Genomic DNA, 72,089 nt, shown 5'->3' on the forward strand with positions numbered 1-72,089 from the left:
CAGTCTGGCCTCCCAGATTGTAGTGTAGGAGGGGGCTCTAAAGGACAGAAGATTCTGATTTCTACAACACAAGCTCAGGACCATAAAAGGGAAAATTCTCCAGTGAGATGGGCCCAGGTGAAAAACTTCACTTTGACCATCCTTGAAGGTCACCCTTTTGGATGATTCCAGTCTTCTTGAGCTCCACAAACACATAAACTTAATTGTCCCATTAAAAATCCAAACAATGCTACAAGACTCCGATGTGTTCCCAACAAAAAGTTATGGTTTTATTAATAATATCATTTCAGGAAAAAAATAAGTATATTATTTAGCTATAATCTAATCCATGCATTTAAATAAAATTAATTCAGAGCTACTCTCACTTTCCTTTTAGTTGTTTTTTTGGACTGTTGTGGGCTTTCTGGGCTCTTCCCACCTAACTGGGCCTTGTCCAAGTTAATGCAGCCAGTGTCCTGGAAGCTGCTTCATAATCCAGGTGCCTGGAGAATGCTTAACTGTATCCACTTAGTTGAACTGAACATATGGAAAATTAATTTGTAAAGCAGACTTGGAAGGCATTCCTCCCCCCACCCCAGAGGCACTGGTAGGAGGCCATTGCTGGTTCTGTGAGGTATAAGTAAAGAGTAAACTGCAAACAGTACACTGTGAGAATGATCTGTCCTTGAGCTATGGAATCCGAACCCACCTACTGCATTACTTTGCCAGCTAAGCCACTTGTTATATTTAAGTTGCAGAGAGCTTCATATGACTTCTTTTCTATTCTTATTATGCACATTTTAAAAATAAAACATCATGTTAAATAGCAAGATGGCTAACATTTGAACATATAAAACTATACTGCAAAACAAAAATAACTTGACTAAACCCAGGAGGGGAATAATAGTCTTCATGGTGTGGTGGGAGAAGATGGCAGCCTCCTAATCAATCTTCCTTAGTCTGTAACAGAGCGGCATTCTGAGGGGAGCCCTTCTGATTTCCGCCACTGAGCCAGGCGCCGCTTGAACCATTTCTGGGGAGAAATGTACAAAATTACAGTTATCCTAAAGAAACAAAGGATCATTTAGAGTCATTTTCCAAAAAAGTGGTAACTCTAGGTCTGGATATGGCCAGAAGGGAATGAGTGTCCATGGGACTAGCTCCCCTGCCTTAACTACCAAAACATTTAAGATCTGCTATTCACAATTCAATTCAATAAACAGCCACCACACATTCTCAAGGGTTGAGTGGCCACAATCAGCTGAAGGGCTAGTCAGAGATTACCAGTGGGCCAAGGTCAGAGGGACAGAGATGAAGTGGCAACTCAGGTGGTCATCGCCAAAATAACAGTTGTAATCTGAAGCCTAAGGAAAGTTGGGAGTGGAGCTGAGGCCCAGACAGGGAAAACAAAAACAAACAAACAAGTACACCTTGGATTCTCTAAGAACCTAGCCAAAAGAACTAGGCCTGAGCCTGGAGTGGGAGCAGGAAAGTCCAGTAAGAAGAAGAGTGACCTTTCAGTGGTAGAGAAGAGCCCTGGGAACTGGATAGGCCAAAGGAAACAAGGAATGCATGAAACGAATTACTGAATGCTATAAACCTGTGCCAAGGAGCGATATGATAGCTCCTGTTTTGTATAGTGTTATAAAAATTATGAACTGCTTTACATACATCATCCTACTTAATCCTCATAACAACACTGTAAGGTAGGTACCAGCGTAATCCCCATTTCACAAATGGGGAAACTAATGTTCAGAGAGGGCAGATGAGTTGGTATCACACAGCTCCTAAGTGCTCTAGGCAGGATTCAAACTCAGATCTTCCTGACTCCAGAGCCCAAACTTTTATCCACAGCAACTTTTATCAGAAATTTGCACTAACTAGTTTGCGTCCACAAATTCTCACAATGTAGTAAAGATCAGTTGTATTTGTGGACTGACTCTGTGGGCTAAACTACATTGGACAAAATGGGGTAATAATGTAGGACTCTCTCTGGAGTGACTTGCCTCCTGGATTTACTGGTTTAAAAATAACCAGACATAAGAACAGCACTGACTGAGTAAGCAGGGATGGGCTGCAATCTGCAGACACCTGGGGAAGGTGTAGATCAGGAATCAGTGAAGTAACTGGAAAATGAACCACAGCAAGCGACTCTAGTCTTCTGTTTTGGATCATTCTTGGGGGCGGCCCCATCTGTTCCATTCAGTTCAACGAACATTTATTAAATGCCTACTGCCTGGGTGGCATTGTACTAGGCCTGAGGGAGGCCCAAAGATAGATGAGTACAGGTGAGTCACTAACCTTATAGCCTGAAAGGGAAAGGCTCCTGATGAGATGTCTCCCAGTGCTTTCCCAACTCTTAACCAGAATTTCCATTGCCCAACCCAATCCATAAGATGCTTTCCTTCAGGAATACTGAGGTGCCTTTATTAAATTATAACACCAAATATTAAAGTTTCTTGTTGATTCCATGCCTTAATATGAGATTGGAATAGTCCAGTTTCCTTGAAACAGCTTTTTTGTTTTTTTTTAGGAGTGAGGGGGAAGGGTTCTTTAATAGTTCTTTAATAGAGAAGGCCTAATTAAATTAGACCTCAAATAACTGCAGCTGAATAAAATGACCAAGTTTTACAGATGAAGAATGGTACCTATGCACACATTTGGAATATTAAGTAGTGGGGGGCTGGAGGATCCTTTTTCATACCATGACCCACTTTAATACAATGAAGTTTAATTAGCCTTCTCCTAGAGAGCCACCCTCTAGGCTGTCAACTCTCTTACAGCAGACTATAATCAATTTGCATTAACTAGTAGCAACTTCAGTATGGGCCAGAGTTGTGGTTCCATGAGCTGGCCACTGACTGTCCAAAAAAAAAAAAAACTACAGAGCATTTTTATTTCAATACCAAAACTGTTATGATGGTCTATCTTGAAATCAAGTGAGTCTTAAATTTAATAAGTCATCTGTAGTCCCTCAAACTCTGTCCCCAGGAAAATACCTTGTGTGCTTCCCTTCCTCCCCTACTAAAATAGATTCAAATTACTTAAATTACTCACTTAAATTGATCCCGATAGTGGTTCCTGGCCTTACCAGCCTATTCTGTGTTCCATCATCCCCTGGGTAAGGAAATCTATCCCTTGATTGTTCCTAAATGCATGTCCTCATTACCCTTAGCCATTGATAGGCATTTATTTACTCGAAGGAAGAATTAAACCCTATCACCAGGAAGGACCTGTGAAGAACATTATTTCTTTTTCAGCTAGCATCTTAAATCTCAGTAGCTAATATCTTTTTCTTTCCAAAAGGAGAGCTTTGTTTCTCAGCTCCTGCATTGATGAAACTTCTAAATTCACTGAGCTCTGGGACTGGGCCCAAAAGTATTGAGAGGAGTTTAAAAAAATACTGAACCCTTCCCTAAAGGACAATGACAGCTACATTGGGTTTGAGTTGGTAATAAAAGAAAGACCAGATCTTTTCTATATCCCAAGGGTCTGCTGAGAATTCATTTCCCAGCTCTTTCTCCCCATACCCACTTGAAAAAAAGAGAAAGATTGGGTTACTGGATTTGGGATTTTGTGGTGTTCCATTTGATTTAACCCAGCAGGTTTTAACCTAGATGTTGATGTTGTTGAGTGTGTGTGTGTTGGAAGAGGGGAAGGGGAAGATGGGTGTCACCTGGACTTGGAATTTATAGGGAAGTCCCAGAGTGGAAACTCTCCTGCCGACGCAGATGGGCAACTCCTCGTAATTTGTAGACTTAAGAGTTTACTGGGAGTATTGAAAAGTTAACTGACACACATCTACTTTATACTGTAGTCAGGGGACTCTGCCACACTGCCTTGTAGATACCTAAGCAAAATGTCTTTACAAAAACACTCTTGGGGCAGCTAGGTGGCACAGTGGATGGAGTCAAGAGGACCTGAGTTCAAATGTGATCTCAGATACTTGACACTTACTAGCTGTATGATCCTGGGCAAGTCACTTAACCTCATTGCATAGCAAAAAACAAAATAACACCAAAAAAACCTCTGATAAGAGGCAAACTCCAAATTTATCTAGAAAACAAAGCCTTTCTTATTTTCATGATGATAAAATGGCTCTGGTTTCTCACAGTGAAATAAGGGCTTCATTTCTTCCATGGGTATTATGTGGAAATGATATTCCTAATTATATAGTTAGGACCACTGAATTTTTATGTTAAGACTCTTCTGCAAGAATCCTTTCCCTTCTTTTCTTTCTCATCTCCTTTCATGGTTGCTGGCTCTTCCCTTCACCCTGACATTCCTACCAGCAGTTGGAGGAAGCATCTCAAAGAGATAGCTCATGGGAACACAAAGTCCTTCCTTGCATTAAAGTAGTACTTCTAGCCCATTATGATGATGTAGTAACGGGCAGCTTTGTGAGAGAGGAAATAACATACAATAGGGAAGATAAGAAATAAGAAATCTGTGACTCTTTAAGGCAGTTCTCAACCTTTTTTGTATCATGAATCCTTTTAGCAGTTTGGTGAAGGCTATGAACCCCTTCCCAAAATAATGTTTTTAAATGCATGAAATACATAGGGAACAAATTAGATCAAAATACAGTTGTTAAACATTTTTTCAAAGTGCATAGCTCCCAGGTTAAGAACTCCTGTTCTAGTGTTGATGACCCAGTCATAAACCAGTGTAACATACTTTGGGGTGGAATGGCTCTGGACTTAGAGCTGGCCCTATGGTTAAGCTGAGTAAGCAGCTGCCTATATGGTGCTATTTGTAGGCCCCCAAATATTTACTCTGTGCTCAAGGCCAGATCATTAGTTACTCAGTCACCTTAGCACTGTTTCCAGAAGCTACTTGTTTCAAAACTCAAGTGATAGATGGAAGAGGATAACTCATGAAATCATGAGCCTGAATTAGTTTGTCAGACTAAATAACTATTATCTTAAACAACACTTCCTGAGGAAATGGGACCTACTACAGAAACACGTGCATGTGTTAACAGTCATTCAGATATGTCTCAGACTGGCTATCTTACTAAGAGGGCTAAGTCACTGAAGACCCTGGGATTTATAATCTTTTCCCACCCTGAAAAGCGTTGTTATGCATGTATATTGGGAAGGAAAACAAAGGAAAGGTAGGGAAAAAAGCACTGGATTTCGAATTAGAAGATCTGGGATTGAATCTCAGCTGTACTACTCAGTTCCTGTAAGACCCTGGACAAATTTTTCCTAACACTGCTACCTTTCTGGCCTTTAGTTTACTTTTCTGTAAGGTGGGATAATGGTGGCACAGATCAAGAAAGCCTCCACCTAAATCCCTGGAGGGAGTATGTTAGATTTGGTGTCAGAAGAACCTGAGTTCAAAATCTGCTTTACTTAATTCCAAGCTGTGGGATTCTGGGCAAGACACTTAACCTCTTTGTCTCAGTTTCCTCAACCTTAAAATGGAGATAATGTAGCACCTACCTCCCAGGGTTCTTGTGAAGATCAAACATATACCATATGGAAAGTGCTATTACCCCAGCTGTTGACAGACCACTGTAACCTTGGGCAGGTTTTGCTCTGGGCTCACCTGTGCCCAAAGCTTCCCTGATAGCCAGTAGGGAGGGAGGCAGCAATCAGTCTCCTGGTGCCCACCACTCTGTGGCAGCAGGAATTGGAAATTCTTCAAGAAGGAGTAGGAGGGGAGCCTGCCTAGGTGTTGGACCTGGAGAAAGCCAAAGACCGAAATGCTGTGTAATGCTTACTTCTTTTTTTTTTTTTTTTGGCTAGGGAATGGGGTTAAGTGACTTGCCCAGGGTCACACAGCTAGTGTCAAATGTCTGAGGCTGGATTTGAACTTGAGTCCTCCTGACTCCAGGGCCAACGCTCTATCCACTGCGTCACCTAGCTGCCCCCTTACTTCTTAATAATAGCTAACATTTACACAACACTTTAAGGTTTGAGAAGCACTTTACAAATATTATCTCATCTGAGCCTCACAACAATCCTGTGAGCGAGGTGTTATTGTTATTCCTATTTCACAGTTGGGGAAACTGAGACCCAAGGAAGTTAAATCACTTGCCCAGGAACAAATATAATACATTTGGTGGTCAGTAACTCCTTTCTGGGGAACCCAGTCATACTCCATCCCTCCCACTCCAATCTGTCTTCTCTGCTTCATGTAGAAGGTGAAGGGAGGACCCAGGACATTTCAGCTTGCCTAGACCAATGGAACTACTGTTTCAGATTTGAGGGCAGAGGAGGGCCAAGGCCTAGGAAGTGGAACAATTTTTCCAGCAGATACATACAATGTAGTAGTGTATGATGGACACAGAGTTACTTCATTACATTTTTATAAGCCCACGGTTCATCTGGAACACAACAAAGTATAGGAAACTGGAAGAGGGCTAAAAAGAGGTGGGGTAAATTGAATTTGATATGGGGTCACACAAATATAGAGCTTAAAAGTTTGCAAAATGCTCCTGTGCATACATTAGGTTGTAAAGGGATTCTTGTTCAGCTGAGGCTAGGGCAGTGGGACGCTGAGGTGCTTTCCAACTCTTAGATTCTGTTATTCTATAAATTATCTTCTTGGGATATCTGATGAAAGAAATCATGTCGTTTCCTCCTCTCATTTCATTTTAACCCACTGTTTTCAAGTACGGTTTGGGAATTTTTTTTAATAGCCTGGGTTGCCAGTTATTCTACATGCAGGAGCTGTGAAGGAGAAAACAGTAGAATTTGCACACAGCATGAGTCTGGGTGCAAATACTCTGTTGCCTTTACTCTGTGATGAGAATAGGTGTCTCTTGGCATAGTAGTAATCCGAGGTAGGAAGCTTTCAATTAAGCTCCCTTATCAAGGGAGAAAGCCTTCCCACCCCCATCCCCCCCTTTTTATAATGTGCTCCTTGCTTTCAGTCCATCATAAACATTTATTAAAGGCCTACTATGTGCTAGGCACTGTACTAAGCACTTTCTCCCCCATCCTTCTTGGGGAGCCAATTCACCCTTCCAAATGACCATTTAACTACCTCATCTTTGTGGAACGTTTTCTATTACTCCACCACTTATTCCAACTACTCCTCTGAGGGGTAGAAAATGGTTAAGTTATTTCTATCTTGTCAACTGGTTTACAGGGCAAGAGATGAGAAAGGGAGCCAAAAGATCCTCATTTATTTACATATAGCTTATTCTTTTGACAACGAGTCTTCGAACAAACTCCTGTTTTTTACCACACCAGGAAGCTCAGACAAAAAGAGCTCATATTTACATAGCACCTTAAGTGCTTTGCAAGTGCTATCTCAGTTAATGCTTATAAAACCCTCAGAGCTATGTTCTATTATTATACCCACTTTTCAGATAAGGAAATTGGGGATGAGAGAGATAGAGTGACACCATAACTAGAGAATGTCTGAGAGAGAAGATGAACTTGTCTTTCTGACTCCAGGTCCAGCACTCCCTCCACTATACTGACCTAGTTATAGATAATCATCTTTATGTATATTTTACAGATGAGGTAACTGATGTTCTGGGGATAGGGTGACAGAAGAATGTAAACTTCTTAAGGCATGCACAAATGGGTCACTAATTTGGTCTTAGTATCTCCAGAACCTAGTGCAGGCCCTAAATAAATATGTATTTAATTGAATTGACAGGCCAGAAGTACATGCGTTTTGGGGGGAAGGGGCATAGATCATTTAATGTGAACTTATCAGAGATGGGAAGGGTAGCTCAGTCTTTCCTTTGTACAGACCCAGACTCAGAACCTGACTCGAGGAGAAAGGAAAGTCCTTGCCTCCACAATAATTTTTTTTTTCTAAACAGTTCGTGATTTTAAAAAATGTCTAATTTCATCAGGCTACTTCCCAGGAAAATATAAGCTTTTTAGCTTATGTTGTTACATCCCCAATGCCTGGCCTATAGTGGGTACTTAATAAATATTTGTTGATTAAATTATCAAAAATAATTTTCAATGTTGTCAGCTAGACTATCTGCTAAAGGCAGATCCAAATGGTTTTTCTTGTTGACCCACACATAGGAAAATAATCAACAAGATAAATCTTGGCATATGGGCAAATTGGTTGACTGGATTTATTAAATATAGCCTTGATTCTAACAGAAATCAATTGATAGTTGTTCACCGAGCACCCATTAGGTACCTAGGACTAATTGAGCATTGATTGAGTGTGTGATGTTGGGGAAATCACTGCCCCATGTAGTCTTTTGTATCCCCATCTGTAAAGTAGTATGAAATAGATTGGCCCATTTGTACTTCACCATGGAGATGAAGCAATATCTCCCTGCAAATTACTATTGGACCTGTCAGCTTGACATGATGGATTGAGTGCTGGCCCTGAAGTTGGGTAGATCAGCGTAGGACTCCTGTCTCAGGCCTTCACTAATTTCTGAGCTTCATTTTCCTTTTCTATAAAATGGGGACAATAATAGTTATAACCTATACCTAAGAGGACCACCATGAGGTTCAGGTCAGTCACCTAGCATTTTATTAAGTGCCTATTGTGTGCCAAGCACTGTGCTAAGCTCCGGGGATGCAAGGAAACCAAAGGCAGACATTTAAAAATAAATAAATAAATCCTGCTCTCAGGAGCTCACAGTTTAACAGTGACCATAAGATGATTTATGACTGTTTAAGCCAACAGCTGACCTATATATTGCACTTTACATAAGCTCTTTTATTTGAGCTTCACAACAACCTCATGAGGTAGATGCTATTGTTATTCCCATTTTGCTGATGGGGAAACTGAGGATGGCAGAGATTAAGTGACTTGCCTAGAGTCCTTCAAGTAGGAAGTTACTGAAACAGGATTTGAACTCAAGGCTTTCAGTGCTGGGTAGAATTTTCTTTGTCACCTAACTGCCACGGCTCCATATAAATGTCAGCTGTTATTATTATCATTTATAACTAATCATCGTTCAGTGCTGGAGGGTAAATGGAATCAGACATCAAGATGGGCAAACAACTCCCAGAAAAAGCACCCAATGGTCCAATCTTATTCTTCCTGTTTTATAGATGGATGAGTGGGGCATTGATTTTCCAGTGCCCCAACAGTCCCAGCAAAACAAACTTAAACAGGTGCCCAAAAAATATTTTCAATTGATTGATTCTGAGAAGTCTCCTAAAAGGCAGACATCAGTCACAAGACATCTATTTGCATCCTCTGCACTAAGCAACTTCCAGAAAGGCATAGAGACTTTGTAAACAGATTACAGGACTTGAGGGGGCATCTAGACTAGATCCATCTCCCCACAGCTAGCATTTATCCAGAGCACCTAGAAACACAAAGCAATATGGTTACAAAGGACTCAGTTCTATTATTGCCTTTGATCCTCTGGGCAACCTTGGGAGTCAGATAACCCGATATGCAGGCTTAAATCATCTACCGGTGGTACTGAAGAAAATGAACCTGGCATTAGGCAAAATGTCACAGGGACTGATTAGGTCCTCAGTAACCATGATATAAAATGTCCATTAGATGACTGATAGGTCTTTGCAACTTTGTGGTTGGTTGAAAAAACATAGGTATGCATTAACTCAAAATATCAGCCACATCTAAAACACACTTCCTCCATATCTCCACCTTCCTTATCTTTCTTCAAGACTCCAGTCAGGTCTCATCCCCTCCATGTAGCCCTTCCTGATCTCTTCAGCAGTTAGTGTTCTCTCCTTTCTTTTAATATTCCTGGAACATTTTGTCTGTTCTCTCCTTGGCCTCTCCAGTCTCTCAATTACCTTATTCTTATATGTATAAATTTCTCTCCCACTCTATTCCCAAATTCCTTTCCAGAGTGCAGAAAACATTCCATTTTATCATTTTATCCCCCCACAACTAACCCCAGTGTTTTTACAGGTAGTAGGTGCTTGATCTATGCTTGTTGGCCTGAACTGAATTACCTTTACTCACCTAGCTATCCTTAGCCAGAAATATTTTCTTAACTTGAACCCAAATCTCTCTCCCTCCTCCCTTCACTCTGTGTGTATATGTGTGAGTGTGTTTGCGTGTATGCACACAATTTTTCATTTTTTAAAGTAAAGCACAGCAGTGTTGTGCTGGAAAGAATGAGAACAGACTACTTGGATTTTTGTCCCAGCTCTACCAGTAAGCAGCCCCATGATTTAACCCATCTGGGCTTAGCTTTCCTTAGGCCTAAAGGTTTTTTCCATCTCTAAAACTCTGATTCTCTTAACATCACGGAAAGGGTGCTTAAAGACATCAGGCTCTGGAAATGGGTGCAGCAGAAGACAGTAGGGAAGCAGAGAGATTGTACATTGAAAATGATGTAAATGGCTAGAAGGATGAGTACTTCAGCAAAGGAGAGACCACCTAGCTGCTGCTGCTGCTGGGAAATCCACTGATAGAAGAGAAACAGCTTCTGTCAGTAGGGCTGACATCCCAAAGGAGGAAGGCACAGATCTTGACTTTGCAACTCAAAGGGAAAAGCAAAAATAATAAGAAAAAGCAGAGACCACAGAGAGGAGGAAGACTGTAAGGAGCTGGGAGATGGCAGTTTACAAGGGAAATGGGGGAAAGGCTGGTCTGAAACAAAAATGTGGTACTCTCTAAAGAGCTCTTCTGGGAACTGGAGTTCTTGTAAGTGAGCTCCTTCCAGTAGGGAAAGTTTCTCGTTTGTACTTAGGTCCCCAGCACTGGCCTGGCACAAGTAGGTGCTTAATAAATACCGGTTGAATGATTGGTGGGCTTGAGAGGGAGCAAAGGCAAAGAGTAAGAGGCCTCAGTATTAGGGGCAGACAAGACCGAGGTTGGGGGACAAACACAGCCAGGGAGGTAATAACAAGGGATGGAGGTGAAGGGGCTGGTTATGGGTGCGGTGGTACTGTGGGTCAGGGATAACTGTGCGAAGAGATAAGGGAGCCAGATAAGTGGAAAATGATAAGGTGACACCCAGCCATCTGGTGATGATAAACAAGCTAGGGAGGGAGGAAAAGAGGAGAGGCGGCGATAGCCTGGATGAGAAGCAGGGCGGACAGGCAGGCATGGAGGAGGGCACGGAGGCGGGCACGGAGGCAGGCACCGAGGTGGGAACCTCACCTCGGTCTGTTCCAAGCTGAGGCCGACCTCGGCGGCGATGAGGAGCAGCATGGTAGGGTCCGGGTACTTGTTCCCTTTGCTGAAGCTGCACTCCAGGATCTCCTCCTGTTCCTCCGTGAGGCCGTTCACTTTCTCGGTGGACATGGTCCCTGTGGTCACTAGGTGGGGAGAAAAGTACAATGTGGGGGCGGTGTGAGACGCAGGCTGGAGCTGGCTCTGTGCGCCCCCCGGGGTCCCGGGGAGGGGGCGCGGACGGCAGGGCGGCTCTGAGACCTCTTCGAGCCCAGACCTCGGCTCACACCCTGGCACCAGATCGTATCCCAAAGGCCGGCTGGGGCGGGGCGGCTCCCCGCAGAGCCCAGCCCTCGGGGATGTAGGAGGTCCTCTCCCGCCCCCCCCATCCCGCCCCGCCCCCGCCCATTCTCACTTCTGCGGGCCCAGCTGGGCAGGAAAAGGGTTGTCCACACTCTCCCTAGACTTCCCCGAGTCTTCTCCTCCTCCGAACCTTCAGCCTTTCTGCCTCCCGCTCACCTTCCCGGGCATTTATACCAGTCCCTGCCTTGGCCCGGGGGCAGCGGGCTGGAGTCAAGGGGATGACTCAACTCTCCCTCCTCTTTAAAAAGTAGGGCTGAAGTGGCTTATAAGTCCGCCTTTTTCGCCAAGGAGAGGAGGGGGATCATCCCCTAGGAAGGGAGGGCGGGCTGACAGAAGAAGTCCGGGCTTGGGAGCTAGGCAAGAAAATGTACTCTTTGGACATTTCCCACTAAAGTCGCGTCGTCGCTTCCCATCATTCTGCAGGTGGTGGGCACTGCTCCAGGTCTCTACAGCGCCAACGAAGTCATAGCTGTAAGCAAGCAGGTTTTGCACCAGGGCAGTAGTCCAACCAACCGACGCTCATTAAGTGGTGTCTTTTGCGGGCTAGGTGTCTGGGACACAAAACTAAAAGCCTGGCGGGAGTTGGGGGGAACCGCAGACAGAACACCTTGGGGCTGGGGGAGGAAGCTCCTAAAACCTTCAGTTTGTATCATAATTGTAAACTGCCCTTAGCCGCTGCCACCGACCCAAATTTGTATATCTAGTAGTCCTTCTAGAAGCTTTATCCCCTTGAATCAGATCCCACTTCTGACCTGTATGGGTTGTGTGTCTCCGGGCAAGTCACTTCACTTCTCAGTGACCAGGGATTCTCACTAGACTTCTAAGTTGCTAAGCAGGTACTTATCCCATTGGTTGGAGTTCCCATTGCAATGAAATCAGAGGCTTGCCCCTCCCCACAAAACCCCCAATTATTTCCTAGTCCACTTGATTGGACTGTTGGACAATACTTAGAATGCACAACGGTCAATAAGCCTTCTTTATGAGGTGCCAAGTAGAAGTCTATACAAACAAGTGGGGGTGGGGGTGGGGGTGTATAGCAACTGACATTGAACCTCACACTCATCTGAACTGGGCCAAAGAGGGAAGAATACACACACAGTTGGGTACAAAAATACATTTCACTCAACGGGGAGACAGGAGGGAAAGGGGAGAATTAGACGGTAGTTTAAGAAAGGGATTAGTACTAAGCAAAACAAACAAAATGTACACAATATTTATAGCACTTTTTTTTTGGGTGAAAAAGAATTAGAAACTGAAAATGTGCCCTTCAGTTGGGGAATGTTTGAAGAAGTTATGGTTATGTAAATATGATGGAATACTATCCTGCTATAAGAAATAATGAAGGGGAGGGTTTCAGAGAAACCTGGGAAAGCTTTTATGACGTGATGCAGAGTGAAGTGAGCAGAAAACAATTTATACATTGACAACAGTATCACAAAGAGAAACAACTTTGAAAGACTTAGGAATTATGATCAGCATGATTCCAGTGGACTCATGATGAAACATGCTACCTGAATCCCGATAGAAAGGTAAATGACTCAGTGCAGGGGACACACACACACACACACACTCACACACACACACACACACACACATTTTTACAATATAGCCAATGCAGAATTTTTTTTCTTGATTATATGTTTGTAACAGAGGTTTTGTTTTTCTTCCCCCTGCCTTAATTGGAGGAAAGGGAAAGGTGAGAGGTGGATTTTTGCTTATTAAAAATAAAATTTAATTTAAAAAAATAGCCTTCTTTACCATAATGGTTATAATAGGGATTGCTCCAGGCCTGGGTAACAGTGATAGTACTGTGATATCTTCCACAATTTTTGAGGTCCTAAGCTCTTTAGTCTCTCTCAATTCAACAAGTATTTAAGTACAAAGCATGACTTGCAAACCATGGGGCATATAAAGACAAACTGAAACACTTGCTACCCTCTAGGAGCTTACATTCAATTTGGAAGACACAATATGAATATAATGTACAAGGAAGATGAAGGCAGAGGGCACTAATGACTGGGGTGATGAGGGAAAGCTTCAAGATACAGTGGCACCTGGCTTGAGCTTCCAAGAAAGACAAAGTTTTTGAGAGGAAGAGGATGTAATGCATTCTAAGCTTGGGGTAGATCTTGTGGAAATTCATGGAGAACAGAGATGAAGTCTTGAATTTGATGAATAACTGGGACTTCAGATGGACTAAGGTGTAAAGTTCATGATGAGAAGTAAAGTTCATGAAGAGAAGTATAAAATAAAGGAAACATTCTCCCCCTCAAAAAATATTAAAAGGGTCAGTGAGAATGATTCTTGACTTACACCATAGGGGCCCTGAGAACTGCTGTAGCTCTAAGATGGAATGTCCCCATTCCTCTTTGATCACTATCCTCCTCTTCTAGATGTCTTTGAGCCTTAAACTTTCTAAATTCATGGAGCCCTTCAGCTGTAAGATTATGATTAGCTAACAAAGCTATACAGCATGGTATTCTGGATCTGGAAAAGACCTTAGGGATCATCTCAAAGTCAGATACATTCTGCCATTTTGCTAAGACATACAGTTTAAATAAAATCTGCTGTAGCTCTTAAGTAAGAATAATGACCACTGAAAACCACTAGTTTGGTCCACATGAGAGGGTGAAGAACTGCTGTCCCTATTTTTTTCTAATCCAGGAAAGCTACAGCAGGAACCAAATGCCACCCAAACCCCTTTCCAAGGTGGGGTGAATGATACTGTGCAGTAGATATGTGTGTGCATGTCCATGTGCATGTGTATGTGTATGTATATGTACTTTTCTTGCACAGATGACGTCTGTGGGGCATGTATACCAGTCCTTTCTTGTAGAAGAAAGAATCTAGCCTGCCAGGACTACAGGAGTCTTTGAAGAATCCCTGGCCCTTTAGGGATGGTCAGTGTGCTCCAGAAATCCAAGACTAGCTGGTTTTCTTGCTGCAAAACCCTGCTATAATGATGTGCCCTTCTGCTCTAGCTTTGTCCTTCTTTGTCATTTGACTCCTGGTTTATAATCAAGGGGCACTAACGTTCTTAAATCTGATCAGGTGCATTTTATTGCATTAGATTTCTCTGGTTTCCTGTTACAGTACTTTGTATTAGATTTCACAAGGGAGGCTGTGGTTCTTTTAAGGGGACTCATCCAGTTAGTTGGACTAGCATGGTTGATCTGATCAGGATGGCATGAGGTGGAATCAATTCCAGGCATCCAATTCTACAAGCTCCCCTTTTGGACAAGGTTTATTATTGATTAAAAAGGATAAAGAAGGAGGAAGGAAGAGGGAAAAAAAAACTGTCAGAGGAAGTGGGTGGGGACATTCTAAATCACAAAATCTGTTCCACCTTTTACCACAGCCTAGGCTCTCTCCTTGCAGACTGTATTTGATGATCAAATGTTTGCTTTTTCTTTTCTTTTCCCCCCTTTTAAGATGAAACAAATAAAACAAGTAAGTCCAGGAAACTTGACCCCATAAAGCAAGCAATGAGAGTGTATAACAAAGAGATAAAATCATAGCAAGAAAACAGTTTAAAAGTTTGTTTTTTAGGAGATAGTACAAACAATTTGGGCTAAAAAGGATATTTTTTAAATCAGCTTTAAAGAGGCAGTTTTTATTGCAGCATGGGTGCTGTCAGGCATTTAAAAGATGAATTGTTATAATATAACAGTAATATGATAATTAAATGTTAATAAAGTACAACTAATAATACAATTGGAGGTAGTATTGGGTAAGGTTGGGAGAATTTATATTACCTTCCCAAGAAGGCCAAAATTTAAAGTGCAGTTTAAGAAATATATTTAATCAATTCTTATACTCAGATATTCAATCAATCAATCAATCAATAAACATTTATTAAGCACCTTCTATGTGTCAGGCACTGTGGTAAGCCTGTGGTAAGATACAAAAAGAGGCAAAAGATAGTCCCTGCCCTCAAGTAGTTCACAATTTAACGAAGCAGAGACCAAACAAACAAATATACACAAACAGGCTTTATATAGGATAAACAGGAAATAATTATGTAGGACATCGCTGGAAGTAAGACAGGTTGGGAAAGGCTTTCTGTAGAAGATGGGATTAATTGGGACTCAAAGGAAGCCAGGGACAGCAGTAGAGAGAATTGTGGAGGGGGGAGCATTCTATGCATGGGATACAGCCAGAGAAAATGCCCAGAGACAATAGAGGGAATGTCTTTTTTGTGGAACATAAAAGTGGCCAGTGTCACTGGATCAGAGTACTGTCTTGCGGACTAAGGTGTAAGAGGATTGGAAAGGTAGGAGGAGGCTAGGTTATGAAGGACATTGAACACCAAACAGAATCTTTTATTTGTCCTGGAGGTGATAGAGAGTCACAGAAGTTTATTGAGGGGAGAAGTGTGACATGATCATACTCTTGTTTAAGGGAAACCACCTTAGTGGATGAATGGAGGATGGGTTGAAGTGAGGAGAGACTTGAGACTATTGCAATCATTTAGGTGGGAGGTGATGAGGGCCTATAGTGGTGGTAGTATCAGAGGAGAGAAGGGGGTATATAAGAGAGATGTTGCAGAGGTAAACTCATCAGGCTTGGCAATAGATTGGCTGTAAGGGGGTGAAAGATGGTGAGGAGTTGAGAATGACTCCTAGGTTACAAGCCTAAGGGACTGGGAGGATAATGTTACCCTCTACAGCAACAGGGAAGGTAGGAAGAGGGGAAGGTTTAAGAAGAAAGATAATGAGTTCATTTTGGACAGGTTGAGTTTAAGATGTCTGCCGTACATCCCATCTGAGATGTCTGGAAGGCAGCTGGAGATGTGAGATTAATAGTCAGCAGAGAGACTGGGGCAGTATAGGTAGATTCGAGAATCCTAAGCACAGAGATAGTAATTAAGCCCATGGGAACTGATGAGATCACCAAGTGAAGTAGTATAGAGGGAGAAGAGAAGAGGGCCCAGCTCAGAGCCCTGAGGGACACCCCCAGTTAGAGGGTGTGATCTGGATGAGGATCTAACAAAGGAGACTGAGAAGGCGCAGCTGTCTGATAGGTAGGAGGAGAACCAGGAAAGCGGGTTGTCCGGAAAACCTCGAGAGAAGAGCTTTTCAAGGAGGAGAGTGATTGACAGTGTCAGTGGCTGCAGAGAGGTCAAGGAGAATGGATAACCGGAAAAACTAATCGGCTTAGTTCTACAGAACTATTGGTGAAGTCCAAAGAAATAGGGTTTTTAAAAAAATTTTACTATGTTTTTGAAAGATAAAGCTATCTGTATTATTGTTTTATCCATATATCCCTATCTTATCCACAAGAAAAACATGAGAGACGTTGCTAAAAGCTTTATTAAAATCTGGTCAAACTATATCTATGACATTGTTCTGATCTACCAGTCTAACAACCCTGTCCAAAAAGAAGATGTTATTCTGTCACAGCCTGCTCTTAGGAAGCGATACTGCCTCTTCATGATTGCTGCTTTCTCTTCTAATACTCATTGACCATCCCTTCATCATACATTCTAGAATGTTGCCTAGATTCAAAGACAAATTCCCTGGCCTAAAATCTGCATGCTCCATTTTCTTTTCTCTTTATTGAAAAATGAGGCATTTGCCCGCTTTAGTCCTGTGGTACTTCTCATGTTCTCCATGATTTCTTTTAGTACATAAGGATACAGTTCATCTGGGTCCAGTGAGTTGAATTCCTTAAAGGCAGCTAAACAGTCTCCTGCTTTGCCCCTCCTAACCCTGTTATCAACTCCCTCGTGACCATTGTCCCTGACCCCCATGAGGAAGACTTTCCATAACTTAGGGAGCAGTAGTGTCTAAAGAGAAGTCTCATCTTTGAAGTTTGGAAGTAGCTAAAGAATACTGTGGAAAGAAGGAAGGAAGGAGGGAGGGAAGAAGGAAGGAAAAGGAAGGGAGGAAGGAGAGGAGAGGAGAAAGAGAGGAAGAAGGAAGGGAGAAGGAAAGAGAGGAAAGAAGGAAGGAAGAAAACAAGCATTTAATAAATGCCTACTGTATGCCAGGGCTGCTTAAGGACTTATGATGCAGTGGATAGAGCACTGGGCCTGGAGTCAGGAAGATTCATCTTCCTGTGTTCAAATCTGACCTCGAATACTCATTACCTGTGTGACCTTGGGCAAGTCACCTGTTTGCCTCAGTTTCCTCATCTGTAAAATGAGCTGGAGAAGGAAATGGCAAACCCCTCCAGTATCTTTGCCAAGAAAACTCTAAATGGGGGTCACAAAGAGCTGGGCATGGCTAAAAACAATTGAACAACAACTTCCTGACCCTGGACCTGATCCTATATCTTCTGTGCTGCCTCTAGACAGAGACTGGGAGAACAGAAAGATACAGAGATTTCCCTCCTTTAGATCAATGCTTGGAATTTTGTCCCAGGAGGGTACACACAGACTCATGATGGGTGGAAAGGGCAAGGAATGATGGATATCTCATTTGATTCTCATGATAAAACTGGGAGGTAGGTGCTATTATTACCTTCATTTTACAGTTGAAGAAACTGAGGCAGACAGAGATTAACTGACTTGCCTAGGGTCACACAGTAAGTGCCTGAGGCTGAATTTGAACTCAGGTCTTCCTGACTTCAGGATCAAGAAGATTCCATTCTCCTTAATAACCTGGAGAGTGGAGAGATGTTCCTTGAGTTCCTTTACCTTCTCTTCAAGGAGAAATAACACTTTGAGTAGTCACTTGGCCATGGCAGTGATGGAAACATTATCCATTCTGCATGGAACAGTCCTTCTGCCAAGGCTTGGCCTGGTGAGGGGTCCTGAGGTGCTAATGACCATGGGAGTTGTATTTCTCCCCAGTTCGGGAAAAGAGGATCAGAACTGGAGGATGGACTTTTCTAAAATGTTCGAAAGAAAGAACCCAGAGAGATGAAGGTTTCACCCCAGCCACACTGAGCAGCAGAGAGGCAGCAGCAGTAGCAATGGGGTGGCTAGCAGAGTGGTTTTGTGATGGCAATTTGGTGGCTCTCCTTGTCCAATCCATGCCTCTAGATATTGGAGAAGTGAAAACTCAAGAAAGGAGCAAGTACCAAAGGATAAGGTTTTCTTTTTTTGTTTTTAAATCAAGAGCTATTGCTCAGGTGCCTGGAGCACTGAGAGATATACAGATGCAGGGAATGTGGAGGAACTAGTGGTCTTTACCTTTCTCTGCCTAATCCATCTGGGTGTGATTGGCACCCAGTCCCAAGGGAGTTCTTCTAGTCTGTTCAACACGGCATCTTTCCACTCATTTCTCATAAATACCTGTGGTTGACCCAGGCCTATGCATTTCCTTGTGTTCATTGGTTCATAGCAGAAGGGGATGGAAAAGCTCCATGAGTCACACAGAGGACGGTAAACTTTCCAAATGCAGAACTGGGACCCAAACCCAAATCCTTTGTCAGCACGACACTAAGTGCTCTTTTCATTTTTCCCTTTCTGTAGAACTCTTGAGCCTTTCAACTTAGATCCACATTTGTAAGATGTGATTAACTACACCAAACATGGAACTCTTGGCCAGAGGCAAATCTGGTGAATGCCAGGATTCCCAATGGAAAACAACAGAGTGAATGCAAATGACTGAGTAAGGAAGAAAAGAGGAGAAAAGGAAAATATTTCAGAGTGTGCCTTGGATTTCAAATGCAGTGTTGATGTCGAATCAAATACCCTTCAATAATGCTCCTTAGTGGGTGAACTGAGTTCCCATGCCATGGAGCATGTCAGCTCGAAGCATTTTCACAGAGACAATTTTTCTTTCCCTTTGCAGCATTATTATGATCTTGGGCAAGCGTAGGATTGGCCTATTTTCCGAATGGAGAAATGGAGGCATAGAGAAATGAATTGATTTGTCCAAAGTATACAGGCAGAGACAGGACCAGGACTCAGAATAGGAAATTATGGTATGATGTCAGGGGGGCAAAAATCTCCTCTTATCCCCCATATCTCTCACTCGTGCTTCATGGATGCTTGAAATTCTGCCAAGATGGTTCATTACTTTAGCTTAAGATTTAATCCCTGTTAAAATGCAACCTTCCTCCTATCTTCCCCAAGTAAGACTGCATCATCTATTATTTACACTTCAGTATGAAAGTGAAGAAATACTTGTGATTTAGGGTGGGAGAAGGGGGTAAGGAGCACCCATTTCAACCATCACCCATTTCATTTTGGCCAAGGGCCAGAGTTGATGGAGGCCCTCCATCAGTTCTCCCACCTAGACCTTTAGCCAGTCTCACAGTCTCTTGCTCTCTTTCTCAGTGAAGTTTTCTTCTGTATAGAAGGGAAAAGAAAGAGAACTCATCTCTCTTTTCAAGCTTCATTTTATAGTGGCCTTTGAGGCAACTATAAGGCATTTCTATATCCTAGGCAAGATCTAAAAGTAGTGTTCCTCTATATCTACTTTGAGGCTTTACTGTAACAAACACTTCTCATAAAATATATATAAACGTTTTAAATGCATTGATCAGTTGTGCTGATTTTTTTCTCTTCTTTTTCTTTCTCTCTCTCTCTTTTTTTTTTGTCTGTAAAAATGCCATTTGTTATATGTGATGTCTCTCTGGGATAGAGAGAAAGAGATACTCAGGAAAACTCCAAAGATGTAAAAAAACAAGACATCAATAAACTATATGTGTTTGTGTGTGTATATACTTGTATACACACCCATTCAAAAGCAGAATTTTCTGGATCTAAAGTCTGTATTTAAGGACTATTACATTGTCTCTCATTGGGACCTCCTTCCCAACAACACCACACCATGCACCTTAGCAGCTGCCTACTTTGCCCCTAACTCTAACCCTAACCGTAATCCTAGCTTTGATTAAGGCACGAACGATTTGGCAGGTTTGTTCAAGCTCACAAGGTGAGGCCAGAAGCCAGCAGAATCATAACTCCTCCCATTTCATCTAGTATAATAGAAACAAGAACACACAGCACTGCCTGTTAATACAAGAAGTGAGTAAGGTACACTGTGTCCTCACAGAACACGTGTATTGCTTGATAAAGAAAGAAGGAAGAGAAATGTCAACATGGAAATACAGAGGAACACGTCATTCCCCTTGGTCATCGGTGACCATATCATTGCCTATTCCCACAGCTTGTCAAACAAACATGACAGATTTGGTTAGGACTCCACACAGCTTTGAAAATCCACAGCACTTAGTAATAAATCCCATTGGTTTAGCTGCTTGAAGTTCTAGGGAACGTGGCTGCTTGGCTCAATCAGTATTAATCTTGCACGTTCATTCATTCACTTAAGTTCTTGCCTCCTGTACTGACCGCTGTACTGTAAATTCAGACTCACTAGCCCTTTTCAGTGCCCCCTTTAATCAATCAACCAGCATTTATGAAGTGCTTACTGTGGTTGGGCCAGGCATTGTGCTAAGCACAGGGAACACCAAGAAAGGCAAATATATGCATGGTCTTTGGTGTCAGGAAGCTCACATTCTAATGGACAGGATGATATGCGAACAATGACGTGCATACAATATATCTATAGAATGGATGGAAGTTATCTTCCCTTCAGAGGGGAAGGCACCAGAAGAGAGAGAGAGAGAGAGAGAGAGAGAGACAGAGAGACAGAGAGACAGAGAGACAGAGACAGAGAGAGAGAGAGAGAGAGAAAGAGTGTGTGTGTGTGTGTGTGTGTGTGTGTGTGTAGGGGAGGCAAGTAACAAGGATACCCAGAAAGTCCTCTTGCTGGGGTGAGATTTTATGCGAGTCTTGAAGAAAGCTGTGGAAGCCAAGGGGTGGAGATAAGGAAAGAAAGCGTTCAGTGGCTTGACTGCAGTCTAATTGTAGGCTCAGTAGAATTGAGGATTTTTCTTTGAAACTTGGGGAAAAAATAACCTTGACTAGGAGTAGGAGGACAAAGGTTCTAGGTCCAGTTCCTATACTTACTAGCCTAGGAATCCTGGGCAAGTCACTGAATTTTGCTATACTTTGCCTCATCTATAAAATGGATGTAGTAATACCTGGCCTGTCTGTCCCAATCAATCAAAAAGCCTTTATTTATAGGCAGTTGTGGTTAAGTGACTTGCCCAGGGTCACACAGCTAGTAAGTGCCAAGTGTTCGGTCTGAGGCCAGATTTGAACTCAGGTCCTCCTGACTTCAGGGCTGGTGCTCTATCCTCTGAACCACCGAGCTGCCCCTCAAAAAGTATTAAGGGTCTACTATGTGCCAGGGACTGTGCTAAGGGCTTTATAATTATTACCCCATTTAATCCCCACAACAACCCTAGGAGATAGGTGCTGTTATTATTCCCATTTTACAGATGAGGAAACTGAGGCAAACAGAGGTTAAGTGACTTGCCCAGGGTCACACAATTAGTAAGAGACTGAGACTGGTCCAGCACTTAGTACAGTCCCTGGTCCATAGTAGACACTTAATAAACGTTTACTGAATTGAATTGATTTGAATTCAGATCTTCCTAAACTCCAGGCCCAGCACTCTATCCTCTTCTCCACCTAGCTGTCTCACATTATAGATGTCAGGTAGGATTAAAAAGGGGGATAAGCTAATGTACTATATGGTGTTCCCGGTGACAAACTCATAAACCCTCTTGAGTAAAGGACTGGATTGATGGTTAATTTATATTTGTGGGTTCAATAATATGGGTATGGATAATGATAATTGACATAATATATATATATGTATAAACTTTAAATATATACATATATATGTATCTTTAAAGTTTGCGAAATGGTTAACACAGGAAATCTCTAAGTGAGCCTTCCTCCTACCAGCTCTGTGATGTAGCTGCCATGCATATTGTCTCCATTTTAGAGATGATGAAATGGAGTCTCAGCTTGTTAGAGGCTCTGAGGATTATGAGCCTAGGTCATCTTGATTTCCAGCCTAGCACCATCTACCAAGTTACTGTGTCAACCCAAGTATTTGCTATTCAGCTCAGCCAAATGCAGTGTTGACTCTATTTGTTGCTCTTTGGATATTTGAGGGGAGGGATCCAATGCATTGGTTTGAATCCGTAGTAAACTTGATCACAGGATCACCGACTTGGAGCTGAAAGGGATCATAGGATTTAGAACCAGAAGAGACTTTAGAGGTCATTGAGTCCTACTTTCCCTTATTTTACAGTTAAGAAAACTGAGTCCCAGAGACTTGAACTGATTTACCCAAAGTCACATAGGTGTAGAGCATTAATTTTCCTATGCATATGTGTGTGTATTATATATATATATATAATTTGTCTACCACATAAGCAACTTTCATTAGCATATCTTCCAGATCCTAATGGGAGGGTCTTTTTTATAATTTATTTTTGAAATTTTTATTATTAAAAAAGTTTTTATTGATGTCTTTTTTTATATCAACATCATTTCACCTTGGATCCTTCCTCCTCTCCCTCCCAGAAAGTAACAAATACTATTTTTTTAAGACAAAAAAAAGAAAAAGGAGGAAAAAGTCAGCACAATCAATCAATACATTGAAAAAGTGCAAAACTATGTGTAATGTGCAACACCTGTGGACCTCCCCACCTCCATAAAGGGTGGGTTGGGAGTGTGGGAGGGTCATATTTTAAACAAGATTTCCTGTCAGGATTAGGTATTTGTATATAATCCACAGTGGTCAGAAAAAGAATATTATTTGAAGGTGAGCGTCAATGCTACTGGTAACTCATCTTTCTCTCTCCCTTCCTCAAATTCCTCTCATTTCTCACCTGTTAATTGACAGAGAAAGAAGAAGAGAAGCAACACCACAGTTATCAACCCATTCTGTGTAGGGGGGCAATGATGATTGTCGTCATGAGGCGGTTTAGAAAAGGGCCTCAGTGATGGCGATTTTGTTCCTCATCACAGCCAGGGTTGGGCGTGTTCAAACCAAAAAAGTGAAAACTGGAGAAATAGCTTAGGTCCCTCCCAGGCCTCCTGGAGTGTTGTGTTTGTTGCTGTTTTAACCCATGAATTATCCTGCCAAACCACATCTCTTATGAGTAGGAACAACAGAGACTCCATTCAGTTTACAGCTGAATCGCACACAGTAAATCTCATCCCCATACTTAAGACCAGAGAAAGAAAGCACGGATGGGACAAAGAAGACAGGGAAGGGTGGAGATATCTCGGCAAATGGCCAGGGATGTAGAATACTGATGCCTAGCTAGGCTGTGTCTGGGGCCTGTGGTAGGTTTCACTACCTACTATTCCTGGCCCAGCTGGATAGAGTAGGCAATTGTTTCGTTTGACACCAGGCAGACCAGGCTGCTCTTTAGTTGGTTGAGAAGTGATTCACAGTAACATTCTCAAAGTGAAACCATTCTACAAGAATGGAGAAGGCGGAATAATACATAACTCTTAGTTCAGTGGCCAAATCATCAGCATCGCCAGGTGTCAGACTTATGTAGCTTACCTAAGTGGCTGGTTCATTGATTTAGTTTATCTTCATAGATGACTTGTAGGATCATAGATTTAGAGCCAGATGGCACTTTAGAGGCCGTGGAATCTAGCCCCCTCATTTTACAGATGAGAAAACAGAGGCAGAGAGATTAAATGACTTGCCCAGGAACACACAATGAAAAAGAAGGCTTTTGAAGCTACTGTCTTCCTGACCCCAAGTCAGGTAACCTTTCCACTAACTACCCCCTATTCCCTCTTCACAGAAACTGCTGTTAGAAGAGGCTTTTCTCCACCCTACCCCTCACCCTTGCCCCACTAGGGTCAGACCATTTATAGTCACTTAGAGACAATAATAAGACACTCTGGAAAGCTGTTATAAATAGAGCTTTACATAAACCCCAGCAATGAATTACGCATTCATTGAACCTAGGGTATGAAATGCTTCATATAAAAGCTGATCCCTTTTCACGGACAGTTCAACTTTTGTGCTAGTCCAGAGTCTTACATGTGGAAACCTGTTGAAATCTAAAAGACAGTAACTAACTTTGTGTTTCTTTGCTAGTGTATGGTTACAAATTAAGTGATGATATTGCATTTAGCTTGTTAGGAAACATGGGTGGATTAAGGGATGAATGGTTAACTCTAGGCTGAAAATATCATTTCCAGCATTTCTTTTTAGAAAATTCCAAACTTATGAATGGGTGGTGGACGAAGCAGTTTAGGTAGAAGGATGGGGGCTGCTGTGGGTGAGGGTGTATGTGTGTGTGTGTGTGGGCCCATGTGTGCTCCAGTGCATGTATGTGTTCACAACTGTCTATAAGGGACATTTGTAAATAAGGCATCTACACCGGTGTTGTTGTTCACCCTTTGTTTCAGAAGAGGACCAATAACATCGCAGGATGATGTCTTGACTTACACATGGTCAGCCTCACTCTCCCTTCCAGAGTCACTGAAGTCCAGCGCCAAGACAAAAAGTCAAGACAACTGGTGATGGCCTGGGATGCAGTGGACCATCTTGGCATCTTGGCATCTGACCAAGCTACAAGCATTCCACAGCCTCTGCTTCAGTCCCCTTAATGGCTTCATGGGTGGGTGGTACAAATTGTTCTCATCTCCCATTCCTCCAGGGGAAGTTTTCACATGCTTGGGGTAGACATCCCCTAACTCATGAGGGCTGTTACTTACCCTCTACCTAGTTTAGCCCGTCTACTGGGACCATTTTACCCAATGGCCAGCGTGCATGCTAGAGCTTCTTAGAGCCACAGATGAGGGTCGGGTGACAAGTGGATGCCAAAGGTAGATAAGCAGCCTTGCAAAAGGCTCAGGCAAGTGCTCACACCAAAAGTGATGGTCCTCCCCGAACCTCATACACCCCAAATGCCTGTGCAATAATAATGTTATACTATAACACTCTGAACTATGGAGTCAGGAAGAACAGAACTATTTTAACCTATAATAATAGCTGGAAGAAAAAAAGTACCAAGACTTAGGCCAGAAAAACGATGGGATTGAAGTAAGTGACTTTTGGCTCTAAAATCCTATTTTTCCATAACTGTCTAAAGTGACCTGGGTTTAAATCATCCCAGTAATCAAGAGATTAAATTAATGTATTAAATGTATTAATGTATTAAAATCATTCAGAGACTCAAGGTATGCGCCTTGCCCTGTCTCTGGCTTGCTGAGCAGAGCAAATGGACAAATCCCTTCACCTGGGATGATTGGCTTAGCTCAGTTTTTCCATCTTCAGAGTAGGGCAGAATATGTACTCCCTGTAACCTGTCTCAGAGCACCGACAAGACAATGACAAGGCTGGGGAAATATTCTGAGCCTGGCTGTTGCAACTAGCGATTAGGTATGAAAGAAGAGGTTTGTCAATTGTGTGCTTTTAAAGCCAAGATGTTCCCTGCTATGCTCAGTGAGCCTTCACAGGTAGCAAACAAGTGGGTTTGTGCATTATCTCAATGGGAAGTCTTCAGAAGGACAGAAGAGGCTGCAGTCTGCAGAGATAGCAGGGGGCTATTTTTGACTCTTAAGAGGTGCTGTTGCCTTGTAGTTAAGTGTTGGAAGACACAACTTCAAATGGTTTTTATTTGGAGAGTGGATGGGTGGGGAGGAGGCATGGTTTTTATGGCAGCTTGACTAGAAATGATGGAAATTTGCCCTGTGGGATTTTCCCTTCTCCACCTACCCAATCTGACAAGTACTTTAAAAGAAGCTACTGGTTGGTTGGTTGGTTATTGTCCTTCGTTCTCGAAGACGTCACTATGTTGAGGTCAAAGTAGAATGTGTCTGACTGTGGCTGATCAGACCCATGAGATTTAGGAAGGCGCTACCATAGATCGGGCACAAATAGTCCATGTGTACATTTGGAGTGAAGAAGTCTCTTAATTTCCACTATGTAGAATCTAGGTGGTGGATGTGCAAAGACAAAATGAAAATAAAGTCTCTGCCCTCGAGAAGCTTACATTGTACCAGTGGAATACAACCTGTCTTCCAGAATGAACAGCATTTGGGTTGCCTGCCTGCTCCAAGTACTGTTCTGATGATTGCTGTGTTGTTCTCTAAGCATGCATCCTCTGGGGAGTTAATTACCTTGACTGTCCACAACTCAAACTGTTATGACAACAACAGGGATGTTAAAATGATTACTACAATGCAGAACAATGTGCTTAGGGCTTTTAAAAACAGGTAACCTGGGTGGGGTTAAGCTAATGAAGCAAAGGAATCCCAAGGCCTTCTCCAAAAAAAAAAAAAATCTCTGATGCTTAAATGTGCTAAAGGATTAGAAAAAAGATTTCCACTGTGGGAAAATCTCTATACTTTCCTAATGAAAACTGTTTAGCTGAATGAGAAATTTGGATTACACAGGTAAATATCAAGCTTATAAAATCAGCTTTCTATCTTGCTTGTGTAGGGGAGCAATGATATGAGTAATTCAAAACAGCAGCAGCTCATTAGCAAATCTGCTCTAATTTTTGTTGAGCTTGGGAATACATCATATGATTTTTGGGTTGCCCAATTATCTTCCTGATTCTATTTTATTGAGGCCAATATTACTTGCTTTCTATCCTCTGAATACATATGAGCTGACAGCAGGAGAGGTGACCCAAAAAGCATGCCTGCCAGCAGCGGAAATCAGTCTATTTATTTTAAATCTGATTTGGCTAATCCACACATAGATAATTGAAAGCTGGCTGTAAAATACTGTCATCCTATTGTTTTCTCTGTGTGTGTGTGTGTGTGTCCATTCAGACAAAAATTTCTTCTTGAAATCCTTCCTGCACATGACTCTGTGAAAGACCCATTCATCTCTAGATCTAAAAAATTAGCATAGCTAAGTTTTTTTTTAAAAGTATGTATTTCTCCAGGACATTTGAATGCACAGAAATGATATGATCACAAAATAGGTAAAACAAGGTAGTCACATTTTTTTTTCTGCACTAGCAAATTTAGTTAAACATCTCTGCCATCCTTATGAATTTCCTTTTTGACCTTGTATAAAACAAATGGCATAACTTCTTCAAGTTGTGCTTGCCCTTTGAAAAATTCAGAAAAAGATTCTTTGCATTGCTAGGAATATACTTTTACAAGGGACACTAGTAAACCATCAACATTAAGATCCATTAAGGATCTGTGACCTCATTGATAAAAGTGCTTGCTCCAATGATGAAGATCGTCACACAAACCCTCTTATGAGGTTCAACTGCTATCTATGTGGTTCTGTGAATTCTCCACAGGGGAGCCTACCCAATGTACTTAGGGCTTCCTCTGAATCAGAGATTCTTAATCTTTTTTGTGTCATAAACACCTCTGGCAATCTGGTGAAGCCTACAGACCTTTTTTCAGAATAATGTCTTTAACTGCATAAAATAAAATACGCAGGATAATAAAGGAAACCAGTTATATTGAAATATAATTATCAAAAATATATTTGGGGGGCAGTTAAGTGGCATAGCAGATAGAGAACCAGCCCTAGAGTCAGGGGGACCTGAGTTCAAATGTGACCTCAGACACTTACTAATTGTGTGACCCTGGGCAAGACATATATGTGTACACACAGATATGTACATGTATATACATATACACATACATATATGTATATATGTGTGTGTGTGTATATATTTATATATCTATCTCTATCTCTATAAATAGCAAATTCAAAGACCTCAGATTAAAAGTCACCTGCTGTAGACCTCTTGGCCTTCAAGGGATGCCCAGTGGAACATGTGAACCATCCATAGATGATTGCTTTCATTTTTTCCCCGAGTCATACATCTCTTTGATTCACAGCTTTTTCTGTACAACTCTTTATCTGTAATATATTGCAACCTACTGAACCCACAATGTGCCTTTTGTGGCAATAAGCAATCTTTAAAACATAAAATGTCCAGTTGCAATAACTAGCTTCTGCTCCTGGGACAATGGAGTGTTTTCACACCGGCTGCCATACACCTGCTATCCCTTGTCACACACATGGCATCAAAGTCCAATACCATGTGCTGCTTGTCTCCTTATCACCCTTTGGCTTTGTTGTTTCCATGCTTGTTTTTGACCCAGGGTGAGGTGAATGTGTATTCATCTCACCTCTTAGTTTAGTTCCTTTTTTTTCCATCTGCAAATCAGGGCAGAATACTCACTCCCTGCCTCCTGTCTCATAGCACACTGGGAAAATGTCCTGAGCTAGGGTTGAAGCCTTTAATCAATTGATCAATTAATTAATTTCATTAATAACAAATTAATGAAAAAGCATCTAAGTGCTCATTATAGGACCATCACTGGATTATTTGTTATCTACATGAAGCAAGCAACTGGGGAAACCTTCAGGGTTCAGAAGAAAATCAAATTCATGGTAAGGCCGTGACCTTGTGGACAGTCACTGAACTGGCTTCTTCCAGTGACAAACCATGATGTCAGGTAGTCTACTTCTATTCACTAACTAAGAGGTCTCTGTCTCTCAATTCTCAAAATAAAGTTAGCCACAGAAACTACAGCAGAGCTTTCAAGTTAGTTAGGTTCAAATGTCGATGGCTGCTAAGCAAATTCAGTTGTTTATATTGAGGTTCAATGTGAAGTTTCTAATGAGACATTTCATAAGAATAAAAAAGAAACTAAGGGGAAGTTTCTCTCTTTCTAATGACTCCAGTCACCCTACAGAAACTTTATTCACTTCTCTTGGAACTAACAATAAGAATAATCAGCATTTATATGTCAATTTGATGTTTGCAAAGTGCTTCACAAATATTGTCTCTTTAGATCAACAACCCAAGGAGGTAAGTGCCATTATTATGCCCATTTTATGGATGAGAAAATTGAGGCAGGTGGTGGTTAAGTGATTTGCCAAGGATCAGATAGCTAATAAATATCTGAATTCAGATTTGAACTTGGGTCTTCCTAACTCCAGGTCCAGTGCTCTTATCCACTCATTGGAGGCCTTTGATTGGGGGCAATTCTATTTAGGTGACATGCAGATGAATGAGTAGATGTGAAAGGCCACCAGAAAATAACCCTATATAACCAACCCTATTTTATTGTCACTTCTTAGTGTTTAAATATTTTGAAATTTATACAAACAAGAAGGCATATAGAGTTATTTTAAAATGCAAGGTGGTTCCCCTTCTGTTTTCTTTTTCTTCCTCTCCCCTTTATTTCCTCTTCCCTTCATTCTCACTGTAGGTACATGTCATCTTCCTCTATTAGAAGACAAGCTCCTTTAGGGCAGAGACTTTCTTGCTTGTTTAAATTTGGATTCCCATCCCTTAGCCCAGTGCTGGTCCTATAGTGAGCACTTAGATGCTTTTTCATTAATTTGTTAATCCTCCTAGTAGTCAAATATACTACCCCTCCAAGTTTCTTGGAGCATGTCTTTTGGAAGGATGCCTTTCACTTTTCCTGAAGAATTGGTGTTTCAAGTGTAGAAAAGGCCAGAACTCTGTAACTTGAATTTTAAGAAAATGGCACCTAGAAGTGATGATGTGGTGATTTACCAATGCAATCAGGAGATGTGAACTGACAGAAGGAGTAGTTGTATCCTATTATAGGTTTCAATGGCTAGAGTACTAGTTGGGAACCAAGGAGTTCATACATACCTTCCTTTCTCATGAAATATCCTAATCTTGGGAAGAGATCTCAGGAGGTCATCTGATCTCAGCTTCTTCACATTTAAAATATGCTGAGCTACCCTATTTCTTAAACTCACCAGAAAAAGAATCTCCATTCCTCACCAGGGCTCCATTCCTCAGCAGTGCCAGACTCATAATAGGCACTTAATAAACACTAGTGGACTTGACTCAATTCACTCACTCATTCCAACCTTCCACATTATGAGGAGATTTTTCATAAAAAGCCAAAATGCCAAATACTACAGCTTAGGCTCATTTGTCATCCTGGTTTTTCTCCAAAAGAGATGGAAAACAGCTGATCTCTTACATGAATTATCCTTTATACACTGGAAGCCCTTTTACTGTCTACTTTCAGCCTTTTCCTTTCCAAGCTAAACCATCTCAGTTTCTTTGGCTTTTCCTCCTGGATATTACTTTATAGCTCTTTAAGCATCTTGGGGGTTTCTCCTCTAAATCTTCTCCAAGTTCTCCTTTTAAGTTGTGGGGCCAAGGACCAGGCAGAACACTCCCATAAAGACTTGACCAGTGTTGTGTATAATGAAAGGATTACCTCATGATTCCTATCTATTACATTCTTGTTTTATGAATCCCATCATTTACCAATAATGCTACCCTACATTATGTGGAAATTGTGAAGAATAAATAAATAATAAAATGGTGGGCACTTTCCAACCTTGAGTTACTGAATTATAAATGTAAGAAAGTGGAGCTATCATATTGCTGGGCACAGTATAAGAATCCAATAGAAAAGAAGTCTGGAAAAAGCTGGATGGTGGTAGCAGTGGTATATACATTATTATATTTTACATGCATATGGAATATGATATATAATAAATTAATTATATATGTAATATAGTTATTATATTAGCTAAAGGAGCTACTACAGAGAAGAGAGCAGAAGGGAAGGGAGAAAGGGAATAATCATTTTATTAAGTATCTACTATAAGCTAGGCCCTGTGCTAAGCACTTCATAAATATTATCTCATTTGAGGAGGGAACACAGTATCCATATAATCCATATTGCTTTGCCTGTCTGCTGTGCTAAATTTAATATAGATTTTATAAAAATCATTGTTTAGTCATTTTCAGTCATATCTGAGACTCTTTGTGATCCCCTTTGGAGTTTTCTTGGCAAAGATACTGGAGTGGTTTGCCATTTCCTTCTCCAGCTCATTTTACAGATGAGGAAACTGAGGCAAACAGGGTTAAGTGACTTGCCTGGGGTCATACAGCTGGTAAGTATCTGTTCTCCTATTTGAACTCAGGTCTTTCTGACTCTAAGCCTAGCACTCTATGTACTGCACCACCTAGCTGTCTTTTTATAAAAATAAGTTGCATGTAATTGAGATGCATGGATTTGTATAAAAAAAAAGATACTGGTAAACTGAGTGATTAAACAGTGCAAGAAGGATATTAAAAAAACATCAACAAAGTAGATTAGCTAAACTAATCTCACTGAGTGAAATGATGTTCAAAGCTCCAGGAAGCTTCAGTTTTGCAATAAGAACTAGTACAACATTCATTATACTTTTATTGAACACTAGACAGAAAGCTAAGAACTGTTAAATTCATTTGTAGGCCATTCACTGTAGATGAGGGCAGACCTTAGTTACTTAACATCCGGAGGGACTTTGATGTTTCCATTTTATTAGCTACTCTTTCTAAGCTATCAGAAACCAAGTACCAGTAATTAGACGGGGGTGGGCAGGGATTCATCTCTAATGCTAAAAGAAACCAGATCCCTGCCTGCCATGGCCATTTGTTAGCAAGAAAAGAAATCCTGTTTTGAGAAACTAACACAAGAATCGGAACAACTTGAGTGTGTGATTTATGCTCAATCCCTGTCCTGGTTCCTCACCTCTCACATTGTGCCTTCTTCCAAGGAATCTACAAAGCCATAATAACACTGGGGGGAGGAGGGAGCACCATGGCACCACGGAAAGAGCATCGGCTTTGGAGTTAGAGGCCTTGGTCCTAATTCTGCCTTGGATGTTTCCTCCATATGTGAGCTGGGCAAGTCACTAAATCTCAGTTTCTTTCTTTTTCTTTTTCTTTCTTTCTTTCTTTCTTTTTTTTGGGGGGTGAGGCAATTGGGGTTAAGTGACTTGCCTAGGGTCACACAGCAAGATATGGACACGAAGAGTGATTTGAGAAAGTGTACCGTAGTAGAAAAACACACTCGTCAGGAGGCTTAGGAACTGATTACAGCTCAGCCACCATTTAGATACGTGTTAAAGCAAATCACTAAACTTGCCTGTTTCCATAATTATCTAATGAGGAAGTTGAATCAGCTCTATAATTTTACAGTCCTATGATGATACAGCGGACTAGGAGATAAGCATGGAGAGTGGACTAGGAAATAAGCATTTCTTAAGCATCTACCATGTGCCGGGCAGTTAGGTGGCACAGTGGATAGAATACTAGGCCTGGAGTCTAGAAGACCTGAGTTCAAATGTGGCTCAGACACTTACTAACTGCGTGACCCTGGGTGAGTCATTTAACCCTATTTGCCTCAGTTTCCTCATCTGTAAAATGAGTTGGAGAAGGAAATGGCACACCACTCTAGTATCTTTGCCAAGAAAAAACAAATGGGGTGACGGAGTCAAGCACAGTTGTAATGACTAAACAACAAAAATGTGCCAGGCACTGTTATGCACGCTTTTTCTTACAAATGTTATCTCATTTGATCCTCACAATAACCCTTCAAGTTGGATATTCCATTTTACAGGTGAGGAAACTGAGGCAGACAGAGGTTAAGCAACTTGTTGAGGGTCATACAGCTAAATAGATATCTGAGGCTGGATTTGGACTCTAGTTTTTCCAACTCCAGACCTAGTCTAGATTTTGGTAGACTTGGTTCTTGTCTCTTTGTAATCTTGTCTCTGAAGCAAACTCACAGTATGACCATGAGCAAATCATTTCACCTCTCAGTGGCCTCGGCAAATGGGCGAGTTAACAAAGCAGTTGTTGAACTGCTTCAGTGGAGAGAATTTCCACATGCAAGAATCCACAGATAAAAATCACGAATCTGGATAAAAAAATTTGCTCATCTGAGGCGCATCTAAAAATAGCTTCTGGTTCATTTGACAACCAACTCAAGGCTCGGTCTACTAGACTGTGTTGCCTTACCAGTGAGTGGTCCGAGAAGCACATCTTACATGTCTGGGGAAGATTGTTTTTGTGATGCAAAAAGCAGAATCTGGTCATACCTCAGGAAAATGGCAGCATGAAAGGGTCTGCCTTCTCATACACTCATCCTAGACCAAGACCCAAAAACTCAGATATGGCCCCTGCCCACTCCCATCTCCCACTGTTCTAACAGGGTGGGGAACTGGCGGCCTTGAGGTCACCTTGACTGTGACGGTTTCCTCAAGTGCCCCCTGACCCTAGAATCCAAGTCAGAGAGTTCATGCCACCTGAGAGGAAACCTTTGGCTTAGTGGACTAGGATATACATAGAGTACAACTAAAGGCACCCCTACCTCAGCACAGCAGACACCCTGCTTCTTTAAGCCTCTTCCTTCCAAGCCTTCACTCTACTATCTGCGTGAACCAAGTGTGCACCTTTTGTTTGGAGGCCATTCACTGTAGATAAGGGCAGACCTTGATTATTTAAGATCTGGAGGGACTTTGACGTTTCCATTTTATTAGCTACTCTTTCTAAGCTATCAGAAACCAAGTACCAGTAATTAGACGGAGGTGGTTAGGGATTCATCTCTAATTCTAAAAGAAACCAGATCTCTGGGTTGTTATGGGTATTTATTAGCAAGAAAAGAAATCCTGTTCTGAGAAACTGACACAGCAATTGGACCAGCTTGAGTGTGTGATTTATGCTCAATCCCTGACCTGGTTCCTCACCTCTTACACTGTGCCTTTTCCCAAGGAATCTACAAAGCCATAATAACACTGGGGTGGGGGGAGGGGGAGCCACCCTGGCACAATAGAAAGAGTATTGGCTTTGGAGTTAGAGGCCTTGGTCCTTATTCTGCCTTCTCCATATGTGAGCTGGGCAAGTCACTAAACCTCAGTTTCTTCATCTCTAAGATGTTGGACTAGATTGCCTCTGAGGATCATAGCATCCTGTGGATACTATGACCTGAGAGGTGACCCAGTCCAACTGTCCCATTTTATACATGAAGAAACTGAGACTAGGGAGGACAGATAGTGAAGGCCCAGGCAGTTTGGTTTTAAATGGTGAAGCTCAGGTCCACATGATGCCTTTTTAAAAGAACTGTCTCATTTGGAAGAATTTGCCCCTTCTAATCACTAGGGGAAAGGAGAGAGAGAGAGACAGAGACAGAGACAAATACAGAGAGACAGAGACAGAGATAGAGAGACAGAGACAGAGACAGACAGAGACAGAGACAGAGACAAACAGACAGACAGACACAGAGACAGGGACAATCAACGACAGAGACAGACAGACAGAGAGAAGATCTAGTGGTCCCTTCAGCCAAACTATCCCTCCAGCGGGATCTGAAGTGAGTATCATGAAGGCAACCTTTTTCAAGGAAAGCATTTTAAGGAGGTAAGGAAGAGATCCAGTAAGTTTTTCATAATCATATTTTCTCAGCAACGTGACACCCCTTTAACAAATCCTTCAAGGTAGCGACTCTGTCCAGAACAGAACAGAACAGAACAGAACAGTTTTGGTGCGCAGCAGGATTAAGTTATTACGACCTACCGGACAGCTAAGGGTGCATCACTCCCGAGCGCTGAAATTCGCCCCGCTCCCGGCGCAGTGACTCACCTTGGCCCAGAAGGACTCCGCTTGCTTTGGCTGCGCTGAGGAACGGGGGCGAGAAGCGCGCCAGCTGGTCCAGCGCCTCCTGGGTATGCCCAGGCCGAGTGCCCGCGCTCCCTGCTCAGGGCTCACTGCGCTGCCTGGGCTGCCCTTGCCTCTCTGACAGCCCTGTGGCTGATAGGAGCGGAGTGCCGCCGCATGACTGCTTTCAGGCTGGAGAGCATAATTAGACATATCGGGACGAGGCGCCCCTTTTCAGGGCTGGAAAGCACCAGACGCAGCTGCCGCTTTTGGCACCTGCTGGCCTCGAAACTGGAGCGTTCTAGATCATTCAAAAGGGGAAAAGGGACTTAAAAGCTGGGTTTTGCTCCAGATGCGGCGTTCTTGGGAGTGAGTGCTTCCCTTTTTTTCTCCTCCTGCTCCCTATGATTTAAGAATATACTGCGGGACTGAGGAAAGTGTAGCGGAAGGTCCAAGGATTCCTGGTGTGATCTCAACACTAACACAAACTGTGTCTCCATCGCCTTCGCTAAAAATGGGGAGAATTATCCCAGCTTCATCCCATCTCCAGGGAAGAAACCACCTATATATGCCTTTATTACAAAGGACTCTGAGCTCTCCTGCTCTTGGCAGTATTACAGATAATGTGTGACTGAAATCAGACTTTGTATGGTCACTACTCCCCAATAATCTCAAAACAATTTCCAGTTTAAGTAGTGACACCACCCCTTCCCTCCGAGACGCAGCCACCTCTAAGAAACAATAGCCTACCCCCAAGAACAGCCATAACCAGGAGGGGAGCTGGGCTAGCCTTATGGGTAGGTTGTCTGCTCTAGCATGATACTGAAATTACCCCTAAACCCTTCTCTTCCTCTAATTTGCCATTTGGGGCTTGAAATCCCCAACCGTTAGAAATCAATATTTTTGGATATGAAATTTAGTCTTCCAGCTTTTAAGATGTGAATATCCCTGGCAAGGACAACACATTAAGTTATTTTAGCTATTAATACTCTAGGCTTTAATTCATTTATCAGGGTTTTTTTTTTCCAAAGAGTCATCTGGTAAGTTTTTGAGATAATGAAACACAGATCCAATACATTTTAAGTTAAAGGAGTTCTGAGTTAAAGGAAAGAAAGGTGCAGGGCTTGAAGTGTGGCCCAAGAGAAGAGGCCTGGGTGGGGCACCATAAGGGTGAAAGGCACATAGTGTGGGGAGAACTGATAAGGAGGAAAGAGCCTTGGAAAGGTTCAGAGGGAGGGCATGAAGACAAACTTCACTTAGTACACAATTTGGCCTAGGACTGGCCCTGATAATAGTGATGATTTTTTTTTAAAAGACCCTGCTATAGCAGAAAAATACATGGATTGGATCCTTGTAGTTTATTTCCCAAGGGAGGAGCTGATGGAACACTAATAACATCTATTTTGTTCATTTATTCTATTCTATAACCATAATCCACCTGCTTATACCAGATATTAGAATAAGAATAAAAGGAAGCTTTAGTTTTGAAACATTTCTACTGAAGCATTAACACAATCCTTAAATAACACAGCTTTGAGTACTCTGAGCAATTCCCCTGGCATAGGGCCTGCACCAAGAAAGCACTTGAGAAACAGCCCTGACTCCTTAACAGATGTAAGAGTAGGGTTCTGAGGAGCCCGGAATACCAGGAGAGTCTCCAATGCACTTACACTCTCTCTCCTCCAGAAGTCTAAGCATCTCTTGCTTCAACAACTCATTCCTGCGGTTAATCATGGACTGCCTTGTTCTGTTTCTTAATATTTTAGGGGTAGCTGTGTAACCTGAGGCAAGACAACTCTGGGCCTCAGTTTCCTCATCTGGTAAAAGAAAGGAATTGAATTGGGATACAAGTTCTTAACATAGGGTCTATAAATTAAAAAAAAATGGATAGCTATTTCAATATAATTGGTTTCCTTTGTAATCCTATGTATATTGTTTTTATGAATTAAAAGCATCATTCTGAAAAGGGACAATAGGCTTCACCCAACTGCCAAAGGGGTCCAACAGACAAAAAAATGTTAAGAACCCCTGGACCCTGTTATCTATAGATCTTTGGGTTCTAAAGAAGTCAGGGATTCTATATGTATATCTTGGCTCTTCAGCTGGAAGCTGAAGCTCTTCCCTCCTCAGAGGCTCTATATCACACTTTTCTCTCTCCTAGATTGCTTTGCAGATTTTAGTTGTTTAATTATTTTTAAGTCCTGTCTGACTCTTCGTGACCCTATTTGTGTTGTTGTTGTTTTTTTTGCAATGATACTGAAGTGGTTTGCCATCTCCTTTTCCAGCTCATTTTAAAGACGAGTAAACTGAGGAAAATAGGAGTTAAATGACTTGCCCAGGGTCACACAGCTAGTAAGTGACTGAGGCCAAATTTGAACTCTGGAAGATGAGTCTTCCTGACTCCAGGCCTGGCGCTCTATCATTGCGCCACCTAGCGGTCCTATATCTGCTTTGCAGATAGCAGGTGCTTAATAAATGCTTTGATTTTCAAAAGGGTCATCATCTTAAAAATTGGTTTTAGTATGGTGACCCAGATGCCCCTGGTGTGTGAAAGCATTTTATTCTCCCATATAGCTGCATTGGTTTTTCAGCCAATAGCTGTATTCCTTTAAAGAAAAAAAGGACAATGCTGGGTGAGTTGATTTTGCTATACTGCAGCAGGTAGGTGATGGTGCAGTGAATAGAGTGCCAAACATGAAGTTGGAAAAAAACCTGAGTTCAAATGCTCCCCCAGATCCTGCCTAGTTTTGTGTCCTTAGCAAGTCACTTAACCTCTGCCTGACTCAATTTCCTCATTTCTAAAATAAGAGTAATAATAGAACCTTACCTCCCAGGATTATGAGGATAAAATGCGATCATATTTGTAAAGTGCTTTGCAAACCTTAAAACGCCATATAGATGCTAGCTATTGTGGTTTTTCTTCTTTTTTAATCCTTGTGACAGAGGAAGGCTTTTTGAGTAAGGTAAAAAAAGAAGATTTTGTTTGAAAATGTATGTGATGTTAAAAAAAAAGACATACTTTTTAAATGCTAGGTGAAATGTTTTATCTCCCTGTTATCTTTTTGATATACATTTGCTGAATGTGATAGCTCACCATGAAGATGACCTGTCTTTTGAGCCTCTGCCTTCCTCTGAAAATGTCAGTCTTAACCCTGCATGAATGAATGACCAGTTGGGCTCCATCGACCTCCCCATGTTACTTCTTTTTATAGCCTACCTGATAAGATACTTTTATTTAGACCTGAGGGTTACATGGGGTCTGCATGTCCCTGGCTTCCATTCCATTTCCTTTTTCTCAGCAGCTTTCAGAGCTAACCCTGCTTGGCATTGTGCTGAAATACTAAGGACATACATTTTCTCAAGGTACCAGAATAGGAGGATTCCCTTAAGTCTAAAACAAATAACTACTGGTTGCAATGAAATAAATTTCTCTGAGTAATAGCAAACTGCAGAGAAAAATTTAATCACCTGTCATGAAGCCTCCACCATACTTAATCAACATATAGATCACCTCCACTAGAGATCAACACATTGAAAATAGAGTATATTAAAAATAATATTGTGCTAGGTCATATAATATTAACTAAATAATTAACTAAAATTTACAAAGTTTGTACTTTAAACAGAGATTGTCTCATTTGGGCCTCACGATGGCCTGTGAGGTAGGTGCTACAGATATTATCACCAATTTACAGATGAGGAAAATGAGGCTCAGAAAATGAGGTGTGTCCATGGTCATACCATCATTAAATGCTAGAAATGGAATTTTAAACTAGGTCTTTGCTGACTTCAAGTCCAACACTTTTTCATTCTACCCTGGACAGATCTTCCTTAAAACATCAGAGTGCAGAATAGGATATTAAACAACTGAAAAGCATATGTATCTGGCATGATGATTTGAGTGCTCATTCTAAGACATTTTTCAAAAATAGGACAGATGCCAAGGTGAGCTCAACAGCTGCTGATAAAACCAAATGAAATTTCCCTTGTCCAAAGTTTCCAGTTCAGTCCTATTAAAATTCTCAAATCTCAGAAAACCTTCTCTAGTAGCCCTTTCCTATGTCCCTGCATGGGTACCTAGTCTCAGGCTCTAATCTTCCTTTATTTTTCATCTTTTTTCCCCCTTTTTTCCCCTTTCTTTCTCTTTTTTTTCCTTCCTTCCTTCCTTCTTTCTTTCTTTCTTTCCTTCTTTCTTTCTTTCTTTCTTTCTTTCTTTCAGCAGAGGGGTCCAATTGAGTAACCATTAGAATTTTATCTGAGTTTCTAAGTTAATCCACTTCTGTACCTTAAAGTCAGACCCATGTGAGAGGTACTTACATGAGAATTATGGCAGCTCGTTCTTGATCTGAAGAAGTACTGTTCTTGGATGAAGGGCTGTTTAAATAGTTGTGCTTACTCACTCCTTGGATAGCACGTTTCCTTACGTGTGTATGTGTGTGTGTGTGTGTGTGTGTGTGTGTGTGTGTGTGTGTGTGTGCGCGCGTTCATGCAAGTACCTGAAAAACCTGCAGTGTAGGGTAGATGAAAATGACAGAAAGTATGTGGATGCTAAATCTGTCCTGGTTATTCAGGTTTGCTGTGCAGTCCATTCAGGCAATGGCATCAGAGGTGGCTATGAAGTTTTCTCACTATTCTAGTCTCTTCTTTTTCCACCAATAAAGGATGGACCTGTCCCGAGGTTGGAAGGAGTAAGTCAGGTCCAGACTGTGTGGGAAACAGAGCAGGGTTCTGAGACCCTTCTAACTTTCTTGCTTTGAATGGGACTTTCAGTTAGACATTGCATCACTTCAAAACATCCGCCTTGTGAGGTTGGTTTCATGAGATCCATTGACTATATGCCAACTGAGTGTCAGCCCACGGTTGCCTAATTAACAAGAAGTTGCTTTCCTACTGGAACTGAATGTACAAAATAGAGTGGCTAAGGGGAAGAGTCATGCTGGGATGATACTGTTTTTGTTCAACATCAAAAACTGTTTTAATCTGATCTCTTCAATTCACATTGTTATTTCTCTCCTGTTTTTCTGCTCCCTTATAAGACAATTCCAAACACAAGAATTGAAACACTCCTAACAGGAGTGAAATCAAAAGACTGGATGTGTTTGTGTATGCATCTGTGAGAAGGAGTGCTGAGCCTGCCTGTATACCTGTCTGTCACCGTTGGTGGAAATGTTACTGAGGGTGCTTGAGGTATAGCATGCAGGTGTTGAGGCACTGGCTTGTTACCTTTTTTACTTATTAGCTGCATACAATAGTCATTGATTGTTTGCAGCATGCTAAACCCATTAGGTGAGATTATTTGTGTGAATAAGAGAAGGGAAAAGTTAGCCTTGGGGTGAGATTGGGCATGGGAATGTCTGTGTGTATTTATTTCAGCACATACCATGAGAAGGTAAGTGCTTGCTTATTTTTCTCTTTTACCTCTGCATTAATTTTTTTTCCTTTGGACAAAGAAAAGACCCAGATGATTCTCTTGGAAACAGTGGCCGCATGTGAAAGAAAGAAAAAAATGGCATGCCATATTCCTTCTTCTTGATAAAAAAAAATTAAAGCGTGAAGGAAGATAAGTATTTTTGTACATCTGTGGACAAAACGTGTACCTGGTATCTGAACAAAGAGTACCTTGGTTACCAGGGAAACTATTTTATTTTCTGGTCTACCCTCTAGGCTCAGCAGTGATACAAGTCTATTTATTCTTGTCTCTCTAATTCTGTGGACACAAGGACTGTGTCTTAAACATTAGAACTGGATAGAAACTTAGAGAATATCTAATACAATCTCCTCATTTTTGCCCAGGGAGGGGAAATGATTTCCCAAAGTCAAACATTTAATAACTGGATTATTAGGACTTCAATTCAAGTTTTAAAAAATTCCAAGTCCAGTTGGTTTTGTGTTACAGATTTTGCTCATGAAATGATTAATGATATATCATATTTATATGTGTTAAAATCTGCATACTCCTTTTTTTTCTTTCCACCACCTCTGAACACACAGAAATCCTAGGTCTCTTCACTTTGCAAATGAGGAAACTGACACCCAGGAAGCTATGTAAGCCCAAGGTCACACAGGTCACCATAAATTGGTTCCAGAGCCAGAGATATGCTAGAACCAGCTCTAACTGGCTGGCAAGATAATTGTTAAATTTTCAGTGTGGGCATTTACGTTTCATAAATCTGCAAATGCTAAAAATCAGGGTTTGGCTTACTGTTTTGCTAGTGTTTTGACTTCAGAAAGTAATGGAGAAAATGTTAATAATGCAGGTTAGATTTAAAAGTGGGTCCTGTTAACATTTTTTTTAAAACTAGAGAACCAGTTGTTAAACATTTACCAGCACACCCCTATCCCAAACCAAAATCCAAGTCAGGGTAGAGCCTGGGAGGGATACCCTTGTGAGACTAGCTGCCATACTGGAAAGGAAGGATCAGAGAAATGAATTGAGTACTAGGAAAAAAAGAGGCCAGACCTAACTACCCTCCCGTGCAGCAAGGTATGATTAGTGGAGAGACAGAGTGAAGGATTTGGCTTTGGAGAATATGGGTTTGAATTGTGCCTTTATTACCCTCCCCCTGACCCTCCCCCTTATAGCAAATCACTTCCATTCTCCGGGCCTGAGTTTCCTCCTGTAAAAAGAAAAAAAATGACATGAAACAAAGAAAGAAGGGAGTTGCATTAGATGACGTCTGTATTGCCTTTAAGTAAATCTGTTAGCCCTTTGCTTGGTGACCTCGTGCTCTTGTTCGGGCCAGTAAAACCTACCACAGCTCCGGCAGGGTGCCCGGGCAGGGGATGGGGCGGGGGGAGGCAGCCCCGTCTGTTCACTTTGGACGCTCCGTGGGCCTCAAGCCGTTTCCCCCGACTCCAGTGAAACCTTACAGACTCATTTGCTGTGACGCTTGATCGTCCCTGCTGCCCTCGAGCCCTAAGTGAGGTCACCCCACGTCTGCCTACTGGTTTCAGTTCTCCCCTGTTCCTTGTTTCTTTACCTGCCTTTACCATTCAGGAAGAAGGATTACCTTGGTTCTCAGAAAAACAGAAACAGCTTACACACAGGGCCATCGATTTAAAGCTGTAAGTGGCCTTAGAGACTCCCTCGTCCAGGCCTTCTCATTCTGCAGACAAGAAAATGAGGACCACAGAGCTTGCCCGAGATCTCACAGCAGCAAGGAGCAAAGAGTCAGCATTTGAACCCAGGCCCTCTACCTCTAGATCTATTACTTTTCCCATTTTCTCATCCTGCCTCCAAATAAGGGATAGCAGTCTTGGGTGCATGTATGGATCCTAGGCCATTTTTCACAATTGACTGCAAGATTCCAGGGGGGCAGCTAGGTGGCGCAGTGGATAGAGCACCGGCCCTGGAGTCAGGAAGATCTGAGTTCAACTCCAGCCTAAATCACATAGCACTTACTAGCTGTGCGACCCTGGGCAAGTCACTTAACCCCATTGTCTAGCCAAAAAAAAAAAAAAGGATTCCAGGAATGCTCCATTAATTTCTCTGGACTCATAGAGTCATAGAACCAAAGAGTTGGAAGCGATGTTAGATTTCAAGTCTACCCTTCCATTTTACAGATGAGGAAACTGAGTCACAGAGAAGACAAATATAATGTTATATTAATATGATATAATAATATATTAACATGATATAATCAAATAATATTATCTAATGTAGATAATATGTCATAATATTATATAATGCACAATACTGTATTATAATACTATCATATAGTATCCTATTAAGTATCAAATCATATTATTACATTATATCATATTATAATAATAATTAGCATTTACATAGTGCTTTAAGGCTTACAAAATGCTATACAAATATTATTTCATTTGATCCTCACAAAAAACCTGAGAGGTAGGTGCTTATTATTATTCTCATTTTACAGACAAGGAAACTGAAGCAGACAGAGGTTAAGCTCCTTGCCCAGGGGTCATACAGCTGATAAGTGTCTTGGGCAAGATTTGAACTCGTATCTTCTTTACTGCGTTTCCCTTGAACTCTGTGCCACTTTGCTGCCTCAACTTTCTGACTCTTCTTTCCTTCTCCCTGATTTTAGACTGGTCATACTGTCCTGCTGGGAATGCTGGGAAAAGCACTACAGAAAATTAAGAAAAATAATCTGCAAGTATTTCTATAAATACTTAAGACTAACGTCTCTAGTCACTCCTCAAATCTGATTTATTACAGTGGAATTTGACATCCCCATTCTCTTCCTGTCTTCTGATATTCCCATTTGTGGCCTTTAGCTAAAGCCTGGGAAATGTGGACTGCTGTCTTGCAGCTGCGTTCCAGCCAATTCTGATGTTCTTTAGTTTTTTTTCATCAATTCTCCCTCTCCTCCAGGCTGTTGAGAACCCTGTTGTCAAGTTTTAAATTTACTCCTTCCACCAATGTCCCTGTCCCTTCGTTTGGATGTTCTAGACCAGAATTCTTAATATGGTATCTGTAAACTTGTTTTTAAAAAATATTTGATAACTATATTTCAGTATAATTCAGTATGTCCTTTGTAATCCTATTTATTTTATTTTACGTATTTAAAAACATTCTGAGAAGGGGTCCATTCCAGACTTCTAAATGGCTCCATGAGACAAACTTTCTCCATAGTCACAGGATCCTGGGAGCTACTTCAGGGAGAAGTTTAAGCCCTAATAGTTCTGTTTCCTCACTTCTGCTCTAGTCCATTATCTAAGTCAGAATCCTCCTCCTACCTCTTCTGTCAGTTCCATCTTCGAAGATCAAAGCTTTGACTTTCTCCTCTCTCTCCATTTGGGCCTAAGGGATTTTCTCCTCCATTAGCAACAGGATTTCTTCTACCTTCTGTTTTGGAATTATACATGCTCTTAATTCATCTGGCCCTTTGCTTGGGGCTTAAATCAAGTGAGAGCTTTCAGGACCTTGGTTTTTAGATCCTGACCCTTCAACTGAATGAGGCTCAGAGAGAGTGAGGCCTAGGGAGGAAGGGAAGATTTGTGGGAAAGTGAGGCCTAGGGAGAAAGGGAAGGATTGTAGGAAAGTGATAGGCACATTGAAAGCCATCATGCAGTGACTATTCTTGACTTTAGAGGATGATGGTGACCTCTTGTTAAAGAGATGGTAGATTATAGGTACAGAATGATGAATATGTTGTCAGATTTGACCAACATATTGGTTTGTTTTGCTTAAAACATCTTTTGTGTTATGAAGGGAGGTTCTATGGGGGGTGGAGGGGAGGGTTGAGGAGGTGTCACAGGGAGGTGACAGTACTGATTTTTAAAAAGCACCAAAAATGTTTATTTATGTAAAATAGGATTTTTTAAAAAGTACTAAGAATAGTTTTTCCTTAACCATATATGTCTTGCTTCTCTTTCTGACATCAGCATGACTTTTGAAGCTGCTGGAGTGCTGGCATTCTTCTAAGGGCCGGGTGTGGAGCCTGACTTCTTAAGAGAATATCCCTAATATGAATGATAGGGAGTTATAGGTTGGCCACCCAGGTGTCTAATTAACCTAGCTCACTAAACTCCTTTCTCTTTTTCCCTTTGGGGGTGGAGAGTAGAAGTTTTATCCACTAATACAAATTAATTCAAGGACCAGCCTGCAGTCATAAGCTAGGTGCCTGAGTGATACATGGAGATTATAGGATTTGGAGATGGAAGGGTTCTTAGAAATTATCTAATTCAAAATCCCAATTTATGGATGAGGAAACTGAGGCCTAAGGAGAGAAATGTCAAGGTCAAAGGTCACATAGATAGTAGGAAGCAAAGCAAATATTTTTGACTCTATGTCCATTATTCTTTCCACTACATGGAGGTGGGAAATTGGGGGTGAGAGGGCAAGAGAAAAATAGGTTTTTTGAAGAAACATACATTCGATTACACTCTAAGACAAAACCCCTTCTCAGAATAATGCTTTGTTGCTTATATTCGTAATATAAGGGAATGATAAATGTCAGTTAAAGGTTAGCAAAATTAAAGATGTAATTTTCCCCCAGCAATTTCACAGACCCTTATTGGAGATCAGTGTACCCCATGTTAGGAACCCTTGCTCTAAGATGTGATAGGTAGATTCAGGGACTCAGAGACCCCCAACTCATGGTATATGCATTTCTTTGCTCAAACAAGTATGTGAGTGGATTAGCCAGTCACTGTGATAGTACAAGTGTAAAGAGATGAGTCCTGTAAACATTAAAGAAGTCATTTGAGTTTGAGAGCACCGACTAAAATTTAATTAATAAGAATGAAGAGAAAGGTGAAAAATCTGGAAGAAAAAAAGTGGCTCAGCATGAGAGAGGAAACTTCCAAAAATGAGAGAGTTTGACTAGATGATGTCTAAGTTTCCTTCATTCTTTTACATTCTAGGATTCTGTGATGTGGAAATAACCCAGGTACTGATGGAGGGTGTAGTGACTGGAGGTGGAGAACAGAGCAGTTTGCTTGAGGAGTTGCCAAAAGTGGGAGAGGCAGCTCATTACCTCTATACATCATTGTGGTTTCTGTAACATACTTGTTGGGAAACAGTACCCTAAAATACAACCAGTCCTGTGTTTTGGTCTCTTGCATTGGGCAAAAATATTCTCTTATTGGGTTTTCTTATTCAATTTTTATCCTGCCATGCATTTCTATAAAAATAAATCTGGCCTTAAACATTTTATGCATAGGGGCATAAAATGTGTCTTCTCTATTTGTTTTCTCTACCCAAACACAAGACTGGGCAATGGTTGCTCATACAAAGATTGCTGCTGCTGATTTAACGTCATCTAGAAAATGTTTTCTGATGTGGGATATTACATAAACCAAGGTGGTTGCTATTGCATCTGACTTTCAGGCTGACTGTGGAGTCAGCCCTGAGACTGGTCTTTCCAGTGTGTGCTGCTGTACCTGCAGGAGAACCTGGTGTCCTGGGCTGGTCTCACATGGCTGACCCTGCTGCCTTTATTTTTTGTTTTGTTTTGTTGACCTAGTGTGAAAGAGATTCAGGTGTTGCCTGCTTCTCCACTGCCTGGCCTGGGCAGAGGGGAGATTAAGGTGAGTCTCTGACAAGCTTCTGGTCTTAGAAGGGTCAGAAAGGGAAGAGAATAAAGATGGAGTGAAAAATCTTGCCTCAGTTCCAAGTGGGAGTTGGAGATTTTTCTCCATATAAAAATGCCGGCCTTTGCAAGAGTAGGACAATGCCTGGCAGATCCCAACTGACCAAATGGTTGTGTTCTAAAATACAGTTGTGAATCAGTGGCTTGGAAGCAAATACACATAGTATTTAACCAGTCATTTAACAGGCATTTAATAAGTGTGTACTGTGTGCCAGGCACTATGCTAAGCGTTGAGGATACAAAAAAAAAAAGCAAAAATAGACCTATGGCTTCTAACTCACAAAAGTATATTTAATCCATGATATATATGCCTGAAGTATCATATTATATAGAAGATTACTTTCTTGTTCTTTGTATATTGAAAGATTTGTGTGGATGTTTAAGTTCACAATAAAAAGGGAAATTAGATAAATAAAAATAGAAGAGTACAATAGAACTGAGCTGCCATGTTTAAATCAGAAAATGTGTTCAAAGTTCCAACTTAGGAAATAAGAACTGTGTTCTCCCTCTCCCTCCCATGAGACTCTGACATCAAGCCAACAGGTAGTAGGAACAGGCATAGGGCACTGGCAGGGAGGGGACTCCAGGGAGGGCAAGAATGAGGATAGGGGAGGGGAAGAGCTCTGAGGAGCTGGGCCCAGTTCTCCAGGACGATCCCTTTTCTCAGGGTCCTAGGTTTTGATCTGCTGGCTTTCTTTTACATTGTGCCAATCTGTTGCCTCCAACCAGGGTTCTTCCTCTTTCTCCACCTCCCGTGGAACTTACGGTTGCAGATTTAGAGTTGGAAGGACCTTGGAGACCATTAAGTCCAATTCACTCATTTCACAAAGAAGAAACAAAAATATCCATTTTTGTAGATGATGGGATGGTTTGCTTAGAGAACCCTATAGAGTCAACTACATTAATTACAACAATAATTTTATCAAAGCTGCAGGATATAAAATAAATCCACATAAGTCAGGAGTACTTAAACTTTTCTATGACACAGACCATTTGGGCAGCCTGGTAAAACCCATGGACCCCTTCTCAAAATGTTCTTAAAGGGACAAAAATACATAGTATTACAAAAGAATAGGGAATACTGGAGACTCTCTGGCCTACCAAGAAAGAAGCCCCAAGGATGTTCAAAAACTCTTTGTGGTTTGTTTTGTTTTGTTTTGTTTTGTTTTGTTGTGGCTAGGCAATGGGGTTAAGTGACCTGCCCAGGCTCACACAGCTAGTGAGTGTTATGTGTCTGAGGCTAGATTTGAACTCAGGTGCTTCTGAATCCAGGGCCAGTGCTCTATCCACTGAGCCACCTAGTGCCCCCCCCTTTTTTTTGCTTTTTGATGAGGCAGTTGGGGTTAAGTGACTTGCCCAAGGTCACATAGCTAGTAAGTGTGAAGTGTCTGAGGGCGGATTTGAACTCAGGTCCTCCTGACTCCAAGGCCGGAGCATTATCCACTGCGCCACCTAGCTGCCCCTTCAAAAACTCTTGACAGAAAAGCTGAGCTACCCAGCTGGAGTAAGAAAGTAGTAACAGCCCAAAGCCCCTTTTCCAGCAAGGAGGAAGGAGAGTGTTGGTGTTTGAATATATCAACTAGCCGCCATTTCCCCAGGAATCTTATCTCTACTAGCATAAATCAGCACCAGTCACCAAGTCCAGGTTCCTTGTTTTCTTTCCCCAGTGGCTGTTCTTACCAGGCCCAGATTTAAAAAAAAATATGAAAATACAGTAGACTTTATTGGCTGGGAAAAGGCTCCCTCTGAGGTCCCACTGGGGTACCCAATTCTGCCCAGGGCCCCATCAATCTTCCTATGTATCTCCCCCCAATAAAACTGAGTCTCTTTACTGTCTTATGAGCTCCACGTTTCCTTGTACTGGGCTTTGGGTACTCTGAACCTTCCTAAATCTGTGTTAAGACAAAAAGAAATCAAGTATACTGAAGTGTAGTTATCAAAATGCTTTTTTAAAAAACAAGTTCACTGACCCCCCCCATTAGGAACTCTTGTCATAAATCAATCAGTATTCTGTATTTTACAATACTACAACAACAACAACCCACTGTTTAAGAATCTTCATAGGTAGCAGCACAAGTGGGGAAAGTGAATTATCAGGCCCTTCTAGCCCTATGATTCCCTGATTAAATATAAATAGCTGAGCCATGGTCTGCAAGCCTGGAGCCCCTTTGACCAGCAAACACGTAGAAGCCACAAATAAGGGATTGTTGCAGCCTTTTCTTTAAAGCTGCTTTGTCAGCTATTGTCTGGCAAAGATTCTGAACTAATAGCCAGGTTCTAAATGACTTTCCCTGTAACTAATATGTCAGAGCTAAAAAAGGGAGAGGAGTCAATGTTGCAGAGGGACTCTCTTTCAGGGGGCATTAGCAGTGCAAGGGTGATTTTCCAAGGCATCGTAATGACTGGCAGCTATGGAGGAGGGATGGAATGTCTTGGAGACCAAGAACAGCAGGCAAGAATTCCCATAACAAAAGAGGGCAAAATTACCCATGCAAATGCCTTGGTGGACCAAGACTTCTCTCAAAGGCGCCACTAAAAAAAAAAAAAAAAAAAAAAAAAAGAAAAGAAAGGAAAAAGGAGCAGCAGGCAAATAGGGTGAGTTTGGAATATAAGGGTGTCCAAAAGAGATCAGGCTTTCTCTGGAAGGAAGGAAATGGTTTGTTGTGGGGGAAAATGGTTCTTCATAATCTTCAGATCTTTAGAACTGTTTTAGAGCTGAGGACAGGAGGAGGCTTTCATTAGAAAGGATGCCCAACAACCAGGGGAGATTCAACAGCCAACTCCAACCACCAGTATATTCCTCTATAGCAGACCATACGATCCATGGATAGATTTCAGGAGATCCATAAATTTGGATGAGGAAAAATATTACATCTTTCTTTTCACTAACCTTTAACTGAGGTTTAGCTTTTCCTTCAATTGTTTAAAACCATTACTCTGAGAACAGGTCCATAGCACACAAAAACTTGAGAACCTTTGCTCTGTATGCATTTCCAAAGTCATAATTATAATTCATGCAAAGTTCAGTTCATTTTTGACTAAACCCTCAAAAGTTGGAAAATGCCAAGTGTGAGATTGTAGCACTCTTAATAATTCTAGCAACTGAAACCATTACTTTTGGGGTATGAAGACATAAAGTTGGAGCCCCACTTACACAAATTTGAGTTACACTGATTCACACATGCAAGTTTTATGTAGCATAACTAATGTTTCTATTTACACGACACAGTGGGCATCACCCATGTAGAAGGTTGCCAAAGGCAACACTGTAGGGAATTTCAGGGGCACTTGGCTGTCCACTAGGGCATTACACAAAATTCCAAAATAATTAGCTATCTCCTTACCTTGTACTTTTGGGTCTTCCCTTGCCCCAGTCCCCCAAGGGCCCAACGATACCTCTATACTAGACTTTGTCCAATGGTCACCTAGTATCTCCCCAAGTATCCATTTTACATTGATAATAATAATAATTCTGACCATTTTATCTAGGTGTTAAGTCAGCTGATGAGCTAGGTGGCACAGAGGATAGAGTACTGGACCTGGAGTCGGGAAAACTTGAGTTCGAACTGGCCTCAGACATTTACTAGCTGTGTGACTCTAAGCAAGTCACTTAGCTCTGTTTGTCTTGGTTTCCTCATCTGTAAAATGAACTGGAGAACTAAAAGGCAAACCATTCCAGCATCTTTGCAAGAAAACCCCAAATGGGATCATGAAGAGTTGGATATGACTGAACAACAACAAAGAGTAAAGAATAAATGACTACCAGTTTTAATCTCCCCTTCCAGAGGAAAAAAAAAAGATATTTTAAAACAAGGCTTTTAAAACAAATTAATTTCTAATTGGTAGAACTGGATAGGGTTTTTAAAAAAAAAAGTCTCAGGCCTTCTCATTTTATTCTGCTATTTGTAGGTGAGAGATATTTCCTAAATGTAAAGTCTGGGAGGCAGTGTGACATAGTGGAAAGAATGCTGGATTTGGAATCAGAACCCTGGACAAGTACTTTGCCACTTCAGGCTTACCTCTATAAAATGGAGGAGTAAAACTAAATTTCTAAAGTCCCTTCAGTATGATCATAGATTTGACTCTGGAAGAGATCTGAGAGGTTAACAAGTTTGGCCCCACCCTAATTTTACAGATTAGAAAACTGAGGACCAGAGAGATTGTGACTTACCCAAGGTCACACAACCAGGAATTGTGTGAGGGTGACCTTGACCTGGGTTTTCTGCTACCCGTGCTACCACACTGACTCTCTAAGAGAAGGTAGAACCATCACCCAAGCAAATTTCCAAAGTAGTGGAAGTTTCTCTTTTTTGCACTTCCCAGTTCCCTTTCCTACATGCCTCTCACCATCTTTCCCCACTTTTTGGTCTTTCTCTCATCTCCTGGAGTTCAGTTGTTTAGTCACCTTTCAGTCATGTCCAACTCTTTGTGACCCTATTTGGGTTTTCTCGGCAAAAAATACTGGAGTGGTTTGACATTTCCTTCTCCAGTTCATTTTCTAGATAAGGAAACTGAGGCAAATACAGTTAAGTGACTTGCCCAGGGTCCCACAGCTAAGTGTCTGAGGCCAGATTTGAACTCAAGAAGATGAGTCTTCCTGACCCCAGGCCCACCACTTTTCCTCCTAGTTGCCCCATTTCCTGGAGCCCCCTATCTAATTTGTAAATGATGAGCTTAATAAGTTCATTCATTCCATTATGGTATTTGTGTGTTTAAATCTACTTTTTAATGAAGTGAGATGATTGGGTCCTGGTCATAGGAGTATATTTCTTTCTTTGGGATTTTAAACATTTTTTGAAAGAAACATTTAGACTACCCACTAGGAAAGCCACAGCTTTTAGCTTCCTGTCTTAGCACTTAGCTGGTGTGTGATGTTTTCAAACTATTTCACAATCAATAAACAGTTCATTTCTGCCACATCTTTGTGAGAGGGCACTATCCTCATCATTTTCCAGAAGAGGACTTTGAAAGATAAAATAAACTTGTGCAAGGTCACATAAGCAAGTTTGGAGGACAACTTCAATGCGTGGGACCTCAAATGTTGTGCTGGAACCCCTTGGTCCTATTTGCAGTTGTAGCTTGAGAGCTCCCTTCTCCAGAAATCATTTACAGATCACCATCCAACCCATTAACCAAGAAGCAATCCTGCTTTAGAGTTAGAAGCTTTTTTTGCTCTACATCATCTTTCATCTTTCCAATAGCTCTGTAAGGTTGGCAAGGCAAGTATCATTCCCCTTTTAAAGATGGAAAATCTGAGTCTGAGAGAAGTTAAGTGACCTAACCTTAAGGTTAGATGGTCAATGAGGCAGGTCTAGAATCCAGTTCTGCAGACCCTTATGCAGGATCCTTTCTAATCCAACATGTGGTACAGTGTCTAACACACTTCTCTCCCTTCATCATGTATAGGTAGTTCTTTATTCATTTATTTCTGTTCATTATATGTTGGCTTTTCCTCTTCCCTATTAAACTATAAGCTTTCATGAGGGGAGAGACTGTCTTTTCTTGAGTGGGCATCCTAAAAGTGAGTACTAATCCTTCATCCTCTTTTCTCTATGAATACAGTTTTCCCCCATGGTAATCTCCTCTACATAACTTCAACTATTGCCTTTGTGGATGACTCCCCAGCTCCCCAGTTTATCTCCTAAGTGCTATACTCCTCTTAGGGCTCTGGATCCATATTTCCAGCAACCTATTGAACTTCTCCATTTGGTTGTCCTATGGCAATTCAAATTTAGCATAGGCATACCTCATTTTATTGTACTTCACAGATGTGTTTTTTTAAAAATTGAAAATTAAAAATTTTTTAAAATTTTAAAAATGTGTTTTTTTAAAAATTAAAAATTTTTAAAATTGTGATAACCCTGCATCGAGCAAATCTATGGGCACCATTTTTCCAACAGCACGTGCCAACATTGTGTCTCTGTGTCACATTATGGTAATTCTCACAATATTTCAAACTTCTTCGTTATTATTACATTGGTTATGGAGATCTGTGATCAGTGATCTTTGATGTTACTATTGTAATTGTTTTGGGACTCTGAGAACCAAGCCCATATAAAATGGTGAACTTAATTGATAAATATTATGTGTATTCTGATGGCTCCATTGACTAGCCTTCTCCCTCTCCTCAGGTATCCCTATTCCTTGACCCACAACAATATTGAAATTAGGCCAATTAATAACCCCTACAATGGCCTGTGAGCATTCAAGTGAAAGGAAGAGCCAATGGATGGGGCAAGCTTTATTGTTGTCTTATTTTAAGAAATTACCACAACCACCCCAACTTTCAGCAACCACCGCCCTGCTCAGTCAGCAGCCATCAACATCAAAGCAAAACGCTCCACCAGCAAAAGATTACAACTTTCTGAAGGCTCAGATGATGGTTAGCATTTTTTAGCATAAAGTATTTTTAATGAAGGTATGTATTGGTTTTTTTTTTAGGTGCAATCCTATTGCATTCTTAATAGACAACAATGTAGTGTAAACATAACTTTTATATGCACTAGGAAACAAAAAAATTTGTGTGACTTACTTTATTGTGATATTTGCTTTATTGTGGTAGTCTGAAACCAAACCCACAATATCTCCAAGGTATGCCTGTATGTTAAAAACCAAAACTGCTTATCTTCTCCCTTCCCACCCCACCCCCCACAACTACTCCTCCTACTGATTTTCCCGTTTCTGTTAATGACACCACCACCATTCTCCTAGTCAGTCATATTCCAAACCATGGTGTCATCTTTGACATCCTACTTCCCTCTCACCTCCTACCTATAACAATTTTTTAAGTCTTGCTGTAACAGGGATTCACCAACTCCTGTCTGACCTCATTTGCCTGTAATAACTAACTGTCTGAGGGCCAAGCACACTATGAAACTAGGGCTAGATGCAGGGATTTTTTCAAGAGGAATGGGCAGGGTTTGAAGAAGAAAGCCATAAGGAAGGACAGGATAGGGGAGCACCTACTTGTGGCTAAAAATAACATAAGCGTTGAGAGACAAAGATGACCCTCTCTTTGAAGAGTGGTTTTAGCTAGAGTAAGGAGAAAGAAGGGGTGGAGGATCAGTTACCAGAGAGGCAAGTGATCAAAGCCAAGAGATATCAGTAATCTCCTTACTAGCTATAGAAATCATGTTGAGAGAAGACTGTTTCCTACCTCTTTGAGTTTTTCTGAGAATCATTAAGTCCCCACTGGTGCCTATAAGAGATAATACCAATTTTATGCATTGGAGGATAGCCAAAGAATGAATATATTTCCTATTTATTTCTTGTGAGTTACCTTACTCTTTGTATTAATTAAATATCTTACTACCAGATTTGTGGTTCATATAAAGTCTTTGAATAAAGAATGCTCTGGATAGGGGCTTGAGCCATTATATGCATAAATTATCATCCAAAATAACCCACACTGAATCTGAAAGCAGTTGAGGACCTTGGTTACATTTGTGGGGTTCATGCAGAATATTAAAGAATATTCAGTTGCAGAAAGTAGGCTTTATTATGAAAATCTTCCTAAAAAATAGGACTTCCACCATAAGCAGTAGTGAGGTGCCCAACACTGGAGATCTTCAGAACAGATGATCACTTGTTGTGGATTTGGTAAAGGGGGTCCTTGTGCAGAGATACATTGGACTACAGGACCTCTGAGATCTCTGCTAACTTGGAGGTACTATGGCAATACAAAAATACACAAATGAAGAAGACAACCACCTAGAAAATGGGAATAAAATCAGAATGCATGTCTTACTTCAAAATATAATTTCATCGATCAAAGCATCTTTTCCATCAATTCAGACCAAAGTCTCTCTACACTTTAGTAGAGAGTTTTCCTAAGTAACTCTGGCTCCATAAAAATTATCAACTGGTGATGAGGCTCTCTGAACTTCAGGAGACAGCTAGAGTAACCTAAGAAGACTTTTTCGAACAGATGGAGAGTAAAGTGAGCAGAACCAGGAGAACAATTTATACAATAACAACATTATAAAGATAATTCTAAAAACCTTAAGAACTCTGATCAATGCAATGACCAGTTATGATAGAAGACTGAAAAGGAAGCTTGCTCCCCATGTCCTCACAGGTGTTGGACTCAAGTTGCAGAATGAGGCATACGTTTTTGGACATGGCCAACATGGAAATTTGTTTCATCTGACTGAATATTTATTGTAAGGGTCTTGTTTTTCTTTTTTCTTTTCGATGGGAGAAGGACATGGAAAGGATATAAAAAATGCTAATTAGTTGAAAAAAATTGAAGACATTTACAATGTCCATCACTTGCTCTTCAAATGTGTTGCCGTCTTTGAAGACTTTCCAGCTTGGTAAGATCTGCATGAGTTTGTGTTCAGGGGTCAGAGTTTTTGAGAATCTAGGGCCACCTACATGCCATGATCAAGTATTTAGGAAGTACTTCAATGAAAGTAAAAAATATAACACATTTATCAAATCAAACAAAACTTTACCATTTAGAATTTTCTTTGAACACTATGAGCAAAAATGCTTTAGCTGTTTTTATTCCTTATATCTCTCATTAGGTTTTGATGTTATTTTCTGCCCTTCTGAAGACAGAATAAAAAAAATGAGTTTGAATTGGCATAGAGGAAGGATATAGGAGAGAGCTTTTAGGAGGAGAGGCAAAATCAAGAAGGTGGAGTAGCAGGAAGAAGTGCAGCAGACTTCTTCTACTTCCCAACTCCTCCAAGCAGATCTGGAAAAGACACCTGAAGGAATCCTGATCAGGAACCCAGGAAAAAATCACAAGAAGTCATTTGTCCAGCCCAGATCATCATAAGAAAACAGACTGAGAGGTCTGTGAACACTGAGATAGTTTCTAGCCATGAATGGCAGCCTGGGGCATTCCAGTACAGAGGTAGGTTGTGTACCCAGGCAAGAGGACATCCCAGATCCAGGACGGAAGGTCCTAAAGTCTCTATTGTTCATCACCCAGTTGCAGGTTACAGATTCAGGATGTTCTAAAGGAGGGTCCTGCACCTAGGGGTAGCATTCCAGAGTGAAGCATGGTTGTAGGCTATGGGTACTTAGCACAATATCTATCAAGGAACAAATTTAGAAGTAGGCAGGGGCTGTAACCCCAGGACTAGAGCAGGGTCTCAGTTCTAGTCTCTAGACAAATATATTGAGGAATAATCAGGTCAAGAATCCCAGACTGAAGCGGAGTCTACATTTTTGTTACTCTAAACAAGCAGAGCTTTCCAGTTGAGTCCAAAAGCAGTTTATTTCTATTTACTTCAGGTGGAGTAAGCCCACAGGTGTGTGCTCAGATCTCAACTCAGGGCAGGAACTTGCAGAGAGAGCTTACACCAGGAGGGCAGGAATCAGACTTTGCCCTGTATCAGACCAGTTTGTGAATACTAAAAGCTTTCAGATCTCCAGCCTGAGCTGTTCCTGAGATACTGGAAAATACAACACTCAATACCCCAAGACAACAGCAATAAAACTAGCCTAGATGTTCTCTCCATAAGTACAAAGAGCCCAGCCCTAACAGAAGGTCTGAAGTCAAGGAGAAGGCTGGAAGAATGAGCAAACAAGTCAAAAAAAAAGAATTCCACAATAAAAAAAAATTATTGTGACAGGAATGCTTAAGACCGAAATCTAGAAGAAGAGAATGATTCCAGAATAGCTAAAAGCAAAGCCTCAAAGAAAAACACAGCTTAGGTACAAGTTCATTCCCAGAAAAGATGAAGCAAGAGTTTAGGAAAACTTTTTAAATGTTTTTTCTAGATGAAGTGAAAATTCTAGAGGAAAAGAAATGGAAAAGAAATGAAAGCTATGGAAGAAAGAACTGGAAAGGGAATTAACAGCTTAGCATAATAGATACAATAACTTGCCCAAGTAACAAACTTCCTCAAAATTAGAATGGACGAAATTGTCTCCATGAGACAACAAGAGACATTGAAATAAAGTCAAAAGACTGGAAAAAAAAATAGAAGTGTGAAGTATCTCATAGCAAAAACAACTGACCTGGAAAACAGATTAAGAAGAGACAATTTAAAAATCACTGGATGATAAAAAATAAATTAGTAAGAAAAAAAGCCTCGACATCATATTTCAAGAAATCATAAGTAGAAATAGAAAGAATTCACAAGTCACCTCCTGAAAAAACCCCAAAATGAAAACTGCCAACAACATTATAGCAAAAATCCAGAGTTTCCAGGTCAAAGAAAAAATACTACAGGCAGTCAAGGAATAAAGGGGAAGGGGAATTAGAGAGAGAATAGGAGAGCTTAGTTATGAACAAACTCTAAGTATGTATAAAATATATTTATAGCAGCTTGTTTCACAATGGCAAAGACTTGTGAGAGAAGTGTCTGTCAATTAAGGAGTGGCTAAATAAGACATGGTATATAAATGAGATAGAATACTATTATGTTGTAAGAAATGATGATGATAGTTTCACAGAAACTTGGTAAGACTTGTATGAACTGAGGAATAGTGCAGTGGGCAGAACCAGGAGAACATTTTTTTTTTCAATTACAACAATATTATAAAGACAAACAACTTTGAAAGACTGAAGAACTAAAATCAGTGTAATGACCAACTGTGATTCCAGAGGACTAATGATTAAACATGCTACCCAACTTACTGTTGTTGTCTGTCCATCATTCAAGACATTTGGAAGATGATGCCATGACTTGCAGGCGAATTGGATTTGAGTGAGGGAGGGCTGTGCAAAGTCACCAGCCTCACTTTCTCCTCAAGACCCATTTGGGTCCAGTGGCAAGATTTAGATCAGGACAACTGAAGATGGCCTCACCCATCTTATTATGAAGAGATGAAATACTCAGCGCAAAATGAGACTTTTTTTGGACATGGCCGATGCAGGAATTTGTTTTTGCTTAATTATACATGTTTGTAATGGGATTTGTTTTTCTTTCTACCCCAAAGAAGGACAAGAGGAGAGAAGGCAGATTTTTGCTGGTTGAAAAAGTAAAATTTAATTTAAAAAAGAAACTTTTGTAGTAAAGAGAATTTCTACCAATTGATAGTATATAAGTTCCATGAGAACAGAGATTGTTTCTTTTCTTGTTGTCTTTGAATCCCTCAGGCCTAGCATTGTGCTTAGCTTAGGCACTTAACAAATGCTTGTTGTTTGATTGATTGATTGAGGCTCATTTAAAACAAAATCCGGGCTTCTCAGGGAGGTTGTAGATGGCATCCTCTAGATACTATTACCCGCAAACAATTCTTATCTTAAGCACAGGCCACCCTGTAACCAGGAGGATTGACTAGACTGGGGCTTTCCAGACACTGAGTAACACAGCAGCAGATTTCATCATAAATTCCTCTTTATTGTGACAGAGCAAAATTGGTTTTCTTCATTTGTAGCTTCTGTTGCAGCTGTTCCTCAGTCATACTATATTAGAAAAGAGCATTTTCTTTTGGGTTCAAGTTTCTGCCACTTTACTATTGTATGACCATGGGGAAGTCACTGAAGTTTTTTGATCAGTTTCCTCATGTATAAAAAGTAGTTGCATACATCACAAGGTTCTTGTAATGAAAATATTCTTAAAGTACCATAGGAATGTGAGTTATTATTATTATTATTGCTACTTATATGGCCTATTCTCCTCTCATTGGTTCTCCTCTAGAAATGGAACAGGGTTTTCCTGTTTCTGGATTCTAAATTCTCCCTGAAAAAAAAGGAAGAATATTGGTGGGACACACACACACACACACACACACACACACACATTTTTGAGCACCTAATGTTTCTAGGGACAATACAAGCTACCCTCTCTCCAGGTGTTTTTGAATATGGTTAAATCAAGATGTTTGTATCTCCTATTTTCACATCTGATGTTTTATTTACTCATGCATGGGAAATTACTTTGAATTTGAAAGTGATGAATAAAGGTGAAAATGATTATTAAAAAAATGTTCTCCCTAAAAGGGGAGAAGTCATTTTTTCTGCCTGTTCCCTTTTCTCCTTGCTCCCTTTTCCACCTCCCTGGAGAAGAGCAACCCCTTCAACTCCACATACTTGTGCCATTTCATTCAATAGCTTTCATTTGGCAAGTAACTATGGAGTGCCTGGTTAATATCTGTCTAGTATGTGGGGGAGGATACAAAGATTATGGTGCATGTAACATTGGAGCTTAATTATCAAGATTGTGCTCCTAGAGAAGTCAAAACAACCTAAGGTGAATCTGATTTATTCACAAAAGTGATGTTTTATTAAAGGGTGATATTCCTGACCAAGGACCTAATGCCAACTTTTTCAAGAAATGACCACAAACATTTTTTAAAAAATTAACCCTAAATGAGATAGTGGGGTTTCCTTTACTGGAGGTCTTCAAGCAGAAGTCAAATGGTCACTTGTTTGATTTGTTGTAGAGGGAATTCATGGTCAGGTATGGGTCAGACTATGTGGTTTCTTCTCTAACTCTGAGATTCTGTGATTCTACAATATAATGTCTGTACAAAGCTTTCTAAAATGTGTCTATGTGCATGCGTGCACGAATATATATTTGTTTCAGATATGTTGTTGTTGTTCAGCTGTTTTTCAGTTGTGTCTAATTCTTTGGGACCCCCATTTCTTCTGGGGTTTTCTTGGCAAAGATACTGGAGAGCAGTTCACCATTTCCTTCTCCATCTCATTTTATGGATGAGGAAACAGGGTTAAGTGACTTACCCAGGGTCACAAAGTAATAAGTGTCTGAGGCCAAATTTGAACTCAGAAAGATGAGTCCTCCTCTCTCCAGGCCCAGCACATTATCCACTACACCAGATATAGCTATAGATATAGATAGGTAGTGTAGTAAGTGCTCAGGGCTTTTACTTCCAGAGTGAGGCCAGGCACATTTCCCCCTCAGGTTATCAGGATAATCCTGAGGGCATTAGCTCAATCCCCCATTCCAATGCATCCCCTCATTGTCAGCTGCCAGTGACTAGTGTACCAGTTCCATTTAACCAACTAACAACATTTAGCTTTTTCCAAAGGATATTTACTTTGAAAATATTGCAAGACCCAGAAGTACAATCCTAACACTTTGAGGGAATGCTCTCCTCTATATCACTATGGGCCCTGGAGAAAGTGGGCTCTGACAACACAGTTTCTATACAGCCAAGTTCACTTTCCAATGATTCATCACTGCTGGATGGGCCCTTGTCTCAGCATGGCTTGGCTGAGTGCCAAAGGTCATTCCTCATTCCTCGGGGCCTCAAAGTTGAATCAGCTGGCTACAAATACTGGCACAGACTCTACCCCAGGACCTCTTGCTGGCTCATTCTTCTGACCTTTGAAAAGTCATGTAGTCTCCAACCTCCTTCATCTAAAACAAAAGAACAAATGCTGGGGCAAGGAGCAGGCCCTGTATTTTCAGGTCACACATCAGCCTCAGATGGGAAATTCTCAGTTTTCCCCTTATTTCATTGTCTCTCTTCTTTTTCCCAAATGCAACCAGACAGGAAGAAATCAGCCAAAGAGAAGGATGAGGTTCTGATCTACAGAACCCCTTCTGGCTATGCAGCCAATCAATGGGGTCCTCTTTAATGCAGACAGCGGATCAGAACCAGTTAGAGAATGCCTAATTCCATGCCCAAAGTCTATGTGGGACTGCATCAACAGAGAGCTCTGTGCAGTCTCCTAAGGACTGGGCTTATTGGTCAGTGCCCTATTACATATACCTTGTGTATATGTGCATATATACCAATATATGCACCTACAGCTGCATAGTGTGGAAGCAAACCCATGAAGACTCTTTATTTCTTTTAAAATTTTAAAAATAACATTAGAGTAGTGTCCTCATCCAATGTCTATAGACCCACCTGAATGAAGAAAAAAATGTCTTATGCTGAAATCTTTTTGCTTCATTCTTGTCAAAGGCCTAACCAGTTTCTAAAGGCAGAAGCCTGATCAGTTTAAAGAGAAACCCAGATTTTCTTAAATTGATTAGGGCAGTGATCAAACACCCCTTTCACCACTCATGACCAGATTGAATGTCTGTAGAAAGACATTATCTCCCTGAGGCACTTTCCAACATTAACATTTCTAAATTTCTGTTTAGCGAATCAAGCCCTAATAATGAACTTTGTGTCCTTGTTTTAATCTTTTTCTGGAATTTTCTTTTTGTCTCCTGATTACTATAGAATTGTAAGTAAAATGGGTTTGGGTGAGAGAGAATGTATAGCTTCATAGGGGCACAGACCTAGAGCTGGAAGTATCCATTCCTTTGGCCTCTCTCTCTTCTCTTGTCTCTACTTCTCTTCCTCTGTTTCTCTGTCTGCCTTTGTCTCTGTCTCTCTCTCAGCATGATTAGATAATAAATTGTCTCTGACAAGCTTGTGTCAGAAGCAGAGTACAGAGTTTTTCTTTTGTAATAGCAATCTCACACATCTTTGTTATTAGTTTCAGTGATGTCCAGCTCTTCATGATACTATTTGGGGTTTTCTTGGCAAAGATACTGGAGTGGTTTGTCGTTTCCTTCTCCAGCTCATTTGACAGATGAGGAACTGAGGAAAACAGGGTTAAGTGGTCATACAGCTAGTAAATGTCTGAGGCCAGATTTGAACTCAGAAGACCTCTATCCAACTGCACATACATTTGCTTTTATTTTTTTTAGACATCCCTAGAAGAGGAGATATACAAGGCATGGCGAGGAGAGACACTAAGGAAAGTATTTCATAAATGGTAAAGTGGTATATACCTTTGATCTGTTTTAATAATGATTTTGGAAAGGAATGGTCAGGGAAGGCTTCCTGGATGAAGCAAGAAGAGCTCCCTGTTGAATAATAAGTAGGATTTTGATGGGGAAAAAAGGATGAATTTTAAATAGGAGAAATATTGGGAGTAGGAATGAATATAGTATATGTCCCTGACTAAGTGTTGGGGACACACATAGAAAAAGAAGAAAGTCCCTGCTACCAAGCAGCTCCCTTTCTAATTGGGGGACACACCATATATAGGAGGGTTCAGGTTCAGGACAGCTGTCAAGGTCCAGGAGTCCTTAGAATACAGTAAAGGGTTCACTTTGAAGAAAAGAAATGAGATTGAAAAGGTAGATTAGGACAAATGGTAGAATACTTTGAAAGCCAAATGATGATCAAATATATTCTTTTATTTTTTTAAAGATAAATATCTTAATTAATTAATTAATTAATTTTAGTTTTCAACATTCACTTCCACAAGATTTTGAGTTCCAAAATTTCTCCCCATCTCTCCCCTCCCCCACTTTAAGACAGCATGCGTTTAACCCTTTCTTTTTTATACCCTTTCTCCCAACCTGCCCTCCCTTCTATCACTTCCCCCACTTCTCTTATCCCCTTTCCCTTATATTTTCCTGTAGGACAGGATAGTTTTTTTTTATCCCATTGCCTGTGTATCTTATTTCCCAGTTGCATGTAAAAACAATTTTTAACATCTGTTTTTAAAACTTTGAATTCCAAATTCTCTCCCTTCTTCCCTCCTCACCCACTGTCATTGAGAGGACAAGCAATTCAATATAAGTTATACATGTATAGTCATGCAAAACACTCCCATGATAGTCATGTTGTGAAAGACTAACTATATTTCCTTCCATCCTATCCCCCCTCCGTTTATTCTGTTCTCTCTTTTGACCCTGTCTCTCCTCAAAAGTGTTTGCTTCTCTTTATCCCCTCCCCTAATCTGCCCTCTCTTTTATTACTCCTCCATCTCTTATCCCCTTCCCCCCTATTTTCCTGTAGGGTAAAATAGATTTCCACATTCAATTGAGTGTGTACGTTATTCTCTCCCTAAGCCAAATCTGATGAGAGTAAGATTCACTCATTCCTTCTCACCTCCCCACTCTTCCCCTCCACTATGAAAGCTTTTTTCTTGCCTCTTTTATGTGAGATAATTTACCCCATTCTACCTCTTTCTTTCTCCTCCCAGTACAATCCTCTCTCACCCCTTAATTTTATTTTTTAGATATCATTCCTTCATATTCAACTCACCCTGTGCCCTCTGTCTATATATATATTCCCTCCAATTACCCTAATACTGAGAAAAGTCTCGTGACTTACAAATATCATTTTTCCATGTAGGAATGTAAACAGTTCAACTTTAATAAGTCCCTTATGATTTCTCTTTCCCGTTTACCTTTTCATGCTTCTCTTGAGTTTTATATTTGAAAGTAAAATTTTCTATTCAGCTCTGGTCTTTTCATCAAGAATGCTTGAAAGTGCTCTATTTCATTTAATTTCCATTTTCCCCCTCACTGATTACACTCAGTTTTGCTGGGCAGATTCTTGGTTTTAATCCTATCTCCTTTGACCTCCAGAATATCATATTCCAAGCCCTCTGATTCCTTAATGTAGAAGTTGCTAAATCTTGTGTTATCCTGATTGTGTTTCCACAATACTTGAATTATTTCTTTCTGGCTGCTTGCAATATTTTCTCCTTGACTTGGGAACTCTGGAATTTGGCTATAATATTCCTAGGAGTTTTCCTTTGGGGATCTCTTTCAGGAGGTAACCAGTGGATTTCTATTTTACCCTCTGGTTCTAGATTATCAGGGCAGTTTTCCTTGATAATTTCTTGAAAGATGATGTCTAGGCTCTTTTTTGATCATGGCTTTCAGGTAGTCCAATAATTTTTAAATTACCTCTCCTAGGTCTATTTTCCAGGTGAGTTGTTTTTCCAATGAGATATTTCACATTGTCTTCTATTTTTTTATTCTTTTGGTTTTGTTTTATTATTTCTTGATTTCTCATAGATTCATTAGCTTCCAATTGCTCCATTTTAATTTTTAAGGAAGTATTTTCTTCAGTGAGATTTTGGACTTCTTTTTCCATTTGGCCAATTCTGCTTTTTAAGATATTCTTCTCCTCATTAGCTTTTTGGACCTCTTTTGCTATTTGGGTTAGTCTATTTTTAAGGTGTTATTTTCTTCAATATTTTTTGGGTCTCCTTTAGCAAGCTGTTGACTTGTTTTTCATGATTTTCCTGCATCCCTCTCATTTCTCTTCCCAATTTTTCCTCTAATTCTCTTACTTGCTTTTCAAAATCCTTTTTGACCTCTTCCATGACCTGAGACCAATTCATATTTTTCTTGGAAGCTTTGTATGTAGGAGCTTTGACTTTGCTGTCTTCTTCTGGTTGTATGTTTTGATCTTGTCACCAAAGTAAGATTGTGTAGTCTGAATTTTTTCCTACTGTTTGCTCATGTTCCTAGACAATTACTTAACTTTTAACTCTTTGTTAAGGTAGGGCTCTCTTTCCAGTGTGGAGGGTGTAGTGTCCCAAATTTCAGGGGTTTTGTGCAGCTGTTTTCAGGGATATTTCTAGGGACCTGTAAATTTTCGGTTCTTCCAAGGTGATATGATCAAAGGGGGGGCAGTTACTCCTTTCCTGGCCTGGGCTCTGGAAAAAGCAGGTACTCTTTTCTGCCTTGGAACTGTGAGGAGGATTTCCTCTCCACAGTCACTACAAGCTCCACCACGCCAGTGCTCCTTCTTGCCTCGGGACCGTCACCTAGGACTGAGACCCAAATCCAAGCATAGGCAAAGCAAGAGAATCCTGCCTCAATGCCAGCAAAGAAATCCCTGCAGTCTCCTTCTGATCAGCTACTCTATCCCCCCACCTTCTGTAGGTGAAGAGCTCCAGAAGCTCCAGAAGCAGCTGCCACCAGGGTTGCACCAGGGCTAGGGCTGGACCGTCCTCCTCTCTCACCCGGGTCCAACAGACTTTTTCTACTGACTTTCTAAGTTGTCTTTGATGTTTGTGGGTTGAGAAGTCTGGAAACTACCACAACTGCCAGTGATTCAGTCCCCTGAGGCCTGCTCCAGGTTCACTGGGGACCCCTCGTCCTTGCTTGTGCAACTCATGCTGAACTGGGCTCCTCTCCTAGCCTGGTGCAATAGACCTTTCCCATCAACCATCCAGGTTGTCTTGGGCTGGAAATTTGTTTCACTCTGTCTTTTTTTGGGTTCTGCTGCTCTAGAATTTGTTTAGAGTTATTTTTTACAGGTATTTGGAGGGGTTTGGGGGAGAGGTCAAGCAAGCCACTGCTTTTACTCTGCCCTCTTGGCTCTGTACCCCACCCCCAATATATTCTTTTAAAAGTCCCTACCTTTTCCATCAGCACAGTCCTTGCCTTTCTTTTTTCCTGGCTTCTCAGATTTTCATTATCAGCTTCAGCTATGTGCTACAACAAATGTTAAAATGTACTCAGGATTTCAAAAGGTGGGAAGTCACTGGTCTAGATATTTCCTTCAACCTTGTGAAGTAATCATTGTTGTCAATTATTAGCCCATTTAAAATCAAACCCTCTATACTCCTTCAGTCTTGTTTTTGTCAAAACCAGCATCAATTATCAACCTTCAAGGGTTTTCCTTAATAAGAGAAGATGCTTGATTAAATGCTCCCAGTCATTATGTTCTTGGTAATAAAGGCTACTGATTTTGCTGACCTTGAACACTTTGCTGTCTAATTTGAGAGCCAGTTCCCAATGGGATCGCTGGGAACTGGCCAGAGGCTTTTTAAAACATCTAAGAAGTCACTTAGTGTCTGCAAGGATCTTTTCTTTGCTCCTATAAGAAAGAATTACCCAGCTGTAAATTGGCTGATCTTGTGCTAGCGTGAAGGAAATCCAATGGGTTCTGAGGGAACTGCACCTAAGGCAAATTAATGTCTTTTAAGGTCAACTCTTTGGTTCCATGGAAGCTACTAAATAGCAGGCCACGGGGCAGGTTGCATTCATACAATTTTCTTCCTTTCACATTCTGGCCCAAGTATGAACTTTTATCTTCCTTTTCTTTTCAGTCAGTCACTTTAAAAGTATATTCAATAGGCCCCATCTTGTTCAGGTTCAAATCATGGAGACTTTTAATGGTAAATCACCTATTTTGACTCATTTGTTCCTACCCAGTTTCAATACTGGAAATTTTAAAAGTTAATTCAGGCTCAGGCATTCAGTTTCTCACCATACTAACAGACCTAGACAAGGAATAGCATTGGAAAAGTTTAAAAAATCTATCTATCTAGACCTCTATCCATCTATCTATGTCCGTCTGTCTTTCTATATCTATTGGGGCAGAAATGAGTAAGTAAATAATATTGTCACATTTCTGAATGAATCCAGTGTTCTCTACTAAAGTCGCTTGGGAAATGAGGGCCTCAACAGGAGTCACACTCACACAAGACAAGGTATAAAGTTTGTTTGTAGTTAGAGTTAAGTATGGGTGATTTCTATGTAGACAGCCTTGTTACAGATGTTGAAAGTTCCTTCTGCTCTTCTCAGTTGCCTGTCTCTCCACTCCTAGTCTCAGCTCTTGACTTCTATCTGCCTCAGGCAATACTCATTGCTTCCAATTACTGTCTCCTCCACGGTGCCAGCCTGGCTTATCTGTCTCTCTTCATGGTTACAAATCTCAGCAGAGATCTCTGTCAGACTTCCCATTTTATTGGTAAGCAAAAACCTCTTCCTCTAATTGTTTTGTTGAGGAGCCTTCATCAGTCTTGGCAGGAAATCCCTTTGACTGCCTTTCTCCCTGCCACATTACACAAACACACACCCCACTACACAAATACGAATATTCAGTGAGACTCCCTAGTTCCTAAGCTAAAAAGGAGGAGTGAGGGCTACACATAGACCAACCCTGTACTCCAATCATTCAGCTACAAAAGCATGGTACTATGGTTGACTTTTTGTTTATAATTTGGTGGTAGTTGGCACAGATTGTGATCTAAGAGCATACCTTCTGAGACCCCATCATCTCCAGCCCCTGTACAAACATTCAAGGTAGTAAGTACAAACCAAATATGGGATAGACTTTATTTTATTCCAAAAAATAATGTGCAAAGGTCTCATAGGAGCCCATGAACAGATATGAAAACCGCATAAACTTCCCCTTGAATGGAACTGAACTTCAGTCTGCTATTGGGGGGCAACCTTTGGACATCTTATTGAGTCCTTCTTTCCCGCAGAATCTCCCTGAAACTCGAAGTATCACCCTCTGATTTAGGGTCCCTAGAAGGTAAACATACTCTGGGAGCTGCTGAAAAAGAAACACCTTTGGCATCAGATATATATTATCTGAGTAATTGATGGCAATATCAGGGATAGTACATCCCTATCTCTTCCTCTATTCCCCCATTCCCCCACGATGTGGCTTTATTTCTTTAGCTTCATGAGCTACTATGATAATTCTCTACTTCCACCAGGAATTTGGAATCCGAAAACATTATCCGGGCCAAATGAACACACATATGTCTGCCTCTGTTGTGTGCTTCATTAGGAAATCTAACAATACACAGCTGCTTCCATCACAGTAGTAGGAAAGTCCAGTCTCAGGACTCTATTTCTGATCTGTGCCTAAAAAAGCAAATAAAACAGCAGAAATAAGATGCTCGGCTATTTGGGATCAAGGAATATTCCTTTTGGGCCACCTGGAAATCACATTCTGTACAAATCATCATTAACTGCACCTGGAGAAAGGAAGGGAGTAGGAAGAAATTCCCTCCCCTCCCCTGCTGTACCTCTGGAAGAAGGCACCAAGGTAAAGGCAAAAAGGGAGTCTGAGAGAGAGTTTCAGAGTGAGTAAATGATCCAGTCTGTCAGCTTGTTTTTATAGACCATAGAAAGCAGGTAACTCCTTTGACAAGAGTCCAAACTCTTAAGTTAGTCAAGCATTGGGAGTTCCCAGGCTGGCAGGGCAGGGGCAGATATCCTCCAGCCAAGCAGGAAAGGTCACCTTCCTTGGGGAGGTGCCCCTCAGAGGCCTGCAGACAAAGGTGTACACCCTGTAATTTCATCAAGTTGATTAGGGAATTCATCCAATTAGTCTGGGACTCCCCTAATCAAACTTCCACTCCTTCCTTACTGATGAAAAACCACATAACTAACTCACTCACCTCCTGTGTCTCAAGGTCTGTAGTGGTAATGAATCAGACAATAATGATAACTAATAATAATACTAGCATTTAGATAGCACTTTTAGGCTTGCAAAGTGCTTCACAGATATTATCCCCTTGCCCTTGAATATCCAACCGGCGCTGCAGCAATCTCAATATGGAACATCCCTCGTAAGGCCCACCCCCTTCTCACATTGGTGACTTTCTCCTAGAGCCCCCATTTTGTGGAGAGGCCTAGGCTGGCCTCTATTCTTCTTCTTTTTTTTTTTTCCCTTTCTCTTTCTTTTTTTTTTTTTTAAGGCAATTGGGGTTAAGTGACTTGCCCAGGTTCACACAGATAGTAAGTGTCAAGCGTTTGGTCTGAAGCCACATTTGAACTCAGATCCTCCTGACTTCAGGGCCGGTACTCTATCCACTGCACCACCTAGTTGCCCCTGGCCTCCATTTTTCTGAGGGCCCTGTTCTTGGCTTCTGGACTTCAAAATGATGTCTCTCTCTTTCCCTTCCCCTCCCCTCCCAACTTTCATTCATCCCTCCCCCAACGTTTCAGCTTTTTATGGTGGTGATTCCCATCATCATTAGAATGTAAGCTCTGTGAGGATTGTGACTGTCTTTTCACTTGTTTTTTTATCCCCAGCACCACATAGTAAGCACTAAATAAATGCTCATTTCCTTCCTTCTTTCTCTTCATTTTATCTTCAATATCTCTGGGATATAGCAGTTAAATAACTTGCTAGTAAGTGTCTGAAGCTGAATTTGAACTCACATCTTCCCTACTCCAAGTCTAGCACTCTTCACTGAGACCCCTAACTGCCCTAATGATACCTATTAATAACTCTCCCTGTCTTTGAGGGTTAAACTCCCCCATAGTCTCACTCTCCATCCCATTCTTTAGGGTAAATGCTGGGCAAAGATAAAGTTTTGGATTTTAAGAGTGTAGTTCCGATGATTGCTGATTTAAGGAGGGGTAGGGGTTCTTGGGAAGGGGACAAAGAGGATGTGCCCGGAGAGGAATTGGAGTCAGAAGCTTCAGGGCGAGTGACTAGAAAACCACGTCACCTTGTGTCTCGTATCATACCCACACTGCTCAGTCTGTCGGAGCCGTGGGACTTCAAAGTTAAGGCCATTTTCTGAGTATAGTTGCTTAGAAGCAGATTCTACAGACTGGGGAGTTGAAGGGGAAGGTTTGAAAAGATGTCTCCAACAGATAAGAATGACTCTTTTAAGCAGAAGAGTAACAGCACAACCCCTACCTAGTGCAAATGAGGAATAACTTCTGTGGGCTACTTTTTTTTCCCCCGTAGAACTTTTATGGTCTCCCCTCCCTGAAATTCTTATTCTTCACTTTCTAGCACTTTTTGTTGCTTTGCAAGAAGAGAAAAACACCTATGAGGATGCACACACACACAGACATCATCGAGTTTAGCAGGGGACTGACTGTGGAGGCTTGGTTCTGGCAGCATGTAGATCTGGTGAGCCTACTTTCTATAAGGGCCCAATGATGTGGAATAAGCAGATTTGACTCTCTATGAAGAGTATGGGCAGACATTCTGCCACTGTTTTCCTATCTACTTACCAAGAGGGAAAGAAAGGCTTTTCCAGTGCACTGTGAGTCAGAGCTAAGCCTGTCTACATACAAAAAGCCCCAATAACTTGACTTCATTCTCTTTGCCACCCAGCTGCCATAAATGCTGTAAGTCTTCAGGTGAGGACTGTGCCAAGGGCGTTCTCTCCCCAGCGGGGTTGAAATGAAGCCATGAGCTCATGCCCCTGCTGTTGCTTTTGTCCTTGTTATGTCTATTATTTCCTTCCTTTTGTGAAGGAATATTAGAAACGGAACAGACCAGGCTGTGACCTTGTGAGCTTCCAAAAACTGAGAGCCCCTGGGGTCCAGGAACTCGGCCAGGAAACCAAGCATGATGAGGAGTGAAAGCCTAAGTGACTTACTTGACCCAGCCTCACAATGGAACTGCACAGAGATTTCTGTAAGCCGGGGAGAGGCCTATCCGTCTCTCAGATGCCACATTTGGAAGTGAACTTCGTGGAGCAAACGACAACCCCTTCAAGTTTGAGCCTATGCTCCCCAAGGTTTGAGAAGGGATAGGGAAGCGCGTGGCCCCTGAACACAGGTTTGTATTTCTGTTCTTGCCGTATCTCCCAGGAAATATCCATTAGCAAAAGCTAGATTTTGTTAATTGTTTAAATGATATTGTTGTTCAGTCAAGTCTGACTCTCTGTGGCCCCATTTGGGATTTTCTTGGCAGAGATACTGAAATGGTTTGCCATTTCCTTCTCCAACTCATTTTACAGATGAGGAAACTGAGGCAAGCAGTGTTAAGTGGCGGCTATTAAGTAAGTGTCTGAGGCCAGATTTGAACTCAGGAAGATGAGTCTTTCTGATTCCTGACCCAGCGGTCTATACACTGTGCCACCTATCTGCCCACTGGTTAAGTGATACTGTAGCTGTAATCACTAGCAAGTGGTATTAAGGAAAACACCAGAATTGGGGCTCAAGCCAAAGGTATGTGAGACATGCCCTAGGGCTGAGCCCTCATAGGTACCTTAGAACCCTCAGGGGTGAGATATAGCCTTGCTCTGGAAATCTGACTTGCCAATAAAAATGGGAATTGAGATAAGGCCCCCCAAAGTCTGTGAAAGGCTATTTCTCACTTGACTAAAGCTTAGCATTGCACATCTTCAGTCTCACGTTGGGCAGAAGAGTCCTTGGGGGATTATCATAGAACAATTAACCTCTATTCCTCCTAGGAAACTATCTCAATATTATTTTTTCCTTGAAGTACTAGAAAATGGCACAATTCCCCTCCTAAGCTCACTATTCAAAAGCCTTTAAGATATATGTCTCTCTTTCTCTTTATTAATTAGCATCAGAAATGGTAGCCAACTCCTTTTGTGTTTCCTAGAGCCTGGAGATTTTTATTTGTTCTCTTCTAGTCTCCCTTAGCATTTCAAAGAAAATCACTTTTTAATTTAACCCAACTTTCCATGAGTTGTTTCAAGCAAAGCCATCATCTGTTAAATCCAACAATGAGATCTGCCATATTGCTTCTGCCTGGTCTATGAGGAGGGAGCTTGCCTGCTTCAGCTCTGATACATTCCTTCAATGCAGAAAAAGGACCTACAAATGAAGGCCAATGTTCCCACCAGTTGGTGGGCTACTCAGGTACATAATGGCAAGGGCCATTAGAGGTTGAGAGGGAATGGGTTGGGGTCCTGAAAAGGGAAGCGGAGGGAAAGGAAGTAGCAGGATCATCAAAGGTTATTACATTGCATTTGAGCTTCGGGTAAATGTTGGACTTGAGGACCTCATTATTAACATTTCATATGATCTTCTGGGCCTTAGATACAGGTAGGGATAGGACCAGATCTGTGATTTCATCAGTATTGGGCATTTCCCATTAAGGAAACACCCTCTGTTAATGCTGCTGGCACCTTCTCTGCAACTTCTAACCTTAGAGAGCTAGCTGCCTACAAAACTGAGATGCTCAGTGACTTGCCCAGAGTCACACTGCTAGTGTGCGTCAGGAGCAACGCTTGAACCCCATTCCAGGGACATCTCCCTATCTATTACCCCACACTGCTGCTCATGCCTTAGAAGAATTTTTAAATGTCTTTCATTCTTTTTTTCCCTTCCTTCCTCTCTCTCTCTCTCTCTCTTTCCAATGACCAGAATGACAGAATGTTTTTCATTGTAAGGTGGTATTTGAAAATATATTTAAGTGATTTGATATCAGAAGCAAAGGCATTCACAGCACATTTCATTAGGTGAACTCCCAGGGAATTTGTTTTATCATTTTTAAAAGGTGAACATTTATTTATCACAGCACATTACTTCTATTCACCAGGCTAGAGAAACTAAAACTTAACTTAAATGTGGTATTTATGCATAATACAACACTGGATACTTTAAAAGAACATAGCATGCGATTAAAAAAAAAGTGTAAAGCCACCTTTTTTTGAGAAGTTAAGGTGCACCTGAGCACTCCACTACCCACACCTGTGTATAGAAGGAAATATTTTCTTTTTCTAGTTTGAGCTCTGTTTGGGAAACTAAGAATCAGTGGGTATTTTCCCCTTTCTCATCAAACCATGTGCGTTTGTTGCTGTTATGCAATTTGGCATCTATCTTTTTGTCTAATTGTTGTTTATAGGTCTTGTTTCTCCAAAAAAGACAGTTAAAAACTAGAGGACAAGAAATGCAACCAGAAGTGACTATAGGGCCTTTGGAGCATTATATCTACCTCAGTGCCAGCCCTTTATGGGTACTTAAATGAATGCAGGCTTCTTTTGTATTCCTTGTACCACCTAGCACAGTGCCAGGCATGTGTTTTTGGTGTTATTTAGTCATTTTTCAGTCATCTCTGACTCTTTGTGATCCCTTTTGGGGTTTTCTTGGCAGAGATACTGGAGTAGTTTTCCATTTCCTTCTCTAGCTCATTTTACAGATGAAGAAATGGAGCCAACAGGGTTAAGTGACTTGCCTAGGGTCCCACAACTAGTAAGTGTATGAGGCCAGATTTGAACTTAGGTCTTCCTGACTCCAGGCCTCATGCTCTGTCCACTGCACCATCTATTTGTCCAGTAGTTGATGTGAAATAAATATATGTAGCTTACTTGACTTTCCTGGCACCGAAAACACCACTGGGCAAAACAGGAATTAATGAAAAGGCATTTTTAAAATACCTACTATGTATAAAGCATTGTGCTAGGTGCTAGGGATACAGATAAAAATGGGAGATGGTCCTTTCCCTCAAGGAGCTGACATTCTAGGAGAGATAATATATAGCATATCAGGATGTGATGGTTGGGGGCAGGAATCTGGGTCTAAAGAGTCCCTGGGATGGGGAGCAGAGTTACTGGGAGGTGAATTTTCTCCTTACTAACAGCAATGAAAGTATTGGTTTGATTCCTATTCCTGCAGCAACAGGTGAGAAGTACTTCCGTTTTTCTTTGTTTTAATAATCCAGGAAACATTTATTAAATGCCTGCCAGGTCAGTCAACTAGCATTTATTAAGTGCCCACTGTTTACCAGGCACCAAGCTAATCACCGGGAATACAAAGAAAGACAAAAAAAAAACAGCCCCTGCCCTCAAGGAGCTCACAGTCTAATGAGGGAGATAACATGCAAACAACTAGGTACACATAAGCTCTGTACAGGACAAACTAGAAATAATTTAAGAGAAAAGACGCTAAAATTGATGACTGGAAGAGGTAAACTGTAGAAGGTGGGACTTTAGATGAGAACTGAAAGAAAAGGGGAAGCCAGAAGGCAGAGAGAGGGAGAGTATTCCAGGGCTGGGGGAGAGCCAGTGAAAAATGTGTCATACGTGAGGAACAGCAAAAGAGCCAGCGTCACTGGATCGCAGCGTACCTCAAGGGGAGCACCACGCACAGGACACTGTGCCTGTACTGTATGTGAGAACTAGGTATTATGGATCCCAGCTACAACATGACTCATCCTTACTTGGATTCAGATATAATCCAGATCAAACGTAAAATGCAGTAAAAGTCAGCTAGCTACATGACAATTAGTCCAGCCGGCTAGTGTTCCAACACTAGGTCATAAAGAGATCGCGCTCCACTA

At 41.2% G+C, this 72,089-nt stretch overlaps 1 protein-coding gene across 3 annotated transcripts; it reads right to left on the reverse strand.

The window, feature by feature from the left end:
• Nucleotides 1–245: 245 nt before the first annotated feature.
• HOPX (HOP homeobox) lies at nucleotides 246–39,304 on the reverse strand. 3 transcript variants are annotated; one of them, XM_027836222.1, is made up of 3 exons: nucleotides 38,911–39,304; nucleotides 11,014–11,171; nucleotides 246–1,012 (listed from the first exon to the last, which is right to left on the reverse strand). In XM_027836222.1, the coding sequence occupies exons 2-3, from the start codon at nucleotides 11,155–11,157 to the stop codon at nucleotides 935–937; spliced, it is 222 nt and encodes a 73-aa protein (XP_027692023.1). In that variant the 5' UTR covers nucleotides 11,158–11,171; nucleotides 38,911–39,304; the 3' UTR covers nucleotides 246–934. The 3 variants fall into 3 exon arrangements, with proteins under 3 accessions (XP_027692023.1, XP_027692025.1, XP_027692022.1); XM_027836224.1 differs by lacking the exon at nucleotides 38,911–39,304 and adding an exon at nucleotides 34,579–34,653; XM_027836221.1 differs by lacking the exon at nucleotides 38,911–39,304 and adding an exon at nucleotides 11,441–11,554.
• Between the last annotated feature and the right edge of the window lie 32,785 nt (nucleotides 39,305–72,089).

The sequence above is a fragment of the Vombatus ursinus genome, unplaced genomic scaffold, assembly GCF_900497805.2.
Source record: "Vombatus ursinus unplaced genomic scaffold, bare-nosed wombat genome assembly UNPS02014818.1, whole genome shotgun sequence".
Classification (NCBI taxonomy): domain Eukaryota; kingdom Metazoa; phylum Chordata; class Mammalia; order Diprotodontia; family Vombatidae; genus Vombatus; species Vombatus ursinus.

What these genes read in the sequence shown, in the direction of transcription:
- HOPX (XM_027836221.1), bottom strand. An exon ending in TCAGCTTGGAACAGACCGAG is followed by an intron (nt 1,013 to 11,013) that starts GTGAGGTTCCCA and finishes ATTTCTCCCCAG; the next exon opens with AAATGGTTCAAGCGGCGCCT.